This window comes from Coregonus clupeaformis, chromosome 2 (assembly GCF_020615455.1).
Source record: "Coregonus clupeaformis isolate EN_2021a chromosome 2, ASM2061545v1, whole genome shotgun sequence".
In the NCBI taxonomy this organism is placed as follows: Eukaryota; Metazoa; Chordata; class Actinopteri; order Salmoniformes; family Salmonidae; genus Coregonus; species Coregonus clupeaformis.
The window spans coordinates 40,466,003-40,530,391 of NC_059193.1; the positions used below are offsets into that span (position 1 = coordinate 40,466,003).

Consider the following 64,389-nt stretch of genomic DNA (forward strand, 5'->3'; position numbering starts at 1 on the left):
CAAGGGTGACGAGGATAACATGTCTCATTAGATGATAACATGACAACATGCCCCGGTAGAGCTCCTGACAGACGTTCACTATGGTGCATCAAGTTTGTTGGAACCTCTCCAGTTAACCGTTAATAAAAAATGATTAATTTAAGATTGACTTTGAGTGTCCCATGTGTAGAATTTCCACAACAGAACGTTCAAAACAATATTGTGATGAAACATGCAACCCATGAATAGGAGGACGGCCTCATTGTAATGGCTGGAATGGAATAAATGGAACACTATCAAACACATCAAACATTCCATCTATTCCATTACAATGAGCCCATCCTCCTATAGATCCTCCCACCAGCCTCCACTGATTTATAGCCTACTTCACTGTGGAAAAGGGGCCACAATACATGTCATGTTGATATGATTTTCAGTGTGCTTCCATGACTGGTTTTTACATTAGTCTCCAAGGATCATAAGGAAAAATCTAAAACAATTGCTATGTGTATTAATAATCCCCTTCTCCAAACGGATCACTCATTTACCTAGCGCTTATCAATTTATAAATTACAGTGCATGGAGATTCTATCTGAAAAAATAAAGTAGATGCTTTTTCCGCTTGGAACTGTCAGGTTCGCTCGAACTTGGGCTCAATTCAATCTGTAAATCTGAAGGATTACAGATTCCAGGATAGAAATATAAAAGGTACTTTCCGATTTAGCCAACATATGCAGCGTTTACCGTGAATGCAGTCTCCGCTAAAGCAGGAACATTGCCTTTAAATTTCAGTCACGCTGTAAAGCTGAACTTCTGCAATGTGGATTGAATAGAGCCCCTTATTCATGGTTTCCTCACGCATATAGGTGCTGGAATTATTAGGGAATGAAGTCTAGGTCAGAATATGGGGTAGCTGTAGCCACACCTTCATTTCTTAGATATCCACTCCAAACGAATAGCGGGTGAATCGTCACTGATATAGGGACCAGAAGGTCACAGGTTCTAATCTTTCTGATGCTCTTTGTCAAATAATGTCTATTCATAGCCCTGGTTACACCTTGCATTAACATGTGGTTTTCATGATCTGATCAAGACGATCCAGTTACTATCTGTTCAAGGTTCTGTGTCTACACATGGTTTTTAAATGTCTCTTATCCTTCCACTGTGTCTGTATTGTGGCCAGATTTCCTGGTCCCTCCATGTATGCAAATTATTTGACAGATATTATTTGGCAGTCTGCAGTCAAAATCCTTTCCATGCAATAATTCAGAAACAATATTATTAATAATAACAATAATAATAATACAATATCCTTTAATTACCAGACACGTCAATCAATCATGTAAAAAGAAGTGAGGGAAATATCATGAAATATACGTAATCACAGTGTTATTACTAAACAAAGTCAACAAATACAATTCCATCAGTGGTTTTGTATCTACTGTATACATTATGTACGGTCTTATGTAGATCAGAGCATTCAGATCGGAGACCCTTGTAGAGTAATTTTCACATTATAAATCAAAATCATACATCCAAACATTAACTCAACATTGAGATAACCAATTCCAAACTTCTCAAGTCATTGTATAGACTATTACTATATGTCCATAGAGATAACATTAATAGTACAAGGGTCCGATCCGTTCAATTATCTTTCAACCAGCTTAAACTTTAACATTCCCTTTTTCATTTGTTAATCACAATCACCAATACAGTCACACTTTTCATTGACAGCAATGCAGCAGCACAGTTATCTACTGAAAGAGAATTTTTACAACAACTGGTCAGAACCTAATATTATTCAGGGACAAAAACTCTACTTCAATTGATAGGAGGATTGGTTTGAGGGTAGGCCTAACAACTGCTCCGAAAGACAAAAATAGATTTAAAAAAAAAAGAAAATAGAATACATTTCCTGAAAGGCCTTCTCAATGCACACGCATAAATTCAGGAAATAATGTACACCACTCTTTGATTAAAACAACCATTTGTTGTCCATTTCACAAGGCGGCTTACATTCTCAGCAGTTCCGGGGTGAAACTTCCCCTAGGTACAGATCTACAGTTGGATCGTCTTCCCCTCACCAATCCTAACCTTAAAGGGATACTTTGGGATTTAGGCAATGACGCCCTTTATCTACTTCCCCAAAGTCAGATGAACTCGTGGATACCATTTTTATGTCTCTGTGTGCAGTTTGAAGGAAGTTGCTAACTCTAGTTAGCATTGCCTAGCGAAACTACCTCCAACATCATTCATACTGGACGCAGAGATCATTGGTGGGGAAAATTCTAAACTGACCAAAGATCAGGGGCAACTTCACCCTACACATCAGCACAAGCAACCTTACAGACTCTGTAGACTACACAAGTTAATATGGATTTGGCTTTTATCTTTCCTTCCCTAAAATAATCCCTTCAATGACCTTCACTGGATTGTTTGATAGTCTACTCCAGATTTAAAATAAAGTGATAAAAAAACACTGCAAGGGCCTAGATGGAAACAACTAGTAACTCCCCTACTCACATTCCCAATTCAAATACACTTTTTCACTGGAAAGGAGAATCTTTGTGAAATGAAATCAACATATACAGTAGCTCTGCAATCCTTTTCATTCATTAAATCAGATTATTTCAGTATCATTCTGTTCTGGTCATATTTAAATAAGGCAAAAGTAAACATGTCGTTCCCCACTAATTATGCAGTGCCCTCACTTGGGCCAATTGAGATAATGCGTGTGACTAACATTTCGCTTTGGGCCAATCAGTGTAATTTAGTAAATACCGGATCTCTATGGCATGACGCATCATTCACTCAAGTTTCGTCAAAATTGGCCCAGTGCGGTCTGAGATATCACGTGTGACTAACGTACGAATGAAAGGACGGAGACAGATCTACAGTCCCCTCCCCGATTTCATCGTGGGGGACAATTATCTTGGGCATATGAAAAGGCTGAATGACACTGTCAAAGCTATTATACTAATGTTTCTATACAAGTATACATCACAATTACTCTGCCTTGCATACAACACAACGAGTATTACAAACTCTCTCCAACCAATATCAGTTTAACATATCACCCAACAGTCAAGCAAGCCATTCTCACTGACTATCCCTTTGTGAATCCTGTCCCTTCGAGTTGTCTCTGAAGCACCTGAAATTCTCACCCACCTTGCCCATCTCTCACAAACCCCCATAATCCTCTGCTCCATTTGGTGTGAAATTAACAGATGTGTGAAAAGATGTGGATCATGACATGGAGCAAGGACACCAAGTTGACAGTGGAAGCTAGGAGGACAAATTCAGGAGTTGCACGACTTGCAAGAAGCAGGGCAGGCCTTCATCTACAGGCAAATATCTAACACTGGCCACATGCACTTTCCAAAAACAGAGACAACCTGGGTCTCTTCTCTGAATCTTCTCTTTTCATCAGCAATAGATCCAATAGTTTTTTTAACACCTACATACAGTATGTACATTTAAACAATGGCTTTACTTCTTATTTTGCAGTCTCAAAGTCTCATTGGTAACTTTATAAAAAGTGATGTTATTTCTCGTTGGACAGTCTGCATGTACGATTTGGAGTGCTGAGCCATGAACTGGAGTCTAAGGGTCTCTCTGTAGATAGACAACCTTAGTTATAGTTGCATGTGATAGTGCAGCTTCTTGATAAGGCACTGTAACTAGTGTCTACTGTGAACAGCAATCATGCCTTCTCTGTCTCTCACACACACACACGTTGGAGTGCCCATTATAAATTCAGTCGAGTCAAAGGGTAAACAGAAAATCCTATTTTTTTTTTTTGTTTACTTGGAATAGGAATTTCAGTTTACTTTCTTAATTGACTGAATTGAAATGCCCCCAACACTGAAAACACACACCTACCCAGTCACACACTCTGGGACAGTGGCAAAGTGTCTACTTCTAATGCTAGATACAGGAACTCTGTGAGGGTACCCCTGCAAACGGTCTGCAAAAATGTGGACTTTCAACCATTCCAGAAGATTTTACCTTTTGCTATAACAGTATAAAAATGGAAGGAAGGTAGCCGAGGCTGCACCTTTATCTCAACAAATCTAGTCAGATATGTTAATTAGGATAGAACTAAATGCAGCAATATCAGTGTAAATCAGGTAGTTTCACTTACTGGAAGAGAGACAAAATGGTGTCTGAGATCTTGCCTCTATCTCAACCATAAAGGATGGTAAGGGTTTCCTTTCGCCACTATGTTTTACTGTTAAAACACACCTTACAACCGGCTGTCAATCCTTATATCCTCATTATCCAAACTGCCAACTTTCCCATTAATTGCATAGAGGCCTGTACGGTGTGCTTCAGTACAAGAGAAGATGAGAACGGACTAATAGTGTGTATGTGTTAGAGGATTTACAACACAAAAGCTAGTATGTTAGAACTGGCTTTTTCACATTTTAAAGTAATCATCACAGCTATAAAACAAAAATACAGAAAAAGTAGAATTAACAAATCAATGAGTCTACAGTTAGCCATAAGCCAGAGACGTCTAGGTACGGTGCATATTTTAGGACACCCTCAGCCTCACACTACCCGGGGATATACAGTCATCTGCATCCAGTGATATCGCAGTTCTTCCCACAGTTTCCCCATCATCTGTGTTTTTCCATGCAATGTTCAGGGGAACGAGAAAGGTGCTGAGCCACCAACCCCCAATCCCCCACCCTTCTGGAGTGTGAATGTCAATCAAGCAGTCCTGCAGTCACTGAGTTAGGGGGGGGAAGCAGGGTTTGGTGTGGGCACCAACTCTGCATATCTGGTGGAAAGAGCAGGGAGTCAGAGCCTTACAGTCATTCCCCACTCATTACAGGCAGATGCTTTTCACTCATTTAGAGGTTGATTAAAGTGTCTCCTCACAGGTCCAGACAGAGCGTTTTAGTGATAAGCTGTGACTTTGGGCGGCGCAAAGAAGGAGTCTTCACCCCCACCACACAGCTAGAGCGCCTTCTCCTTGGCAATAATGATGGAGGCCTCCACGTCAGTTTCAGGTGAGGCCAGGGGCGGGACTTTGGTGGGAGTGGGTGGTGATTTGGGAATGACCGGGGCTTTGGGCGGAGTGGGCGGCTTCTCCTCCTTGGGGGAGGGGCTTATTTTCTCTGCGTGGGCGATGGCCAAGTCTGCGATGCTGGGCTTGGCGTCGTCAGGGGTGTGCTCGTTGGGGATGAGTGGAGCTGTAGTTCTCTACAGAGGGAACATGGCACAATAAGAAGGATACTAATAGTAGCCAAAGACAAGAAACTATTGATAGCTGCCCTGTATTAGAATTCAGGGGAAGTGAAAAGGCAAGATATTGCACCAGTAAAAATATACTGACAAAGTGAGGCACAAAATGGCTACAGACATAGTGAGGTACAATATTGCAACAGTAGATGGCACAAAATGGCTATAGTAGGATAGACTAGACACCAGTACAAAATGGCATCTGTACAGACACAAAATGTCTACAGAACTGTGAGCTGCTGAGTACATTAATAGTATCTCTATAAAAAAGGAAAACGTTTTCTGCTCTACAGTACATTGTTCACCCCGTACACCTCCTTTGCTCTCCTCCCTCTATGTAATTGATTTAGGCTATCTTTTATGCATGTTCACTGTACTAATGCTTTGTGTCTGGCAAGCTGAAACCATTTTAGTGCCAGACAGTAAATTTCCGTGCGTGGGCTTACTGTGGTCTGTGGCACTGGATTGCTCTTGGTGGCAGTGGATGCGGGAACAGGCAAATCATCCTGCGTCAGTCCTCTTCTGTCCAAGACACTGCCAAGGGAAGACAGACAATCAGTCAGTCATCAACAATACCCTATTCACCGCCGAACAGAAAGGAGACGGAGACAGAGAGAACGAGAGAAAGGAGGGAGGTGGGAGGATAAAAGGGAGGCTACAGTATGAGAGAGGAATAATATTAGAGACGAAGCGAACAAGAGAGCGATTGAAAGAAGTGAGAGTGAGACGAGGGAGGGTCAGAAGGGGCAGGAGGACAGAGGGTGGCTACAGAGAAGAAGAATAGTAGAGACAAGTTAGCAAGAGGAAGATAAAGAAGGCTCAAGTGAGAACGAGACCATGAGGAGAAAGGGTAAAACAATGAAAAACAGTATTTTCCACACTAGTTAATCCTAGGAGCACAGTTAAGGCAGCTGGTTCTCCTACAGTACAGTACAGTACCTGGGGTATGCAGGCCCACACAACACTTCACAGCAGTTATTGATGATGTTCTTGTGGCTGTAGGGGTTCTGCACCCGGTTCTTTCCCGACCACGAGCCTTTGATCTGTGAAACACAAAATACAGTCAATGGTAAAAAAAAAAAATGATAATAGTAGGAACGATGCCTTCAGAAAGGATTCACACCCCTTTACTTTTTCCACATTTCATGTGACTTTTAACGATCTACACAGAATACTCTGTAATGTCAAAGTGGAAGAAAAATGCTAACATATTTTAAAGATGAATGAATAACAAAACACTAATATAACTTGATTAGATAAGTATTCAACACCCTGAGTCAATACATGTTAGAATAATCTTTGGCAGGGATTACAGCTGTGAGCCTTTTTGGGTAAATCTCTGAGTTTTGCACACCTGGATTGTACAATATTTGCCACTTATCATTTTTAAACTCTTCAAGCTCTGTCAAGTTGGTTGTTGATAATTCCTAGACAGCCATTTTCAAGTCTTGCCATAGATATTCAAGGCACTTTAAGTCAAAACTGTAACCAGGTCACTCAGTGTATATTTGGCCTTGAGTTTTAGGTTATTGTCCTGCTGAAAGGTGAATGCCTCCCAGTGTCTGTTGGAAAGCAGACTGAACCAGGTTTTCCTCTAGGATTTTGCCTGTGCTTGGCTCCATTCCACATTCCCAGTCCTTAAAAATTACAAGCACACAAAAAACATGATGCAGCCACCACTATGCTTGAAAATATCTAGAGTGGTACTCAGTGATGTGTTGTGTTGGATTTGCCCCAAACATAATGCTTTCTATTCAGGACAAAAGGTGAATTGCTTTGCCAAATGTTTTTGCAGTATTACTTTAGTGCCTTATTGCAAACAGGATTCATGTTTTGGAATATTTGTATTCTGTACAGACTTCCTTCTTTTCACTCCTCAGTTCTCTCCTATCACAGCCATTAAAATCTGTAACTGTTTTAAGATCACCATTGGCCTACTGGTGAAATCCCTGAGAGGTTTCCTTCCTCTCCGGCAACAGAGTTAGGAAGGATGCTTGTGTCTTTGTAGTGATTGGGTGTATTGATACACCATCCAAAGCATAATGAATAGCTTCACCATGCTCAAAGGGATATTCAGTGTCTCCTTTACCAATAGGTGCCCTTCTTTGTGAGGCATTGGAAAACCCCCCTGGTCTTTGTGCTTGAAATTCACTACTCTAGTGGTGGACCTTACAGATAATTGTATGTGTAGGGTACAGAGATGGGGTAATCATTAAAAATAATAATGTTAACCATTATTATTGCACACAGTGAGTGCATGCAAGTTAGTATGAGACTTGTAAAGCACATTTTTACTCCTGAATGTATTTAGGCTTGCCATAAGAAAGGGGCTGAATACTTATTGACTCAAGACATTTCAGTTTAATATTTTTTATGAATACAGTGAGGGAAAAAAGTATTTGATCCCCTGCTGATTTTGTACATTTGCCCACTGACAAAGAAATGATCAGTCTATAATTTTAATGGTAGGTTTATTGAACAGTGAGAGACAGAATAACAACAAAAAAATCCAGAAAAACACATGTCAAAAATGTTATAAATTGATTTGCATTTTAATGAGGGAAATAAGTATTTGACCCCCTCTCAATCAGAAAGATTTCTGGCTCCCAGGTGTCCTTTATACAGGTAACTAGCTGAGATTAGGAGCACACTCTTAAAGGGAGTGCTCATAATCTCAGCTTGTTACCTGTATAAAAGACACCTGTCCACAGAAGCAATCAATCAATCAGATTCCAAACTCTTCACCATGGCCAAGACCAAAGAGCTCTCCAAGGATGTCAGGGACAAGATTGTAGACCTACACAAGGCTGGAATGGGCTACAAGACCATCGCCAAGCAGCTTGGTGAGAGGGTGACAACAGTTGGTGCGATTATTCGCAAATGGAAGAAACACAAAATAACTGTTAATCTCCCTCTGCCTGGGGCTCCATGCAAGATCTCACCTCGTGGAGTTGCAATGATCATGAGAATGGTGAAGAATCAGCCCAGAACTACACAAGAGGATCTTGTCAATGATCTCAAGGCAGCTGGGACCATAGTCACCAAGAAAACAATTGGTAACACATTACGCCGTGAAGGACTGAAATCCTGCAGCGCCCACAAGGTCCCCCTGCTCAAGAAAGCACATATACAGGGCCGTCTGAAGTTTGCCAATGAACATCTGAATGATTCAGAGGAGAACTGGGTGAAAGTGTTGTGGTCAGATGAGACCAAAATCGAGCTCTTTGCCATCAACTCAACTCGCCGTGTTTGGAGGAGGAGGAATGCTGCCTATGACCCAAAGAACACCATCCCCACCGTCAAACATGGAGGTGGAAACATTATGCTTTGGGGGTGTTTTTCTGCTAAGGGGACAGGACAACTTCATCGCATCAAAGGGACGATGGACGGGGCCATGTACCGTCAAATCTTGGGTGAGAACCTCCTTCCCTCAGCCAGGGCATTGAAAATGGGTCGTGGATGGGTATTCCAGCATGACAATGACCCAAAACACACGGCCAAGGCAACAAAGGAGTGGCTCAAGAAGAAGCATCTTAAGGTCCTGGAGTGGCCTAGCCAGTCTCCAGACCTTAATCCCATAGAAAATCTGTGGAGGGAGCTGAAGGTTCGAGTTGCCAAACGTCAGCCTCAAAACCTTAATGACTTGGAGAAGATCTGCAAAGAGGAGTGGAACAAAACCCCTCCTGAGATGTGTGCAAACCTGGTGGCCAACTATAAGAAACGTCTGACCTCTGTGATTGCCAACAAGGGTTTTGCCACCAAGTACTAAGTCATGTTTTGCAGAGGGGTCAAATACTTATTTCCCTCATTAAAATGCAAATCAATTCATAACATTTTTAATATGCGTTTTTCTGGTTTTTGTTGTTGTTATTCTGTCTCTCACTGTTCAAATAAACCTACCATTAAAATTATAGACTGATCATGTCTTTGTCAGTGGGCAAACATACAAAATCAGCAGGGGATCAAATACTTTTTCCCCCTCACTGTATGTAAAGATTTCTAAAAACTAAATCCACTTTGACATTGTGGGGTATTGTGTGTAGAGCAGTGGCACAAAATCTCAATTTAATCCATTTTAAATTCAGGCTAGAACAAAATGTGGAAAAAGGCAAGGGGTGTGAATACTTTCTGAAGGCACTGTAGCAAGGAACATTGTAATTGTAATTTCAGTTCTGTAATTGACTGAATTGGAATGGAATTGACCCCAACCCTGCTTCCGCCAAACGCGACGCCCTTACAGATAGATCTCCGACACTGCCTGTCTGGTTACCATAAAAAAAAAAAAGAGGGTATATTCAGTATTGCCTCCCCCTGCAAAAATAATTTCCCTGGTCTTATACCTTATTCAAAAGTACGGTTCCATTTTTAGATTGTAATCCCACAGGGTGAGGGATTGAACAATTCCTGGTAAAAGTATAACATAGGTATGTTAATATGTATGTATGTATGTATACGGGGCATATTGTCACAGGTAAACTAGCTATTGACTTTTTTCACAACTGCCACCAGTTTGGCACCAACACATTTACAACATAGACCTATAGACATAGTAAAATAAAATGGTTTATATTTAGGATGATGTTTTACAGCTTTGTCATTATATATTTTTCATTTTTAAATAATCTTATTTGATTATTTTCTATATTTTACAGGTGATAAGGCCACACAGAGGGCCAGAGATAATTAAAGACACCTGTGATAATCTGAAGTACCCAAATACGCCACTTGATGTCATCTGATAAAATTCCCCCAAAAACCTTGAACGTTACCAAAATTCTGGTTGTTTACTGGTAAACTTAGGTTTCCAGTAATATACCCTCCCTTTGCAACCCTACCTGCTGGTGAATGTAATGGAAACAGAAATCCTTCGGGGTGTTCAGAAATATACTAGACAGCTCCTTTCAGGAGGTTAGACCTCTGAGATATACACTAAATGTACAAAACAATAAAAAGACCTTCCTAATATTGAGTTGCACCCCCTCCTTTTGCCCTCAGAACAGCCTCAATTCGTCGGGGCATGGACTCTACAAGGTGTCGAAAGCTTTCCACAGGGATGCTGGCCCATGTTTACTCCAATGCTTCCCACAGTTGTGTCAAGTTGGCTGGATGTCCTTTGGGTGGTGGACCATTATTGATACACACGGGAAACTGTTGAACATAAAAAACCCAGCAGCGTTGCAGTTCTTGCCTATTACCATACCCCGTTCAAAGGCACTTCAATCTTTTGTCTTGCCCATTTCCCCCTTTGAACGGCACACATACACAATCCATGTCTTGAAGAACAATCTGGCCTTAATGGCCATGTACTCATATAATCTACACCCGGCACAGCCAGAAGATGACTGGCCACCCCTCAGAGCCTGGTTCCTCTGAAGGTTTCTTCATAGGTTCCTGCCTTTCTAACAATTTTTTCCTAGCCACCGTGCTTCTACATCTGCATTGCTTGCTGTTTGGGGTTTTAGGCTGGTTTCTGTAGAAGCACTTTGTGACATCTGCTTATGGAAAAAGGGCTTTATAAATACACCTGATTGATTGATGGCTGAATTGTCTCAATGCTTAAAAATCCTTCTTTAACCTGTCTCCTCCCCTTCATCTACACTGATTGAAGTGGATTTCACAGGTGACATCAATAAGGGATCATAGTCTTCACCTGGATTCACCTGGTCAGTCTGTCATGGAAAGTGCAGGTGTCCTTAATGTTTTGTCAACTCAGTGAAGATCAAGGGCCAGCCCTGGGACCAGCTGCATACGATTTCTAAAGATGCATCCCTATATATCCCTATGGGCCCTTGGTCAAAAGTAGTGCACTATGTAGGGAATAGGGTGCCATTTGGGACACAAACCTAAGTCTAAGGCTATGTGTATGCATCCGGATCCTGATGTATCGAGTACTTGCACTTAACATTCAAATGTCCCAGTGTTTTATGTGATCACATGTTATCTTGCTAAGGGAGACAAAGGATGCAGCATATGTTATCCCTAAAGAGACCAGGGGTGTAATCATTAATCCAAACAGTTGCAAAATATATATATATATATATATATATAGGACACATTCAGTTAGGTCCCTCCCATTCCATTTACTTTAGTTTAAGAAACGTTTTGCAACAGAATCGGCGTAATGAATACACCCCAGCCCAACCATAGATCTGAAGGTGCCCTCCACGCCGCACGCGCACCTACCCCACATGCGTACTTTTGGCTGCGAACACCAACGTGAAGTTCATAAGAGCACATCAAATTTGGTGTCAAATGAAAGCTAAGAGTGTATTTTTTCTTTTAAATAGCTAAATAGCTCATTAATAGCTAATGTGTCGAATAATACCCAAACATGCAAAGGAGGAAATTACATTTTTGTACCTTTGTGTACCTATTCAGGATACATCAATGAATACATCGCATATCCATAATGATGCATTTCTGTATAGTACAGATCAGGACCTATTCGGTTACAGTCATTCTGTTATCAGGTGTTAATCCACTTCACATACTGTAGTTCAATAACCAAAATAGATTTTTTCAAACTCAAGGTGTCATATCATAGCTTTACGTCCCATTCTTTCTGCAGACATCTTTGAATCTTAATTCAGAGTAGATATTTAACAGAGTTTTTGGAAAACTTGGTCACAAACTGAGGGAGACTTTTACCATCATTCTGTTACAAAACTTTATATCTGCACTGTTCAAGTAAATGTGTTTTTGTAAAATGTTCATTGGAAATGGTTGAAAGTGGTCCTTGTGCAGTTGTACGGTTTGTTAAATTTTTGTTTAATGGTTTTGTAATTTTTTTACTATGGAATTGCCCTCACTATTCAATACGCTTTTGAAAACTTGTTCATGATTTATTGTTTATGTAATACCCATGGATTTGAATGTCAGACTGCTATGTAGTTATTAATCAAACTTGAACTTTGAATTGCCATATTTACACAGTAAAGCTTTTTCCCCATGGTTATATAAAAATCACACACTGGTCTTAGGTACTGTATAAAAACCTACGACTAGTACAGGTAGATGTCACTCACAGCCTTGCATTCACTTATCAGAATAAGTCGTCTGTGTGAGCATTTGAAAAAAAGACTGAGTAAATATTGCCATGGTGGATTTGATTGAATTCCAGCCTTTTAGTTCCTAAGGCTGCAAAGAAAAAAAAGTGTGTGTGGTTTCCAAGGTGACAGCTGACTGGTGGTAGAACTTTGGAGTGTTTACACCACACTCCTGAGTGTGTATTTATCTTTCCAGCCACGTGAAGCCATGCCATGCTAGCACTCCACTTTTAGCATATAAACAGAACCCTGGAGTGAAGCAGCTCCCTACAACTGACACAGGGTCAGATCTTATTGCATTATGGTTAAGGTTAGGATTAGCGGTAGGGTTAATCTGATCCCAGACCTGTGGTAATGTAAAAACTTTAACTCGAGTCCGGGCTGTGTAGTATGTACCAATGTTGCAGCATGCACGCCTGTACTTAGACAACGTCAGTTTGGCATAGAGGAAAGGTCAGAGTTGGGACATCCGGCTTTCTTACGTCACTGCCTTATCCGCTTGTTGCCCTAGCGTAAACATCCCCAGACACAAAATAGTATCTTGAATAAGAGCATTTAGCAAGTGGATAGTTTGCATCAACCTTTAATAAAACTACTGCAAAGGTTTTGCCTGCAAACGTTGTTTTCAAATCGTGACGTTCTGGCATGTCTGCCTACAGGCTATGGTAAGACTTTTTCACGAGCACAATTCCTGTCTGCATTTTAAACCCCGCCTACCCAAACTCATGATTTGTTGGGAGAGTTGTCTGTCTGAGGAGGACCCTTCCCGGATGTATTTTTCCCCTTTTCGAAGTTACCAAGAGAATCCCTCATGATTCCCAGACTTAGTGCTGTTGCCCTAGGTCTGGGTTTTCCGAGACTACCAGCTGTGTCAATCTAAAATGTCCTTCCATATCTCCATAATCACCAGTGCTGGATAAAAGAGGAGAGGAAGTCAGTTTAAACTGTTGAGACACAGCCCCTGTAGTAGGAGTAGTGAATGGTAGAGAATAGATATACTCACATCCTCATTGGTGGTCTGGTTGAGGGAGATAAGATAAGAATGGAAGCCTGTCAGTCCCACTACTGACCACAAGGTGAAGAAGCACACCAGCACTTCCAGCACAGTGGGATCATCAGGTTAAGGAAACAGCACAGATAAATTAACAGTATTACAAGCTCTCAAAGTCCACCTGTCAAGGATAGGTCTTTGTCGAACATGAGGTTACTGCAATCACTACTGATTAATTATCGCCTTTGATGTTAAATGCACCAGTGACGATTCAGGTTATAACTCAATTTAACTTGATTTGGCTCAATAAAAACAAAGATATGTCTGTATGGTATGATTATTATGAATGTCTGTTTCTTTTAGGTTTAAAAGTAAACTACAGTGGCCCTAAGGGTCAATAAACAGATGGGATTTATGTGGAACTGAAAGGATATGTCCCAGGTGTGTCCTGCAGTGTCTTCACAAACCCGGAGTCCACCGAGCCTGTAGAGCACATAGTTAAAGGTTCTGTGGAGCACATACAGTGCATTCGGAAAGTATTCAGACCCCTTGACTTTTTCCACATTTTGTTACGTTACAGCCTTATTTTAAAATGGATTAAAAAAACAAACAAAAAAACTCATTAATCTACACACAATACCCCATAATGACAAAGCAAAAACGAGTTTTCTGAAATTTTTTGCAAATGTATTACAAAGAGGAAAACAATCCTGTCTCGGAGCTCTACGGACAATTCCTTCGATCTCATGGCTTGGTTTTTGCTCTGACACGCACTGTCAACTGTGGGACCTTTTTATTGACCGGTGTTTGCCTTTCCAAATCATTTCCAGTCAATTGAATTTACCACAGGTGGACTCCAATCAAGTTGTAGAAACATCTCAAGGATGATAAATATAAACAGGATGCACCTGAGCTCAATTTGGAGTCTCATAGCAAAAGGTCTGAATACGTATGTAAATAAGGTATTTCTGTGTATATTTATATATATAAAAAAAACATTTTTTTAACCTGTTTTCGCTTTGTGATTATGCACATTGTGTATAGATTGCAGAGAATTTGTATTTATTTAATCAATTTTAGAATAAAGCTGTAACGTAACAAAATGTGGAAAAAGTCAAGGGGTCTGAATACTTTCCGAATGCACTGTATAAGAGCGTGCACACACACACACACTCCTAATAAGCTCCAAGACGTACACTGAAATATTCCCCTCACTCACTCACTCCAACATTAAAAGAATAAACGATGCTGCTGCTTGAATTAAGATCACAAGCCTGGAGCCAATTATCCTGACTGTAAATGCTCTGCCCCTTTCCCTGCCATCTCGCTGTCTGTAAAGTCCCACATATAGGAACAAATCAAAGGGAAGTGTGTGAGTATGAGTATGTGCATGTCATCCAGGCAGTAACTGTTGCATGTCCCTTCATGCTCCGGTCAAGCCTCAGCTGAACTAGGTCTCTGTTTCATCATATTTAGTCCGCATCACTCACTCACCCTTCCAGATCGATTACATTCTCTCAACTGTCAAGTCAAGAGTGACGGTTTCCCGCACACCTGTGAATTTCCTATCGACCAATCTGTAAACACCGTCTTGAAGTACTGTCAGTCTGAAACTGACCTAAATCTACATTTGCTTTTGTTATTATACTCTGCTCTGGTCTTGACAGTGACACATATGTAGCGAAACTATGAAGGAACAACAGTACTCACGCATCACCACGTGTACGATGCCGAAGGTGAAGATGTAGATGGTAAGCAGGGACAGGGACAGAGTGAACAGATAGAAGTAGCGGTAGTTCCTCTTGCCCACACAGTTGCCCACCCAGGGGCAGTGATGGTCAAAACGATCTGTGGAAAAGAGGAGAAGGATGAGGTCAAAGATGGAGAGGAGAGGGAAGAGGTTCTGTGGCCACGGGATCAAATGCACATGTTCCAACAGACACAAAAACAAACTTGGTTCAATTTAACTTTGAGATGCAAATGAGTGCGTAGGATAGACCCTTCCCCAAAGTTCTGCTGGTTAAAGGCTTTCAACTTCTGACAATAACAACCTAGTTCAACAAAGGTCAAATAGCCATTAGCCAATGTCTTCTGCTACAATAGGTCACTATTCCCCAAAGACAAACACACCGTTTTGACAGGAACTAAGAGTCATTTCCCTATAATTCCCCTTTCTCTGATCTAAATATAGTGACCACCGTTTCCTCATTACACTTGGACCAGAGCCAGAGTGAAGCTATCGAGGGTCAGATAGCTTTACAGAGGAAAAACATCTTGCTTAACACTTTTCCTGTGGCAGACAACACGTACACATGAAAAGATATATGATGACAGCATGCAGGTGGGGCACTTCTGCATTGGAGCATATCAGGAATGAGGAAAAACCATCATAAATATGATCTGTTGATGTACTGTATATAAAAAGGAGCCCAGTGTATATAATCAACTACTAAATCCTGTATGGCACACAACACACAGGGCAGGTTCATGGAAAACACCTTCATTCCAGCTATTAACCACGCCCACTAGTTTTACTCAAATATGTGAAAAAGGTCTGTTTTTATTCACTAAAATACTGCAACAGACTTGATTGCACTGAAGAAGAGGTCATGTATTTTGTTTTGTCCAACACCTGTGCAAAGATGGATAAACAAACACAATAGACAATAACCGATCTTTAAAGGCCAAAGGCATGGTTCAATCACGACTAGCCAAATTACTGTTATTCTGCAGAGTTTGACATGTTCATGCACACACATGAGAAACTATATAATATAATATAATAATATGCCATTTAGCAGACGCTTTTATCCAAAGCGACTTACAGTCATGCGTGCATACATTTTTTTTTGTGTGTATGGGTGGTCCCGGGGATCGAACCCACTACCTTGGAATTACAAGCGCCGTGCTCTACCAGCTGAGCTACAGAGGACCACTATCCTCAAGCAACATTCCAAAGAGTGCTTTGTAGAGAACTGGGGAAGAAATAATAAATATGCCAGCATTCCAAATTCCCACTGGAAACCCATTCAGCTATCAAATGTCCATCACAAGCATATCAGGATATAGAACAAAATAACTTTAGATTAAAACTCTTTCCAATAAATTTTTCTAAAACACTGACAAATAAATGAAGGTAAGGTCAAGGCTTGAGCAAACAAATAAAAACTTGCATCAGCAGAATGTGTCCTTCACATGCTGATAAAAAAAGCTACTTTTATCACAATACCCAGTCACTGAGTGAATTGAAGTGTAAAAATGTGTATGTTATTTTCAGACTGAGTCTTCTTTCATGATAACAAAAAAAAAAAAATGAATTGACTGAAGGTAGAAGAATGCTCTCTCTTACCCACGCAGTTGTCACAGATACTGCAGTGTGAGGCGCGAGGCGGTCGGAAGATCTTGCAGGTGTAGCAATACTTCAGTTTGACAATCTGCCCGTTGATTTGGACGTTGCGGATCCGAGGTGGAGGCCGCTGCCCAGCCGGGACATTCCCATTAGCCGCCTCTGAGACAACAAAAGGTGGCCATTTGGGATTATACTCATAGTTAACAATGGAGTCATATCTATTCATTTTCATACTGTGTAGTGCAAGTTTCACATATACAGGTTAAGCCTAAATTGCCCTTTAACCAATAATAATGATAATTTGGCTTCAGACATGTCTTAACCATGGATGATGATCTGCATTTAACAAGTTGTGAGTCATAGATCGACCACACGCAAATTACATTTTAGGTCAACTAAATATACCAGACTTAACCAGAACTTAAACAATTGACCCAGAGTGCCTCTACCACACACATAATCATAAAGTAGAGCATACATTCTGAGAATATTGCATTGCCTGTTGCTAGCGCCATTGCCACACTTCAAAGTATTGTATTCAAAGCCGGTGGAAGCCGAGGTTCCAATTGGGTTGAATATCTACACAGTGAAGCCATGAGTTTCGAGCCATAATGGCAGTTAAAAATGAAGGGCTTTGGAAGAACACAAATGCGAATCGTTGAACCTAGAGAATGTCAGTGAATGACACTGTCGCTTCAGCCCAATGTTCCACACACGCCGGTCAGTTATTTACCATTATGTTTTATCATAACAGGGCTGTTATTGTTATTTATTAGCCCGGACCTGGGACGATGTGTCTTGCTGTGTCAGGTATGTAGTCCTGTTTACAGTAACATTAATCGCTTAATGGAAAAATCCACCCAAAACCACTTATTCCTTTAAATGTACAGTGTTAAATAACACAAATATGTGAGAATAAATTTTTTTTGTGAACACATGTTTCATTGTGGGGTTATAAAGTTGGTAGCAACATGGGAAATCGCTGTGGAAATCTGTTGCAGCTCAAGTCGACTACAAAATCCACAATGCAATGCTCTCTTCTATGGGCTGGCTAGCTAGGTACACGCAGTAATACCAAAGACAATATCAGCATGTAACATAGCTAGTTCGCTATAAAATCGCCTAAACAAACTGCACTATCAATTTAGGAATCTACAATCTCACCATGTTCAACCTGCAGATCGATGTGCCTCACAGAGTTGAGTCTAACATTCGCAACGGCATATATACTTTTGAGGAAACGTTGCCATGCTACGTCAATGGTCCGCTCGGTTCATTCTGGACGATTATGGGACAAGGAGCGCTTTCCTGCAATGGGAGTCTATTGGGCGCTAGCTCAAAAACCCAACATTAGCACGAATTTCGTCAAAACATTACAAATATTTTCCAAGATGTGGAATAATTAACTTGCCATCTGTAGTATCGTATAGCTTTGGAATCGTGACATTCCGTACTTTCGAGAAAAATAGGCACGTTTCTCGACATATTCACTGACTTTGAGAAGGGATTGCGTGACGATTAGTTTAGCAACCGCGTGACGCAGCATTACAACGTGAACGCGATTGGTCGACAGTCTGCTAAGTGGCGCGTTAAACCTTTCTTAGTTCATTGGATTCCTATCTCCGTTCTATAATATCTCCAGTAACGGCACCATGCAAAGCGCAGACAAATAGGAAAAATGTGCTATACCCTCCGTTAAATTACAAATTTATCGAGGTAGGAATATAAAAAAAATATGATCAATTGCTCATTCGAGAGAATACATCCTCCCAAGTTATGAAATCGGCCAGTATTTAAATCTGACATGTATGATAGACGTTTTCGCGATCTTAAAGTCGTATTCCTATTAAACTTCCAGTGTAGTGTGAGAGACTTTATCACGGTGCCATGTCAATAACTCAGATAAACATGAAAACATGAAATGACCCAGGAAATCGATAGAACATAACTCAGAGATGCACAAAAACAATATTATTTTCAAAATGGGTGAACCTTTCCTTTAAGTTTCATTTTAATAAATGGAATAACATTACTGAATAATGGCTCAGTTGCCTTACATACAGTTGAAGTCGGAAGTTTACATACACTTAGGTTGGAGTCATTAAAACTAGTTTTTCAACCACTCCACACATTTCTTGTTAACAAACTATCGTTTTGGCAAGTTGGTTAGGACATCTACTTTGTGCATGACAAGTAATTTTTCCAACAATTGTTTACAGACAGATTATTTCACTATCACAATTCTCCACCCACACACACACACTACACTGACACTCCAACACACACACACACACACACACACACACACATATTGACACCACACACACGCTGCTGCTACTCTGTTATCCATCCTGATTGCCTAGTCACTTTTACCCCTACCTACATGTACATATTACCTCAACTACCTCATACCCCTTCACATTGACGCGGTACCGGTACTCCTTGTACACTGAGTGTACAAAACATTAGGAACACCTGCTCTTTCCATGACAGACTGACCAGGTGAATCCAGGTGAAAGCTATGATCCCTTATTGATGTCACTTGTTAAATCCACTTCAAATCAGTGTAGATGAAGGGGAGGAGACTGGTTAAAGAAGGATTTTTAGCCTCGAGACAATTGAGACATCGATTGTGTATGTGTGCCACTCAGAGGGTGAATGGGCAAGACAAAAGCTTTAAGTGCCTTTGAACGGAGTATGGTAGTAGGTGCCAGGGACACCGGTTTGTGTCAAGAACTGCAATGCTGCTGGGTTTTTCAACGCTCAACAGTTTCCCGTGTGTATCAAGAGTGGCCCACCACCCAAAGGCCTTCCAGCCAACTTGACACAACTGTGGAAAGCATTGGAGTCAACATGGGCCAGCATCCCTGTGGAACGCTTTCGACACCTTGTAGAGTCCATGCCTCGACAAATTGAGGCTGTTCTGAGGGTAAAAGGGGGTGCAACTCAATATTAGGAAGGTGTTCCTAATGTTTTGTACACTCAGTGAGTACAGTTACATGCACACAATAATAATACGATTATGGTGGATTGTCCGATTAATGCAATAGTTTAAAACATTTACATGCTTTGCAAGAAGAACAATTTCCCTAATAATCCTGTTTACATGGACACATCAAATGAGGCTACTTTATGGGACTTTTGATAAATGCAGAAAATCGCCAAAGAAAATAAACATTCTACCACAGTGACCATGTTATTTTTGCTAAGTCCATTTGATTCTGAGTTCGGACATATAAAGTTTGTATGTGAAAACTACTTATAAGATGAATACTTTCAGTTTTTCCGAAATCACTTCACTCGCGCATAAGAGGGAGGCTTGCGCTGCTGTTTATGGCACATGCACAGATCAAATACAATGCTGGAACGCCGATTAAGCTGTTTACATGTCCTAATAATTCGAAAGATTGCTCAGAAAACCAGGTGTTTTAATCAGCGTACGTTACTTCATGATTAAGATAGGCAGGGTAAGGTTTTTACATTTACGTCATTTAGCAGACGCTCTTATCCAGAGCGACATGACTATTTCCATAGTCTGCCTACTGCCACAATCAGTTTAATATTTAATTATTATTGTGCATGGAAACGTAGCCCCATTATTGTTTTATTGTGTCCAAATTCTTCTTACTTTTTAACTCTGCATTGTTGGGAAAGGACTCATAAGTAAGCATTTCACAGTAAAGTCTACACCTGTTTCGGTGCATGTGACAAAACGTTTTATTTTATTTGTTAAAGGCAAGATTAATTGAATGTGGTAGTTAATTTTTCTTGTACAAACATGTTTGTACAGCTTGGTGAGGATGTGATTTGTTTTTGTCATTTGAGCGATTTATCTCGTCATTTTTTGCGAAGGCGTGGTATGTGTGTGGGCTCTGTACTAGTTTACGATGAGGAAGACAAGTTTGGGAGGAGTGAAAAATCTGTTATCAGGGAAGGATCGATGCATGCTCCCAAACACAAGCTGTGTTCGAATACTCATACTAACCACACTAACCGTACTATTTGTGACGTGAATTGAGTATATAGTATGCTTATTGGTCACAGTATGGCTATAGTTAGTATGCCAAAAGTTCCTGGATGTCATACTAAATTCGCCAAAATAAGAAGTATACATGCAGTGGACACTATTTCCGTGCTTTTAGGGCCCAAAATGCAATTCTTCAGAAAATAGGTGTGGCTTCACAACGTTTTCAGATTTGGCGGTAAATATGCAGCCGATGTCCGACGAGAGCGGATACAAATTCATTGCTTTAACTAATTATGACAAATGTTGAGCAATGTAATAAAGTAATTACTTTTCAAATAAGTTACACGTTATGTTGGCTGACAATTTGTTAGCTATGCTATCCTTACGAACCGCATAGCATTACAGCAGTATGTACCGGTATGAACAGCTAGTTACCTAACGTTAGTTGGCTACTAATACAGCGAACTTGCCAGGCAGTATATTAACTATCTGCTATCTAACTACCCAACGTTTATTGACTTGATTATTCACATCATTCTTAGTTAAGTGGTATAGTCGTTGTGCGTATCAATGGACATTGTTAATTCTGGCTATCTACTCCAATTTCAGAGCACTCTCGCGCAGAATAACTGATACATTTACAAACGCTTAACACCTGTTGAATATGGCCGGTGTCAGTAAAAGTTGGCAAAAAAAAAGCATAATTAAATTGTTGCCAGCAGCACAGTTACAGTTACCAACGCTCTGGATAACATGAAAACAGCCTAACCAGCTCTGCTAGGGCGAGTAAAATGGTCAGAGTGAGGTGTTCTCTCATTTGTGTATGGAAGTAGCTAGCCAAAGTTAACCAGTTAGCTTGGGTGCTTGACTGCCGTTGAACGCTCGGATCAACCCTACTCCTCGGCCAGAGCGTCCAGTGTGCGCTCTGAATTTATAAAACGGACAATCTGACAACGCTCTGGATTTACGAAAACCCAGAGTGCACTCTGGCACTCCAGATTGAATTTACTAACACACCCGAAATCGTAAAATGTTTAGCTAGTCATTTGTGATGCTAACAAGCTAGCAAGAGGTTGCATAGCAACAGCATCAACTTCCGGTAGACAGGCGAAGCTCTAGTACGCTCAACTGAAACGATACAGTTTGTTTACAGTATACTAAAATGAACTAATAGTATATAGTATATACTCATTAAGTATGTAGTATACAGTATGTTAGTATGGGTATTCGAACACAGCTCTAGTCTGTGGCTCAACATAGTCCATATGCTAAACAAGGTCATGTCACACAAACTGAATGGCCTCGCCGTTCTAAGTAGTGCCATTGCAGCCATTGTTAGGCCAAACATGGGAATGTTATCCCAAATCCATTAGCATGTTAGCCCAACAGTCATTAGCATGTATCTCTATGGAGTCGGACTGGAAGGCCTGAGCCATCACAAAGGGAGCATATCGTCCCAATAGCCGTTAGCATGCATCGCCTTGTTTTCTGACTGGAAGGCTTGAGTCAAAGCCGTGACAAAGGGAGCGCTGCCAGCCCAGGCACTCCCAGTGGACCACCTGCAGAAGTGGCCATCATTTACAGCCCTCTTCTGTCAACTGGAGAGGACCTCTTACCTGTCCCCCACCCACGCCTCTTGACCGCAACGAGAGAGAACAGGGGCGCATGAAGGGCAATTTGAATCTTCCACCGCCCAGACAGAGAGGCTGCACACTGAACAGCTAGAGAGGGAGGGAGGGAGGGTTGGGCAGTGGCATGGCTACTGCAAAACAGACAGGCTTTTTCCTCAAGAGATAGATAGGAAAGAGAGGCTGGCTGAAATAATGGCTAAATTGTAGATAGTCCACAAGGGAATGGTCATCAAAACAAAAGCCATTACATGCAAGTGCAGCAAGTTAATTCAGACCCACATCTGGCTAGGTTATGCGAGGTAACATAGGAAGATTGTCTGCAAAACCCTCCTATTTGGTGGTGCCTTCATAATTAATGCATGTGCTACTGTTGTCTAGATAATGAGAACGTCACAATGCTTTGCTGGAGGGCCAAACTGATGAATTCAAACTACACAGAGGCTTGAAACAGTACACTTCAGATTGGAGAAAAAGTTGGGAACAATGCGGGGGTGACTGACTAGGGGATGAGCTCAGAACAGCATGGATGACGAACCTTTAGCGATATAAAGCATAAGAAACATAAATTAAACAACAGGCCGGGGCTCTGGTCTCCCACACTGCTGCTTGACACACACGTCTGTTGTATTCATGCACCTAGAATGCTTTACACCTCGCTTGGTTCCTAATTCGCCTCGGGTGGTGGGCCACAGTCCTCCTCGGCCCCCCGTTGACATTTGTTCCATGTCCGGAAGCGACCTTGCTAGCCCCTAACCCTTAGGCATTTCATGTACATCTGAAAGGATTAGATAGGTATGAGCAGCATGATAGTACCTCCTCCTTGCCCTCTGATTGGCTAGATGGAATGCTTGCCATATTGCTTACCTTAGTCTTAAATTCTTTCAGAACTACAGAAGTGTCACACTACGGTGATCCAGTTTGGATTTCGAATCTACAAATGTAGGGGGTATGGCCTAGGGCAGGGATGATCAACTAGATTCAGCCGTGGGCCTATTTCTTCTTGAGCGGATGGTCAGCGTGCCGGAACATAATTTCAAATATTTTGTAGACTGCAAATTGACTGCAAGAAGCCCAAACAGATATAATATTTGACTAAAACAATAATGTCAAACCTTGCTTACATTTGTATACAATCACATCTCTCTCTTTTATGCGTGAGAATACTTTGGAACAGATTTCCAAAATTAAAAACACTTGGAACTGATTTGCTGGGGGCCGCCAGTTGGGGAACCCTGGCCTAGGGGTTGTTTCTATACAGGGCCTAGGGAAGAATGAGGGAGGCATGGGTGTGGATTATGATGATGATGATGATGATGATAACACAGTTAGGGGTCAACTACTCACCAATTTCCATCTCGATGAAGGTGGCCTCCTCGGAGAGTGCACGCGGCAACACCCCCGGGTCACTGAAGCTGGTCCTTAGCAGCATGGCCATGACGAAGAGGAAGAGGACGATAGCGAAGACCGGGATGGCAGGGGACAGGTGGATTGCCAGGTATGGGCACCTGCAGATGTGACAAGAGGACCATAGGTTAAATAGCAATATTCCAGCAAACACACAAGCACCACACAAAGTTGTCTCTTAATACTCCATACTGAGTGATTATAATGTGATTGACCTGTAAAACATTAAGCTAAAGCAGGATAGTTCGTGCCATGGTGATTGTTCTGTTTAGTTATGTTGATGCAAATTCTCATGAATAAAGTGGAAATGACAATTTCTTGCCTTCAATTTCATACCAAAACTAATACTCCTTATCTGATATAAAATATATACAGTTGAAGTCTCCACACATTTCTTGTTAACAAACAATAGTTTTGGCAAGTTGGTTAGGACATCTACTTTGTGCATGACACAAGTAATTGTTTACAGACAGATTTCACTGTATCACAATTCCAGTGGGTCAGAAATGTACATACACTAAGTTGACTGTGCCTTTAAACAGCTTGGAAAATTCCAGAAAATGATGTCATGGCTTTAGAAGCTTCTGCTAGGCTAATTGACATCATTTGAGTCAATTGGAGGTGTACCTGTGGATGTATTTCAAGGCCTACCTTCAAACGCAGTGCCTCTTTGCTTGACATCATGTGAAAATCAAAAGAAAATCAGCCAAGACCTCAGAAAAAACAATTGTAGACCTCCACAAGTCTGGTTCATCCTTGAGAGCAATTTACAAACACCTGAAGGTACCACGTTCATCTGTACAAACAATAGTACGCAAGTATAAACACCATGGGGCCACGCAGCCGTCATACCACTCAGGAAGGAGACGCGTTCTGTCTCCTAGAGAGGAACGTACTTTGGTGCGAAAAGTGCAAATCAATCCCAGAACAACAGCAAAGGACCTTGTGAAGGTTCTGGAGGAAACAGGTACAAATGTATCTATAGCCACAGTAAAATGAGTCCTATATCGACATAACCTGAAAGGCCGCTCAGCAAGGAAGAAGCCACTGCTCCAAAACCGCCATAAAAAAGCCAGACTACGGTTTGCAACTGCACATGGGGACAAAGATCTTACTTTTTGGAGAAATGTCCTCTGGTCTGATGAAAGAAAAATAGAACTGTTTGGCCATAATGACCATCATTATGTTTGGAGGAAAAAGGGAGTAGCCTGCAAGCCGAAGAACACCATCCCAACCGTGACGCACAGGGTTGGCAGCATCATGCTGTGGGGGTGCTTTGCTGCAGGAGGGACTGGTGCACTTCACAAAATAGATGGCATCATGAGGAAGGAAAATGATGTGGATATCTCAAGACATCAGTCACGAAGTTAAAGCTTGGTCGCAAATGGGTCTTCCAAATGGACAATGACCCCAAGCATACTTCCAAAGTTGTGGCAAAATGGCTTAAGGACAACAAAGTCAAGGTATTGGAGTGGCCATCACAAAGCCCTGACCTCAATCCTATAGATCATTTGAGGGCAGAACTGAAAAAGCATGTGCAAGCAAGGAGGCCTGCAAACCTGACTTAGTTACACCAGCTCTGACAGGAGGAATGGGCCAAAATTCACCCAACCTATTGTGGGAAGCTTGTGGAAGGCTACCCGAAACGTTTGACCCAAGTTAAACTATTTAAAGGCAATGCTACCAAATACTAATTGAGTGTATGTAAACTTCTGACCCGCTGGGAATGTGATGAAAGAAATAAAAGCTGAAATAAATAATTCTCTACTATTGTTCTGACATTTCACATACTTAAAATAAAGTGGTGATCCTAACTGACCTAAGACAGGTAATTTTTACTTGGATTAAATGTCAGGAATTGTGAAAAACTGAGTTTAAATGTATTTGGCTAAGGTGTATGTAAACTTCTGACTTCAACTGTATGCATTTACATGACCGAGGAGCAAATCTATTTTTCCTTTTATGGCAGCACAACAATATGGCTGCGAAGATAACTACATCAGGGGTGGAAGAAGCCCTCGTCTTTACACAAGAAACTATTAACATCCCATAATTGTCAACAAAAGCGCAGCACAGTCGGCACTGAGAAACAAGCCTGTACACATCCTTGTAGAGCAGAAGGTCACTGTTGCAACGTGCCGTTAGGGCCGTCTGGTCTGCAACCCTTCCCCTAGGGCCACACACACACACACACACACACACACACACACACGCATGCACGCACTGCAGCCATGGCCCAAGAATCAACAACAGCCGGAGGCCGTGTTTACTCTTCCGAACGCTCACGCTCTCTGGAGAGGGGAGGGCTGCATTAACATAAGTCCAATTGGCACGCCTAAACTGTAAACTACCAATATAGTCAGGATTCCCTTCTAAAAAAGCAATTCTTCCCGTCACGGTGACGAAGGTGGTCTATAAAGTGATGCGGCAGATTGGTAAGTAAGCTGCACTTCTCTCCTTCTTCCCCATGTGAAGAGATCACACATCCATAATGTAAGGGTAATATATTATGATAACACTTCCCTCTTCATAATGCATGCCACATAGAATTCATTGTGAAGGGAGCATGGGAAAGAAGAGAATCTAGGATGAATCTAGGGGAAAACCTAGTCAGTTGTACAACTGAATGCATTCAACTGAAATGTGTCTTCCGCATTTAACACAACCCCTCTGAATCAGAGTGGTGCGGGGGGCTGCCTTAAATCGATATCCACGTCGTCGGCGCCCAGGGAACAGTGGGTTAACTGCCTTGCTCAGGGGCAGAACGACAGATCTTTACCTTGTCAGCTCTGTGATTCGATCCAGCAACCTTTCGGTTACTGGCCCAACGCTCCTACCCACCAGGCTACCTACTACAATATCTGGTCATACAGGGCAATATCCTGAGTATTGCATGTTAGACAGCACATGGTTGATGAGTCATCATGAGTGTATTTCACAGTGTCAGTGACCAAATGGTGTAACGCTTTGGTTTTTGCCCTAACACTACACAGCTGATTCAAAATGATCAAAGCTTGATGATTAGTTAATTAGTTGAATCAGCTGTGTAGTGCTAGCGCAAAAACCAAAATGTGCACACCTTGAGGTCCGGAGGACAGAGTTTGCGAAACCCTGGTGTAACAGGATATAGATTTGATTATGCAAGAGGTATGTAAAAAGGAAATCATTTTTTCAAAACACCAGATTTCTAGTGGATCCAGATAAAGACTGTGGATCTCCCTACAAAATCCAAAAACATTATCCAAAAATCCCAAAATATTATCAATCCAAGAAAATACTTTCTAGTTGAAAAACAAACACTCCCAACTCAGTCTGGTACAAATGCTGTTGTGATGTAAGCCCCGGACACTGACTGGTTAGGCTGGTTCTGTCATTTTCAGTTCCCATTTAAAATGTTCCATTTCCTCTTTGTCTGGGTGCCATTTTATGCTGACTCATAAACACTGTCCTACACCACAGCGGAAACATACTGTAAGAGGGGGGAAGAGGTTAAGGGGAGGGGTGTAGCTACAGTGTCCAAGAGTGAGCCAACAAAAAACAGGGTAACAATATCCACCTGTTCCTTTCACATTATGTAGATTGACTTGATTTCAGGATTTATTCCTTTTAACTCTTAGCAGAGCAAAAGGCACTATGTAGATTAGACAGGTAAGTCTGCATACTGGTGCCATACCTGCAGGACAGGTCCGATAAGTTTCTCCCTGTACCTGGTTCCAGCTCTGTTTTTGCGGTGTGTCCAACTTCTTTGCCTTGACAACGACCATAAGAGTACAAACAGATCTGGGACCAGGCAACCTTTTCTACACTAATGAAAAAAATTATTAAGGAGAGATCCATCCAATCAATATACATTTCCACTGGTTCAAGCCCTGAGACAGTTGCCCAGAGCTTGTTAAATTACTGCAGAGTCAGCATAGACAACAGAGGACAGGAAGTAAATTGAGAGGACAGGAAGTGAATTGAGAGAACGGAAAGGCAGGGGAAGGAAGCTTGGTCTCAGCCCTCTCGCAGTCTGTCAATGACGTATAATTCCAGCACTGATGACTGGTTGAGCATTCTAGTCACACTTATCACCATCAGTTCCAGTCAACACCAAGCATCCTCTCCTGGAATTCCTGGGCATTACCAGTAGCCAAAACCAGGGTGGTACCAGAGCCATATATTTGGGTGGTTCTTAGAGCATGACAGATTTATCGGTTGACCGATATTATCTGCCGATATTGGCCTTTTACGGACGCATTTGTATCCACCGAAAAGGACCGAAATAAGATGCGGAGAAAAAGCTTGCGCCCATCTTGCCTTTGTGCACTACAGCAATACTGGTCACTATCACCCAACACAACTACACCAGTTGGACAGGAGAGTGAACTAATCATTAGTGCTTCTACGGTGAATGCGGAGTAGATAGAAGCTTGCCAGCTCAGTAAAGTGCCAGGGACGCCCCTATGCCAAACCCTAACCCCTACCTAACTTGAACCTTTACTGTAACCATTTAAAATGCCAACTTCAAATGGGGGTAGGGACATCCCAAGTATCCCAGATAGCAAGTGCCGTTGATTGAGGCAACGCTTGAGGCGAGAGGCAGTGCTGTGCCAGCGGCAAATTGTGATTGTTTTTCCAGTCAAGTGAAAACTACCAGAATCCAGTGGCTACATCCCTACCATTGATAAAAACATAGCTACATACCAATACATTGAAAATGTGTCCTATGTCCTTGTTTTCCAGATGGCTAGCATGAGGCAGCTCAGTCTTCAGAGGCAAATGTTTTGCTGGAATCGGTGCGGTTTATCCTCCTTTCACTAGAGTAAGAGTTTCTCCCCCCCAAAACTTGAGCGTGCATAACTATTCACCCCCCCAAAGTCAATACTTTTGTAGAGCCACCTTTTGCAGCAATTACAGCTGCAAGTCTCTTGGGGTATGTCTCTATAAACTTGGCACATCTAGCCACTGGGATTTTTGCCCATTCTTCAAGGCAAAACTGCTCCAGCTCCTTCAAGTTGGATGGGTTCCGCTAGTGTACAGCAATCTTTAAGTCATACCACAGATTCTCAATTGGATTGAGGTCTAGGCTTTGACTAGGCCATTCAAATGTTTCCCCTTAAACCACTCAAGTGTTGCTTTAGCAATATGCTTAGGGTATTTGTACTGCTGCAAGGTGAACCTCCGCCCTAGTCTCAAATCTCTGGAAAACTGAAACAGGTTTCCATCAAGAATTTCCCTGTATTTAGCGCCATTCATCATTCCTTCAATTCTGACCAGTTTCCCAGTCCCTGCCAATGTAAAACATCCCCACAGCATGATGCTGCCACCACCATGCTTCACTGTGGGGATGGTGTTCTCGGGGTGATGAGAGGTGTTGGGTTTGCACCGGACATATCGTTTTCCTTGATGGCCAAAAAGCTCAATTTTAGTTTTCTTCTATATGTTTGGGGAGTCTCCCACATGGCTTTTGGCGAACATCAAACGTGTTTGCTTATTTTTTTCTTTAAGCAATGGCTTTTTTCTGGCCACTCTTCCGTAAAGCCCAGCTCTGTGGAGTGTACGGCTTAAAGTGGTCCTATGGACAGATACTCCAATCTCCGCTGTGGACCTTCGCAGCTCCTTCAGGGTTATCTTTGGTCTCTTTGTTGCCGCTCTGATGAATGTCCTCCTTGCCTGGTCTGTGAGTTTTGGTGGGCGGCCCTCTCTTGGCAGGTTTGTTGTGGTGCCATATTCTTTCCATTTTTTAATAATGGATTTAATGGTGCTCCATGGGATGTTCAAAGTTTCTGATATTTTTTTATAACCCAACCCTGATCTGTACTTCTCCACAACTTTGTCCCTGACCTGTTTGGAGAGCTCCTTGGTCTTCATGGTGCCGCTTGCTTGGTGGTGCCCCTTGCTTACTGGTGTTGCACACTCTGGGGCCTTTCAGAACAGGTGTATATATACTGAGATCATGTGACACTTAAATAAAGTCCACCTGTGTGCAATATAACTAATTATGTGACTTCTGAAGGTAATTGGTTGCACCAGTTCTTATTTTAGGGGCTTCATAGCAAAGGGGGTGAATACATATGCACGCACCACTTTTTCGTTATTTATTTTTTTGCATTCTTTTAAACAAGTTATTTTAAAAATTTCACTTCACCAATTTGGACTATTTTGTGTATGTCCATTCCATGAAATCCAAATAAAAATCCATTTAAATTACAGGTTGTAATGCAACAAAATAGGAAAAAACGCCAAGGGGATGAATACTTTTACAAGGCACTGGTGTGGTTTTACTATTGATACGTCGCCCAGCCCCATCTCTGCCCTTCTTTTGAGCGAAAAGCTCCCCAAATTAGTCTGTTCAGAGTAGGCTATATATATATATATACATACATACACTGCTCAAAAAAAATAAAATAAAGGGAACACTTAAACAACACAATGTAACTCCAAGTCAATCACACTTCTGTGAAATCAAACTGTCCACTTAGGAAGCAACACTGATTGACAATACATTTCACATGCTGTTGTGCAAATGAAATAGACAACAGGTGGAAATATAGGCAATTAGCAAGACACCCCCAATAAAGGACTGGTTTTGCAGATGGTGACCACAGACCACTTCCCAGTTCCTATGCTTCCTGGCTGATGTTTTGGTCACTTTTGAATGCTGGCGGTGCTTTCACTCTAGTGGTAGCATGAGACGGAGACTACAACCCACACAAGTGGCTCAGGTAGTGCAGCTCATCCAGGATGGCACATCAATGCCAGCTGTGGCAAGAAGGTTTGCTGTGTCTGTCAGCGTAGTGTCCAGAGCATGGAGGCGCTACCAGGAGACAGGCCAGTACATCAGGAGATGTGGAGGAGGCCGTAGGAGGGCAACAACCCAGCAGCAGGACCGCTACCTCCGCCTTTGTGCAAGGAGGAGCAGGAGGAGCACTGCCAGAGCCCTGCAAAATGACCTCCAGCAGGCCACAAATGTGCATGTGTCTGCTCAAACGGTCAGAAACAGACTCCATGAGGGTGGTATGAGGGCCCGACGTCCACAGGTGGGGGTTGTGCTCACAGCCCAACACCGTGCAGGACGTTTGGCATTTGCCAGAGAACACCAAGATTGGCAAATTCGCCACTGGCGCCCTGTGCTCTTCACAGATGAAAGCAGGTTCACACTGAGCACGTGACAGACGAGTCTGGAGACGCCGTGGAGAACGTTCTGCTGCCTGCAACATCCTCCAGCATGACCGGTTTGGCGGTGGGTCAGTCATGGTGTGGGGTGGCATTTCTTTGGGGGGCCTCACAGCCCTCCATGTGCTCGCCAGAGGTAGCCTGACTGCAATTAGGTATCGAGATGAGATCCTCAGACCCCTTGTGAGACCATATGCTGGTGCGGTTGGCCCTGGGTTCCTCCTAATGCAAGACAATGCTAGACCTCATGTGGCTGGAGTGTGTCAGCAGTTCCTGCAAGAGGAAGGCATTGATGCTATGGACTGGCCCGCCCGTTCCCCAGACCTGAATCCAATTGAGCACGTCTGGGACATCATGTCTCGCTCCATCCACTAACGCCACGTTGCACCAAAGACCGTCCAGGAGTTGGCGGATGCTTTAGTCCAGGTCTGGGAGGAGATCCCTCAAGAGACCATCCGCCACCTCATCAGGAGCATGCCCAGGCGTTGTAGGGAGGTCATACAGGCACGTGGAGGCCACACACACTACTGAGCCTCATTTTGACTTGTTTTAAGGACATTACATCAAAGTTGGATCAGCCTGTAGTGTGGCTTTCCACTTTAATTTTGAGGGTGACTCCAAATCCAGACCTCCATGGGTTGATACATTTGATTTCCATTGATAATTTTTGTGTGATTTTGTTGTCAGCACATTCAACTATGTAAAGAAAAAACTATTTAATAAGATTATTTCATTCATTCAGATCTAGGCTGTGTTGTTTAAGTGTTCCCTTTATTTTTTTGAGCAGTATATATATTAAAATTGGGCCTTGAGCCCAACATGCATGCCATGGGCCCTGTAAAAGTTGTCACACAGCCAATTCTTGAAAGCAGAGATAACATATCACCCCTGCCAATTTTTGCAATGCAAAGGCACCACTCCTACCTGGTACGAATTATAATAGGTAACTGATGCAGAGTGAGAAGTTTTAACTACTGGAGGGGAAGGGACATTTGCATGAGGGCTCTCTAATCTAGACTTTGAACCATTGAACTTCACACACACAATGCACCGAGGAGAGGATATGTACAGGACTCGTTAAGTAACAAGAACTGTTCCCTTCGAGTTGGTGTGTCCATGAAACGGGCTCAATTATCCCAGTTTGAGACTTATCTGCCCCATTTCCTGAACACAGATTACACCTACTCCTGGACAAAAAAAACTATCTCTGTTGAGCATGCTTTTTAGCCAAGGACTTGGCTAAAACTGGCCCATCATGTACTTTGAGAGTGGAGATCTCTCTAAAGTAGAGATGTTGCAGCCTTAAAATATTAGTACTCCTCATGCTGAGCAACACCACCGTGCCTGAGCATCAGAGGGAGATGTCATGCCTAGGTATTTCCTACCCAGACTTTAAACTTGACATCAGCGTTAGCCGTCCAATTAATGATGTACCGTACTGCTGCGCTAGCAGATCTGCAGTGGGCCAGCTGTGTAACCTCCGTTACAAGTAAGGATGTCTGCCTTACAACTCTCTCCCTCTCTGTGTCTCTCTCTGTCCCTTTGTCTCGCTCACTCGCTCTTACTCCCCGTCTTTGTTTCTCGCCAGTGCCCTAGAAAGAGAGCCCACAAACTACATTTGATGCTTCTCTCTTTCAGATGCCCATGGGAAATAGTTCCATAAAAAGAGGTCCCAGTGATCTCTCATTCAGTCATCTCAACAACACGTTCAGCAGTACGCGATTCCTTATTCTACATGTCATGTTTGTTCTAGACAGTATATTTCTATATGAACTTTCCACAATGTTTGTGCCCTGACATATCCGCTGGAGACCGAGACCTCCAGCTATGGCCACAAGACTGTAAGACCCCAAAGTGCTGGCTGGAAACGTCCCTTTCAAACAATAAGAAAGAATCCCAAGTAAGGGTGCAGTTTAGTGACATAAAATTACATTAAAGCTGAATAATGAACTTAAAACGCTACAATCATTTAGGAAACTTAAGGACAATCTGAATTTATGTGTGGTTGGAATTGAAAACTGATCTTAGTAGTCAGAAACAAGTTGAATCAGCAACACAAAGTTGTAACACAGTGGAGCAGAACAAAGTGATTAATTACCGTAATCAGATAATAACGATTCGATTCCAGAAACATTGAAATACCACACCAGTGACCTCTGACAGAGGAAAAAGGAACATAGATTTTCCACAATACTAAGGGCCCAACAAGCAACTGCAATACATTGGTTGTGTCCCAAATAGCACCCTATCCCCCATAGTGCACTACTTCTGACCAGAGCCCAGTAGGATGCCATATGGGACGCAATCCATATTGATCTGCAAATTGGGAAGGGACCGATTGCTGCCAAAGTGGCTATGAGGCAGTACGTGCACCTGAGTCCAGGCCTTTAAAAAGAGTTGACATCAGACAGAAGACATCTCTTGGGAAAATGGTGTCATCTGTCATCCATTACAAAGCACTTGGACGAGGAGGCAAATATGTATTAAGTGTCAGTCCCTAGCTCGCCTGCTTGTATTGAAATACAGATATGAATAGGATAATTCCACAGAAATTCACTCTCCCCATAAACACAACACAACCTTTAACAAGAAAGCTTTTAGGGAACAAAGACGCCATTTTATTGTTATTGGAAGTAGATACAGTAGGTTCTCAGCTGAATAAAAATCAGCGCATTGACTGAGTTATGTTCATTAGGCACCAAAACCTTGACTTCATTTTCAATGTTAGAAGTTTTGTTACGTTGTGCCCTACTGAACAAAACCGTTCTCATTGTTATTGGAGCTAGATGCAGAATGGTTTCTAAGAAGCTGAATATAAATTAGGGCATTTACTTAATGGGTCGTGTTTATTAGGCAGGAAAACAGACAAACAGGGAGGGACAAGCTAGAAGCTGTCTCCATAGCCCTTTGTTTGTGAGTGGTGTGGTTTTACTATTCTTGTGGGGACTAGAAGTCCTGACAAGGATAGTAAAACAAAGAAAATTTGCCGGTCCCCACAAGGAAAAACACTTTTTAAGGGGTAAGGTTTATTTTTAGGGTTACAATTAGGGAGTGTGTTAGAATTAGAGGTTAGATTTGGTTTTAGGGTTTAAGATAAAATCGGATTTTGAATGGGAATAAATGTTTTGGTCCCCACAAGAATAGTAAAACAAACATACAGTACCATTCAAAAGTTTGGACACACCTACTCATTCCAGGGTTTTTCTTTATTTTTTACTATTTTCTACATTGTAAATATCGCCGCTTATTCATGGAGGCCAAGGGAAGCCAGGCTTCCCTAAAACATATACCAAGAAAAAAAGAAATTATTTTGTCTTTCGTCTCTGTGTTTCATACATTTTCTTCAATTCACAAGAGGCTGAATGTACACTACATTGTCAAAAGTATGTGGACACCCGCTTGTCGAACGTCTCATTCCAAAATCATGGCCATTAACATAGAGTTGGTCCGCCCTTTGCTGCTATAACAGCCTCCACTCTTCTGGGAATGCTTTCCACTAGATGTTGTAACATTGCTGCGGGGACTAGCTTCCATTCAGCCACAAGAGCATTAGTGACGTTGGGCAGTGATGTTGGCCGATAAGGCCTGGCACTCAGTCGGCGTTCCAATTCATCCCAAAGGTGTTCGATGGGGTTGAGGTCAGGGCTCTGTGCAGGCCAGTCAAGTTCTTCCACACCGATCTCGACAAACCATTTCTGTATGGACCTCGCTTTGTGCACGGGGGCATTGTCATGCGGAAACAGAAAAGGGCCTTCCCCAGACCATTATTCCTCCTGCACCAAACTGTACAGTTGGCACGATGCAGTCGGGCAGGTAGCGTTCTCCTGGCATCCACCAAACCCAGATTTGTCCGTCAGACTGCCAGATAGTAAAGCATAATTCATCACGCCAGAGAACGCGTTTGCACTGCTCCAGAGTCCAATGGCGGCGAGCTTTACACCACTCCAGCCGATGCTTGGCATTGCGCCTGGTGACCTTAGGCTTGTGTGCGACTGCTTGGCCATGGAAAACCTTTTCATGAAGCTCCCGACAAACAGTTATTGTGCTGACGTTGCTTCCAGAGGCAGTTTGGAACTTGTTACTGAGTGTTGCAACCGAGGACAGATGGTTTGTTACATGCAATATGTTTTGTGGACTTCACCGGACAGATGTTGCTCTCCGGTTTTGTAATGAAACAAGTGTGTGGTTGAATGTATTCTGCCACTGTGTCTTCTCATTGTCTCGGCCTTAGCCAAATATATATCACACACGTATGTGGACACCCCTTCAAATGAGTGGATTCAGCTATTTCAGCCACACCCATTGCTGTCAGGTGTATAAAATCGAGCACACCGCCATGCAATCTCCATAGACAAACATTGGCAGTAGAATGGCCTTACTGAAGAGCTCAGAGATTTAACGTGGCACCGTCACGAGGTCCATACAGAAATGGTTTGTCGAGATCGGTGTGGAAGAACTTGACGGGCCTGCACAGAGCCCTGAATCAACCCCATCGAACACCTTTGGGATGAATTGGAACGCCGACTGCAAGCCTGGCCTAATCAGCCAACATCAGTGCCCGACCTCACTGATGCTCGTGGCTGAATGGAAGCAAGTCCCCGCAGCAATGTTCCAACATCTAGTGGAAAGCTTTCCCAGAAGAGTGGAGGCTGTTATAGCAGCTTAGGGGGGGACCAACTCCATATTAATACCATGATTTTGGAATGAGATGTTCGACGAGCAGGTGTCCACATACACTACATTACCAAAAATAGCACGGCGTCAAGGCATATGAACTAATAGGTTATAGAGCAAATGCAATTATCATAACACATAGGTTGTAATATGCCTTTTTTTTCCTGGATTGGCTTCCCCAGTGATTTTACCCACGTACCACTGCTGCTATCAAAGCCGGAGTCAAATGGAAGAAAACAGACTGAAACTGAGGGACCTGGTCCAATAAACGTTGCAAAACGTTTTAAAACGTGCCCTAATAAACACAACCCTGCTCTCTGGCACAGAGGTAAGCTCCCATTCAAAGCACAAACACCACTTAAATGCATGTCTGAAATTCTATTATAACAAATAGTGAAATGTTACTGGGCAGGGGCACAGAGGAAAACTTTATTTTACCTTTATTTTTTAAGTAGGCAAGTCAGTTAAGAACAAATTCTTATTTACAATGACGGCCTACCCCGTAGTAAGCCCACACAATCTGTGAATCCTTTTGTATGAATCAATGCTGGAAAAAGACTACCTCATCCTACAAATGGTTTCTACCAATTTGGCTAATCTGTTTTGTCTATTTGTTGCTCATTTCCGCAATTTAGTACAGCTACTCTTCAGGGGGAGCGCCTCTCTCGCTGGACTGCTGACGGTTGGAGATTAGTAATAAGAGGTCTACACAGTTGGTTGTTCTTGGACTGGGTCCAGCCCGCTCATGGAGGACACTGCCTCTTTGTTCTCCCATCTATGCCCTGTTGCTACTTTCTAATCCTAAATCCACATTACAAGAAGAGCCCTAATGCAGTGAATTGATTCCCAAGGGAAGGAAAGTTAGTGGGGGGAGAACTAAGACGGGGGTCAGAGAGTAATGCAATCATAGGATTCCTCTGAAGTTGTTGGCCTTGAGCTTTCAGAACTGGGTCGTGTTCATTAGTAGCCTGACTACCCATCCACATTGCTCCAGCCAAACTAGCGTTTCTTTTTCCACGACGAGTCTGGATTTGCTTTCCTCCCTGACATTTTCTAGAATCCAAACACATTCTGACTGTTCTGATTGGTCCTAGAAACAGATGCGTTAAGCCAGAGTCGGACTACATGATGATGTTATCAACTTTGATATTCTAAAATGGTTAGATCGCTGATTAATTGCCCCTCATTTTGAGGTCTGCACAAACAACTTCTAGGATGGCAGTTTCAGACAATGTATGGCGCCATCGATAGAGCAGCGGAATTAAATTCAGCATGAGTGGACAGGCAAGTACATTAGGGTACACAAAGCAAAACATTTCAAAACGTTTACAGAAAACGGAAATTAGAATTTCTTAATGGCAAGTGCAGATAAGACGACTTAGTTTCACACAATTTTCTTCTGTTTGGTGTAGTATTAGACCCGTCTCCCCTCTGAAAAAGTATATGTATTCAGTGTAGAGAAGATGCTACACCAGTGATGATTATACTGACCAGTCTCTTATTGGTGTAAACCATGAAAGCACTGACACCAAAAGCAGTTTCCGTCAATGCTTCTCTACTCCCGTTAGACTAGTTTAGCCTACAGTAACATTAGTAACATTTTTGCTAAATGAGGAATGTCAAACCTTTGCCAGATACCAACGAGAATCACAGAGACCCTTGTGTCCAGCTGAAGAATTTCTCCCATAGATGATCCATGGCAGCCTCGTTCCATAATGTGCTATAGCCAACTCCTCTATTGTCATGCCATACTGTACCTGCACATACAGAACATGGGACAAGGCTAGATCCATGGGAATCTATATAGATACATCTCTTTAGGTGAAGATTTACTTTTTTTCGCCCCATGAGCCATGCCATTTAAGATTTAGACATCTATGTTAAGACATTTATTCATCTCTTAAGATATATAGTATAGTGCAAGTGAAAGATCACAGCTATCACTTCTTAGTTTCTAATAGAGGAGTGCCTGTAGCTGTTGATTAGTGGTAGTGAGCTACTCTCTCAAACATGACTCTTGAAAAGCATTTCAGCAAATTGCCACTAGCCCGTCAAGGGGCTAGATCAGATACGTCTCAAATTGCTCCGTAATGGAGAGTTTTGAATTACAGCCCCTGTTCCCCAGCACAATCTCCATGTTAATATTCAGGCGTCCCCCCCGTGAGGGACAATTGTAATATGAACGTAGCGTGCTAACAACACTCGCGCCATTAGTCATTGTTGGCCCTGGTTCAAACTCAGCCGCTAAGCTAGTGGCATCCGTATCGGTCTCAACGGTTCCCTCTGTGGGGACTCAGCTGAGAACTTGGTCTGTTCATAAGGGCACAATGTTTTAAAACGTTTTGCAACATACAATAGAATTTAGCACTATTGATTGGAGTCCAGAAAGTCCCTCCCTGTTTTAGTCAGTTTTCTTTCATGTGGTGCCTAATGAACACGACCCAGACTCCCAGTGAGTGCAAACAGAGATGGGAAGGGCTTGGCACTTACAGTAGGGCCAGAGGCTTCAGGAAGCTGCAGTCTGCAGCCACTAATGTAGCTCCTCAGCAGTCCACTGGATGATTACATTAGGTCTAGTAACCTAGCAGTGATGGTCCCTGTCTAGTGGAATTACTTCCCAACAATGCAGAGAGAAAAATAATAACACAAGGAATGAATACACAATGAGTAACGATAACTTGGCTATATACACGGGGTACCAGTACAGTGTCGATGTGCAGGTGTACGAGGTAATTTAAGTAGATATGTACATATACACTACCGGTCAAGCATGGAGGTGGTGGTGTTATGGTGTGGGGGTGCTTTGCTGGTGACACTATCTGTAATTTATTTAGAATTCAAGGCACACTTAACCAGCATGGCTACCACAGCATTCTGCAGCGATACGCCAGCCCATCTGGTTTGGGCTTAGTGGGACTATCATTTGTTTTTCAACAGGACAATGACCCAACACACCTCCAGGCTGTGTAAGGAATATTTTATCAAGGAGAGTGATGGAGAGCTGCATCAGATGACCTGGCCTCCACAATTCCCTGACCTCAACCAAATTGAGATGGTTTGGGATGAGTTGGACCGCAGAGTGAAGGAAAAGCAGCCAACAAGTGCTCAGCATATGTAGGAACTCCTTTAAGACTGTTGGAAAAGCATTCCAGGTGAAGCTGGTTGAGAGAATGCCAAGAGTGTGCAAAGCTGGCATCAAGGCAAAGGGTGGCTATTTGAAGAATCTCAAATATAAAATATATTTTGATTTGTTTAACACTTTTTTGGTTACTACATGATACATGTGTTATTTCATAGTTTTGATGTCTTCACTATTATTCTACAATGTAGAAAATAGTAAAAATAAAGAAAAACCCTTGAATGAGTAGGTGTTCTAAAACTTTTGACCGGTAGTGTATGTTAGGGCCAGGACAATGTCGCAATATATTTTAATTTTTTTCATATCGCAATATTTTTCCCATGCCAAAAATGAAAACATGAAGCAGAACTCTTTGGTCATTTAAAAACCTGCTGTATGTAAAATATTGTGTGCTATAGCTTAGAAAATAAATAAATGTGACTCTGGATGACAAAATAATGATTTTTGTTTTCCAACATTAGGGCTGTTTTCCTAAAGCAGTTTATTCCGCATCGTGTTCTCTTTCGTTGCCACGATACTAACGAGTACCTTAATACTGGTATCGTCCTGGACCTAATATAGGTAGGGGTAAAGTGAATATGCAACAGAATAGATAATAAACAGTAGCAGTAGCATATGTGATGAGTCAAAGGAGTTAGTGCTAAGAGGGTCAATGCAGACAGTCCGGGTAGCTATTTTGTTAAAGCTGCAATATGTAACTTTTTGGTCAACCCGACCAAATTCACATAGAAATATGAATTTTAGATGTCATTCTTATTGAAAGCAAATCTTTAAAGCGGTAGATCTGTTCTATTTGGCTATTTCTACGCATCCCTTAAGTTTCATTTTTGCGTCGTTTACTTTCGGTTTTGTACACCAGCTTCAAACAGCTAAAAATACAATATTTTGGGTTATTGAAAATATACTTCACAGCGCTTAAGATGGTACAAGGATTCTCTACACTATGCATTGCTTGTTTTGTTACCAACGGAAATTAGGTGAACTATTCGATTTTTAGCAACCAGGAAATGGCGGAGCGAATTCTGAATATTGCACCTATAACTATTTAGTAGTCTTATGGCTTGGGGGTAGAAGCTGTTCAGGGTCCTGTTGGTTCCAGACTTGGTGCATCGGTACCGCTTGCAATGCGGTAGCATAGAGAGCAGTGTGACTTGGGTGGCTGGAGTCGGACAATTTTAAGGGCCTTCCTCTGACACCGCCTGGTATAGAGGTCCTGGATGGCAGGGAGCCCGGCCCCAGTGAAGTACTGGGCTGTACGCACTACCTTGCGGTCGGATACCAAGCAGTTGCCGTACCAAACGGTGATGGAGCCAGTCAGGATGCTCCCCATGGTGCAGCTGTAGAACTTTGAGGATCTGAGGGCCCCATGCCAAATCTTTTTAGCCTCCTGAGGGGGAAGAGGCGTTGCTGTGCCTTCTTCACGACTGTGTTGGTGTGTGTGGATCATGTTAATTCCTTAGTGATGTGGACACTGAGGAACTTGAAGCTCTCGACCTGCTCCACTACAGACACGTCGATGTGGATGGGGCGTACTTTTGAATCATCTGTCCATAGAACGTTCTTCCAAGAGTCTTGATGATCATCCAGGTGCTTTTTGGCAAACTTGACTCAACTTTTTGGATGACATGGGTCCCAGTACGCCTGGCGAAAACCAAACACTGCATTCCACAGTAAGAACCTCATACCAACGGTCAAGCATGGTGGTGGCAGTGTGATGGTTTGGGGATGCTTTGCTTCCTCAGGACCTGGACGACCTTAATAGAAGGAACCATGAATTCTGCTCTGTATCAGAGAATTCTACAGCAGAATGTCAGGGTAGGCTGAAGCTAAAGCGCAGCTGCTTCATGCAGCAAGACAATGATCCAAAACACACAATCAAGTCTACATGAAAATGGCTAATAAAGCAACAAATTTGAAGTTTTGGAATGGCCTAGTCGAAGTCCAGACCTAATCCCAATAGAGATGTTGTGGCAGGACTTGAAACGAGCAGTTCATGCTTGAAAACCCACAAATGCAAGAGTGGGCCAAAATTCCTCCACAGCGATGTGAGACTGATAAACAACTACAGGAAGCATTTGGTTGCAGTCATTGCAGCTAAAGGTGGCACAACCAGTTATTGAGTGTAAGGGGGCAATTACTTTTTAACACGGGGGAATTGAGTGTTGCACAACTTTGTTAATTAAATAAGTATCCATTTTTGAAGGTGGGGTTATTTGTAAACTCAGGTTCCCTTCATCTAATATTTGGTTTTGGTTGAAGATCTTAACGTTCAATACCCAAAATATGCACAAAAAATATATAAAATCAGAAAAAGGGGCAAATAGTTTTCATCTACAGTGGCGTGAAAAAGTATCTTGGTATATAGTATGGTCTGCAGCTTATCATGAGGTATTCTAACTCAGGCGAGCAAAAACTTGAGACTTTAACATTAGCTGTTAACAATAGAACCGCCTGGCCTTTCATCCTAGAGAACGTTGCTGGGCGTCCCCTTTATTTAGCATATGCATCAGATGCATATCAACCCACAAGGTGCGCAAATGTAAGCGCCAACGCTTGATAAATATTGCATAAACTATTGCGAAGGATTCATTGCATGAAGAAATAGTGGAAATATATCAATTCGAGTCAAGGATATGTTTTGTATAATTCTACAAAGTCCTAGAAAAAAACATAGCCTATTTTTATTCCCCTTCCAATAAAAACATTACAGTATAATCCATTTGATCAACATGATCTGTAGATTCGATTACTAATAGAGTTATAGTCCAGAAGTTACAGCTTCTTTTGACAAAGTAGAAACGAAAAAGATTATATAACCAGCAAGGTGCACAAGTGAAATTAAAAGCACCAGTGCATGAACAATTAGAAAAGGATGAATTGCATAAATAAATGTGGAAAAATATGAATTACAATATATAAAAAACAGTAATTTGTTGATTGTATCGGATACTGTATTGTGCCCTTATGCGCATTAATCAATCTTGTCTTCGCTTTATGCTTCGGTTCCACAGTCAGCACACAGCGTCAGGGCTTTGTGTGAGCAAGCCCCACAAACAAAATCGGTTGCACTGCACAGTTTTCATGGGCCTTGTTTCGTGTGCACCTGCCACAGGTGTCGCATAATCTCTCTGAAGCTGTTGCATGGTATGGTCCACCCCATACCTATCAGACAGAAATGACTCCACATCCATGCTCTTTCCGCCGTATGCCCCGCGGACATACAAGAGTGCAATAAATGCTTTGAGTTCATCCATAGACATGTCCCACATACTGTTTCCTTTTCTGTGCGCAGTTGGGATCACCGTCTCAGTTCTGGTTTTTCCCACGCTGAGGCTCAGGTCCCAGAGGTGGAAGTTCGAAGTCAACATCAGAATCAGATGAAGAGTCTTCATCAGCAACGTTGATTTAGGCTCATTATCAGATCCTCCATCTGACTCCAACTCATCTAAATTCTGTAGCATTTGGATTGGCTTGCCACTGTGAACTACACACATTGTATGTTGTACTCAGTGTATGATTTGACTCTCCGAGGGGAAATTATATACAATTTTCAGCCTTTTATAATAAAATAGACCACAAAAAACGCAATTCTTCATCATCATTACACTATTGTTCTAAATTCAAATCATCCTTTTCGCCCTCATCAGTCAGATCAAATTCAAATCACCCTCTTCATCATTCAGTTTTGAAGTCACATGCACCATTATCAGTTTGTAATCGCACATTCATCCATTGACGACAGAACATAATATTTTAATTTTATTATGTTACTAGTTTTTGCTTAGTAGCCAGAGCAATGCTGTTGCGCGAGTGGTCATGTGCTGAATACATGGACAGCACGGATATTCTTGGAAAAAGTGAAATTTAGAAATAAAGCTGAACCTCTTGAATTGAGTGTTTTTTACAAAGGTAAGTGTCATGGAAACTGCAGAATATGCTCTTTCTGATACTATATAGAAATCAAATTGTTTTACTTGCATGTGACTGAAGGAGCGGCAGGTAGCTTAGTGGTTAAGAGCGTTGTGCCAGTAACAGAAAGGTTGTCGAGCCGACTAGGTGAAAAATCTGTCGATGTGCCCTTGAGCAAGGCACTTAACCCTAATCGCTCCTGTAAGTCGCTCTGGATAAGAGCGTCTGCTAAATGACTAAAATGTAAGGAGGACTTGATAAAGTGATGCTCCTTTACCTGCATCTGTCAATTACAAGATGCACCCATCTATTCATGTACAATTTGACAACTGATAGGGCTAATATTGTCAATGTAATCTTGTATATAGGCTAAATCTTATGTGTGAAATAAGTGTCGGTATAGTTTCGATGGGCCGGCTGTGCAGGCTGACTGGCATCGTTTGTTCCCCGTTCATCATCATGGATAGAGTCAAGGATATATTTTGCATTATTCTAAAGGCTTACAGCAACACATACAGTTGAAGTCGGAAGTTTACATACACTTAGGTTGGAGTCATTAAAACTAGTTTTTCAACCACTCCACACATTTCTTGTTAACAAACTATCGTTTTGGCAAGTCAGTTAGGACATCTACTTTGTGCATGACAAGTAATTTTTCCAACAATTGTTTACAGACAGATTATTTCAATCATAATTCACTCTATCACAATTCCAGTAGGTCAGAAGTTTACATACACTAAGTTGACTGTGCCTTTAAACAGCTTGGAAAATTCCAGAAAATTATTTGAGTCAGTTGGAGGTGTATCTGTGGATGTATTTCAAGGACTACCTCCAAACTCAGTGCCTCTTTGTTTGACATCATGGGAAAATCTAAAGAAATCAGCCAAAGACCTCAGAAATAAAATGTGTAGACCTCCACAAGTCTGGTTCATCCTTGGGAGCAATTTCCAAATGGCTGAAGGTACCACGTTCATCTGTACAAACAATAGTACACAAGTATAAACACCATGGGACCACGCAGCCGTCATACCGCTCAGGAAGGAGACGCGTTCTGTCTCCTAGAGATGAACGTACTTTGGTGCGAAAAGTGCAAATCAATCCCAGAACAACAGCAATGGACCTTGTGAAGATGCTGGAGGAAACAGGTACAAAAGTATCTATATCCACAGTAAAACGAGTCCTATATCGACATAACCTAAAAGGCCGCTCAGCAAGGAAGAAGCCACTGCTCCAAAACCGCCATAAAAAAGCCAGACTACGGTTTGCAACTGCAAATGGGGACAATGATCTTACTTATTGGAGAAATGTCCTCTGGTCTGATGAAAGAAAAATATAACTGTTTGGCCATAATGACCATCGTTATGTTTGGAGGAAAAAGGGGGTACCTTGCAAGCCGAGGAAACACCATCCCAACCGTTAAGCACGGGGGTGGCAGCATCATGCTGTGGGGGTGCTTTGCTGCAGGAGGGACTGGGGCACTTCACAAAATAAATGGCATCATGAAGAAGGAAAATTATGTGGATATATTGAAGCAACATCTCAAGACATCAGTCAGGAAGTTAAAGCTTGGTCGCAAATGGGTCTTCCAAATGGACAATTGCCCCAAGCATACTTCCAAAGTTGTGGCAAAATGGCTTAAGGACAACAAAGTAAAGGTATTGGAGTGGCCATCACAAAGCCCTGACCTCAATCCTATAGAAAATGTGGGCAGAACTGAAAAAGCGTGTGCGAGCAAGTACGCCTACAAACCTGACTCAGTTACATCAGCTCTGTCAGGAGGAATGGGCCAAAATTCACCCAACTTATTGTGGGAAGCTTGTGGAAGGCTACCCGAAACGTTTGACCCAAGTTAAACAATTTAAAGGCAATGCTACCAAATACTAATTGAGAGTATGTAAACTTCTGACCCACTTGGAATGTGATGAAAGAAATAAAAGCTGAAATAAATCATTCTCTACTATTATTCTGACATTTCACATTCTTAAAATAAAGTGGTGATCCTAACTGACCTAAGACAGGGAATGTTTTTTTTTTACTAGGATTAAATGTCAGGAATTGTGAAAAACTGAGTTTAAATGTATTTGGCTAAGGTGTATGTAAACTTCCGACTTCAACTGTAGCATGTTTTCATTTCCCTTACAATAAATGTGATTAGTAACAGAGTTACAGTAAATAAAACAGTCCTGTAACAGCTGGTTTTTACAAAGTAAAAGAATGGTATCAACCGACAAGGCGCGCGGTCAAATTATTAACATGAGCGTCAACACTGATAAATAAGCATAACAAACTCATCATTACATTATTGTTGTTCTAAATTAAATCAACTACAGTTAGGCCTAATTTAATTCAATTGTGAAGTAACTTGTACAATTATTGCCCATTCCATCCATTTGTCATTCATTCAGTGGGCCGGCATCGTTTGTTTGTTTTTGGCCGCGTGTAGCTCAGTTGGTAGAGCATGGCGCTTGCAACGCTAGGGTTGTGGGTTCGATTCCCACGGGGGGCCAGTATGAAAAAAAAATGTATGCACTCACTAACTGTAACTCTCTCTGGATAAGAGCGTCTGCTAAATGACTAAAAAAAATTCGCTGGATAGAGTCAAGGATATGTTTTGCATTATTCTAAAGGCCTACTGCAACATGTAGCATGTTTTCGTTTCCTTTACAATACATTTGATTAGTAATATAGTTGTAGTAAATAAAAATAGTCCCATAACAGCTTATTTTTACAAAGTAAAACGTAAAATAGAAAGGTATCAACCCACAAGGCGCGCGGTCAAATGATTTGCTGCTGATAAATAGGCATAACACAAACTCATTAAATTAAATCAACCTCTTCACCCTCATCATTCAGTTAGGCCTAATTTCAATTCAATTGTGAAGTAAGCTGCACAATTATCGCCCATTCACCCATTTGTCATTCATTCAGTGAGGAGAAGTAGACGCATTAGCGCCTGGCTGGTTATCAACATCCTACAGCACATTGTCTTGGCAGATTAAGTTTGGAATAGGTGTGAAAAAAACGAGTAAAAAGGCTCTGAATACTTTTCTGTTTGTGATTTCAAAATTCTGACAACTGAGCAGTGTAAAATACAAACATTTAGGAAAAGTAATGGAAGGAGCAGGACATAGCTTTTTTTCGGCAGATTTTTTTCTATTTACAAAATCAAATGTGTCAGGTGGTCGTTGGGCTATGGCGGTTCTAGTGTTAACAAATACACACCCCTCCCCCTCTAAGCTTACTCGAGGCTGCTGTCCAATCTTGACGATGCATGGAAAAGCCAGTGAGGTGTATATTATACATGTCCTTGGTCAGCCACGACTTAGAGAAAAACATAGGATATTACAGTTCTTCAGGTCCCATTGATAGGATAGTCTTGAACAGAGCTCATCCAATTTGTTCTCTAGTGATTGTACGTTCGTCAACAAAACAGAGGGCAATGGTGGTCTAGATGCTCGCCAACTTAGTCAAATCATGACGCCACCTTGCTTGCCTCTCTTTCACCACAGCTTTAGAGTCCCAGGGATAAGGGCCTGGTCCGGCGTAAGCATAACATCCAGAGCTGCCTGACTCGTTGAAGAATAAATCTTCATCCAAATCAAGGTTAGTGATCGCCGTTCTGATGTCCAGAAGCTGTTTTCGGTCATAGGAAATTATAACGGAAACATTATGTACAAAAAAAGTTCAGATCAGTGTAAAAAAACACAAACTAACAGAATTGGTCAGGAGCCTTTAAGACGGCAGCTATCCACTGCAGTGCCATCTCCATCATGCCATACATTTCATGGAGGAAAACGTATTGTGGTTTCAGGGAGAGTGCAAAACAAGAAACTGGCCTTGGTATTTCTAACACACTGGACCACTTTTCCTTGAGGCCCTCATTTTTAGCTAAATAATGAGAATTCTGCAAAACCCACAATTGAGACAGGCCCACAGACAAGGCATTTGACCGAACTGCTCTTTGGCCAGCTTTGTTAGGCAGTTTTACTTTATGTTGATGAAGTACAAGAAAGGCAATCAATTGATAGATGGAGGCAGCAGAATCTACAGTAGGCTTAGGTTGATGTTATATTATTATGTTCTGAATGGCAATGCTTAATTTTGAGCAAGGGCCCCCTTCACTTGACAGTAAGGGAATTAAAGATTGAAATATGCAAGACTAGATATTAGTCAATAATGGTTCCCTTCTGATATGCTACCACTCAGCCATTGATTTTTGTGGGGAGAATATTTTATATGCCTTATTACTTAAGAGCGGCAGATAGCCTAACCATTAGACTCTTTTAGAATCCGAGAGTAAAACACTTGCACTCGTCTCTAAGATGTAGGCTCAGCCTTCCCGAGCAGTCCTATTACAAGTCAGAATGTTGAACAAACTTCATTTCAAATTACTTTAGGGATAAAATCGGCAGACAGCAGCTATGTCGGAGGTAACCTGCGACAAAATATCCACAGGGAAGCGTTTTCATCCCAACCTTCGGTACGACGGTCTGCATATAGTTTCTTCGCACGCAATAAAAACACTTCCACAATATGGCCGAGCCTAACTGAACATTGTCCCACACAATCAGCTGGCTAATTTCACAAAAACTTCCAGCTGATTGCAAGGAAACTTGTGCCGGTCGACTATGTTCGGTTACATTCGGCTATTGTTTACTTATTGTGCATCACCAGCAATGCCTCAGGAGATTGAAAATACAAGTGACAGAACCTACTGCTGCCGAGAAACAAACAAAACATTTGGGTAAACAACACCTTCCTGTGAATAACGTATTTCCACCTCCTACCGCCAAATGGACCAACAGCACAAACAACCGGTAAAGTACATCTTTTATTCAACATTCTTGCTTATAGAGACTCTTTTTTCTGGCAAACTTCTTTCAGACTGAATATCCATGGGCTAACCATGGTAACAGGCTGATGTTTAGGCAAGCGTTGGGCCAGTAACCTAAAAGGTCGCTAGTTTGAATCTTAATTGCTTCAGCGTCTCCATTGATAATGTCAGCCCCTGGCCGTGACCCGACTCACTGAGGGTGTCTCAGGGGGAGTTGGATATGCACTTTTTAAAATCAATTTCACACATGCGTATTAATACACACTTGTACATGTGTGAAACAGGACAAATATAAGAACCCATAAAATTATAATATGAATAATATGAATAATTAATTATTCAATCATAACTTGGTACAGCGTAAATATAACCTATATTCTAGGCCTACTACAGGTTATTATTTGCATCTGACTTGCAGCCCTATAGGAAAAGCACCTCATCAGGGGCTCCAGGCCCAACGGTCTTTTGTTCCTTTCGTTTTTTTAGTCGGGGTCTCAACTTACTGTTGAGAGTTAGAATAGTAGAATAAACAAGGTGCAACATTTGGTTGTGCATCAGCAATGTTTCTCTTGCTGTGTCATTCACTGACAGTCACTCAATTAGCCATGTCAGCTAACAATTTTTGGATTGGTAAGTTAGTCTAGCAAGCTATCATGGCCAAATACCAACCAGGCACATGCCCAGGGACCCTGAACTCCAGGGGGCCTCTATTGATTTTGTTAGTCACTCTCAATCAGATATCATTAACATGGCATAATTCATGGCAAAATAGGTATAATTGCAGGGAATTAACTGTATAACTGATTTTTCTTCTCTCTGCCCCATGGCAAAATTACTAGAATTGCATAAAATGTGTAATAAAATTGCAAAAATTGCTCTCCACCCCATGGAAAAATGTGTAGAATTGCAGGAAATGCACTTTTAAACGAGATTTAGGTGGGACCGGCCCTGCACCTCTTCCTAGAAAACATTTTATACACTCAAATAAAAATGTTCATGTCATGACACTTCCACTGCTGGTGCATGTTCAGGATTTCTTGAGAAAACACGCCCCAATGATTGACAGTTTGTTTTATCATCGCCCAAATGAACACTGGAGATGCAACTATACTTACTCGAATGCGAAGAACAAGGAGCAGGTGCCGACGATAAGAAATACGGTTAGATAGAAGACGCCTTTCTGCCGGGCCATCATTACGCGTCCATCGCAGCAGAAAGTGTTTTTCCCCGGGAGCTTTTCCCATTTTCGTGCCTTCCGTGTGATCATTACCGCCGACATACTGACAGTTTACGTTCAACTCAGTATAGTGACATATGTGTAAAGTCCACAGTAGGTAGCCCAAATGACAATATTTCCTTGCCTTTCAAACCGACAATGATATGGTAAAATAAATTGCCTTGTAACAGGCAGAATCACAACATCAGAGAGTTATATATATATATTTTAAATCTGAAACGGACGATTCCAAATGATTCAAAAGCTCACAAATATGCCTATGATAAAAAAAAAAAAAAAAAGATGTTTTTGTTGTAGATTTAAATCTGGCAGCCTATTTTATCTTCTGGTGGTAGCCTAGCAAAGCTCCATCAATAGGCCTACAGTCCATTCAGTCTGATGCAACGAATTTCATCCGTCAGCAATCCGCGTTAATTACTCTGAAATGAGATGATTACGAAGCACTTGTCGTTTGTGTCATACATTTTCACAAAATCCATGCATCCATATTTTCGGCAATGAAAGTTCTCTTTTCAGTGTGGCCGCCTCCTTCCAGTGCCAGAGGGCTTCCATTCTAGATTAGAACAGTAATCAGGATCCCAAATTCTCCCTTTAATAATGGAATTTGTTTTAATTTTATGCAAACGCTTGAGGCAGATTTTCTCGGCCCATAGGAAAGCAATCCAATCTTGGTACTCGCATCGGGAGAGTGGACCTTGACCGAGTGACGTTCATACCATCTCGATAAAACTGATCATACGCGCGCACCACACAGGCTTGGCTTATGTTGGTTGTTATTATGCTATTCAATAAGGCTCATTATTAATAAAAATAAATAACTACAATAGGCCTATCCTAAATAAAATACAAATAATCGTAGCCTAAATTAGAATGTGTGTTCGCTGTGCTTTGCCGCAGGATGCTCGTTTCTAATCAATGGGAGCAGAGAACACGCCTAGATTGAAATATTTTCTCTTAAAGGGGCAGTACAGGTACAGTGAAATAGAAAGGAACAAAGGAGCTTGAGTTCCCTAAAACATTGGCAATATGATACCGTATAACGTTAAAACATCCTTAATGTTCTAATCAAGTAATGGTGAAAATATTCCCAGACACTAAATATTAGCAAGTTTTGTCTTCCAGAAATAATGAATTATATTCTATTATTTTCTATTGTATTATACTCCACTCCATTCTATCGTTTTCTAATGTGTTCTATTCTATTGTGTATTATTATATTCTATTATCTAGGTTATTCTCTAGGCTAGTGTCTCTATTATCATTGTCAATAATTTTAAACAAAACATTTTGGGGCAATTTTGCCTGTAATATGCATTCTCCATAGAGAGCAAAGCACACATTTTACATTACATTTTAGTCATTTAGCAGACGCTCTTATCCAGAGCGACTTACAGGAGCAATTAGGGTTAAGTGCCTTGCTCAAGGGCACATTTACGTCATTTAGCAGACGCTCTTATCCAGAGCGACTCACCAATTGGTGTGTTCACCCTATAGCCAGTGGGGGGTAGAAGGATTACTTTATCCTATCCCAGGTATTCCTTAAAGAGGTGGGGTTTCAAATGTCTCCGGAAGGTGGTGAGTGACTCCGCTGTCCTGGCGTCGTGAGGGAGCTTGTTCCACCATTGGGGTGCCAGAGCAGCGAACAGTTTTGACTGGGCTGAGCGGGAACTATGCTTCCGCAGAGGAAGGGAGCCAGCAGGCCAGAGGTGGATGAACGCAATGCCCTCGTTTGGGTGTAGGGACTGATCAGAGCCCGAAGGTACAGAGGTGCCGTTCCCCTCACTGCTCCATAGGCAAGCACCATGGTCTTGTAGCGGATGCGAGCTTCAACTGGAAGCCAGTGGAGTGTGCGGAGGAGGGGGGGTGACGTGAGAGAACTTGGGAAGGTTGAACACCAGACGGGCTGCGGCATTCTGGATGAGTTGTAGGGGTTTAATGGCATAGGCAGGGAGGCCAGCCAACAGCGAGTTGCAGTAATCCAGACGGGAGATGACAAGTGCCTGGATTAGGACCTGTGCCGCTTCCTGTGTGAGGCAGGGTCGTACTCTCCGAATGTTGTAGAGCATGAACCTGCAGGAGCGGGTCACCGCCTTGATGTTGGCGGAGAACGACAGGGTGTTGTCCAGGGTCACGCCTAGGCTCTTCGCACTCTGGGAGGAGGACTCAGCGGAGTTGTCAACCGTGATGGCGAGATCATGGAACGGGCAGTCCTTCCCCGGGAGGAAGAGCAGCTCCGTCTTGCCAGGGTTCAGCTTGAGGTGGTGATCTGTCATCCATACTGATATGTCTGCCAGACATGCAGAGATGCGATTCGCCACCTGGTTATCAGAAGGGGGAAAGGAGAAGATTAGTTGTGTATCGTCAGCGTAGCAATGATAGGAGAGGCCATGTGAGGATATGACAGAGCCAAGTGACTTGGTGTATAGGGGAGAAAAGGAGAGGGCCTAGAACTGAGCCCTGGGGGACACCAGTGGTGAGAGCACGTGGTGCGGAGACAGCTTCTCGCCACGCCACTTGGTAGGAGCGACCGGTCAGGTAGGACGCAATCCAGGAGTGAGCCGCGCCGGAGATGCCCAGCTCGGAGAGGGTGGAGAGGAGGATCTGATGGTTCACAGTATCAAAGGCAGCAGACAGGTCTAGAAGGACAAGAGCAGAGGAGAGAGAGTTAGCTTTAGCAGTGCGGAGAGCCTCCGTGACACAGAGAAGAGCAGTCTCAGTTGAATGACCAGTCCTGAAACCTGACTGGTTTGGATCAAGAAGGTCATTCTGAGAGAGATAGCAAGAGAGTTGGCTAAAGACGGCACGCTCAATAGTTTTGGAAAGAAAAGAAATAAGGGATACTGGTCTGTAGTTGTTGACATCAGTGGGATCGAGTGTTGGTTTCTTGAGAAGGGGAGCAACTCTCGCTCTCTTGAAGACGGAAGGGACATGGCCAGCGGTCAAGGATGAGTTGATCAGCGAGGTGAGGTAGGGGAGAAGGTCACCGGAGATGGTCTGGAGAAGAGAGGAGGGGATGGGGTCAAGCGGGCAGGTTGTTGGGCGGCCTGCAGTCACAAGTCGCAGGATTTTATCTGGAGAGAGAGGGGAGAAAGAAGTCAAAGCATAGGGTAGGGCAGTGTGAGTAGGACCAGCAGTGTCATTAGACTTAACAAACGAGGATCGAATGTCGTCAACCTTCTTTTCAAAGTGGTTGACGAAGTCATCCACAGAGAGAGAGGAGGGGGGGGGGGGGAGGATTCAGGAGGGAGGAAAATGTGGCAAAGAGCTTCCTAGGGTTAGAGGCAGATGCTTGGAATTTAGAGTGGTAGAAAGTGGCCTTAGCAGCAGAAACAGATGAAGAAAATGTAGAGAGGAGGGAGTGAAAAGATGCCAGGTCGGCAGGGAGTTTAGTTTTCTTCCATTTCCGCTCCGCTGCCCGGAGCTCTGTTCTGTGAGCTCGCAATGAGTCGTCAAGCCACGGAGCTGGAGGGGAGGACCGAGCCGGCCGGGAGGATAGGGGACACAGAGAGTCAAAGGATGCAGAAAGGGAGGAGAGGAGGATTGAGGAGGCAGAATCAGGAGATTGGAGGGAGAAGGATTGAGCAGAGGGAAGAGATGATAGGATGGAAGAGGAGAGAGTAGTGGGAGAGAGAGAGCGAAGGTTGCGGCGGCGCATTACCATCTGTGTAGGGGCAGAGTGAGTAGTGTGGGAGGAGAGCGAGAGAGAAAAGGAAACAAAGTAGTGGTCGGAGACATGGAGGGGAGTTGCAGTGAGATTAGTAGAAGAGCAGCATCTAGTAAAGATGAGGTCAAGCGTATTGCCTGCCTTGTGAGTAGGGGGACGGTGAGAGGGTGAGGTCAAAAGAGGAGAGAAGTGGAAAGAAGGAGGCAGAGAGAAATGAGTCAAATGTGGACATAGGGAGGTTGAAATCCCCCAAAACTGTGAGGGGTGAGCCATCCTCAGGAAAGGAACTTATCAAGGCGTCAAGCTCATTGATGAACTCTCCAAGGGAACCTGGAGGGCGATAGATGACAAGGATATTAAGCTTAAATGGGCCAGTGACTGTGACAGCATGGAATTCAATTGAGGAGATAGACAGATGGGTTAGGGGAAAAATTGAGAATGTCCACTTGGGAGAGATGAGGATTCCTGTGCCACCACCCCTCTGACCAGATGCTCTCGGGGTATGCGAGAACACATGGTCAGACGAGGAGAGAGCAGTAGGAGTAGCAGTGTTTTCAGTGGTAATCCATGTTTCCGTCAGCGCCAGGAAGTCGAGGGACTGGAGATTAGCATAGGCTGGGATGAAGTCAGCTTTGTTGGCAGCAGAACGGCAGTTCCAGAGGCTGCCTGAGACCTGGAACTCCAGGTGTGGGGTGCGTGCAGGGACCACCAGGTTAGAGAGGCAGCAGCCACGCGGTGTGGGGGCGTTTGTGTAGCCTGTGCAGAGAGGAGAGAACAGGGATAGGCAGAGGCATAGTTGACAGGCTGTAGCAAATGGCTACAATAATGCAGAGGAGATCGGAATGAAATGAACTAAACATCTGGGACAGTAGAGAGCAGGGCCTCCCTCACCAAGAACTTCTACTTCTAACAACTATAATTGTTTCACTGAACCACCCGAACAAAAACTCTACCAACTTCCACCTTTAGAAATCAGAATTGTTGTGAACCACAGCGGTTCAATGTTTAAAGGAATAGACTCAACCCACTTTATTCAGCTAGCTAACTATGACACCATAGCTAACTAGCATGCTAGCATCCAAAAACACACAGTTTAGCACCAACACTTGCATCCAAAAACACACAGTTTAGCGCCAACACTTGGTCACAACAAACCACCAATAGTGTGTTAACACACTAAGCAGATAATTCGTGTCCGTGTCTGTTGGCTAGCTAGCAATGGCCACTGTGTTGACCTTGTTTGAAGAACGGCTAGCTAGCTAGCTTCGTGCTACCCCGGCACCGCCGAACAACAATGCCAACCCACAGTAACTAACCACAACAGCCCACGATGCCTAGCTATGACGCCATAGCTAACTAGCATGCTAGCATCCAATAACACACAGTTTAGCACCAATACTTGGTTACAACAAACCACCAAGAGTGTGTTAACACACTAAACAGATAATTCATGTCCGTGTCTAGTTTCTTTCGTAACGCAGCAAAAAATTAAGCGTTGGTTAGCTAGCACATTAACATTGGAAACAACTCTCCACCGTTGCACTAAACAGATAATTACCAATAAACGTTACCAGTAGCTACCCGCTAGCTAGCTAGCATACCAAGAGTGTGTTAACACACAAAACAGATCATTCATGTCCGTGTCAAGTTCCTTTCATAACGCAGCAAAAAAAATAAACGTTGGCTAGCTAGCTAGCACATTAGCTAGCACATCAACATTGGAAACCACTCTCCACCATTGCACTAAACAGATAATAACCAATAAACGTTACCAGTAGCTACCCGCTAGCTAGCTAGCCTCGTGCTCATGAGCAGAATATCATAGATAGAAAATCTCTATCCTTTACAGCAAAATTAGTCTATGGAAACATAGTATCAAAGGTCAACAAATAGGGGAAAATGAGTATTGATCAGTATTTGTTTAAAGTCCCCATTTTCACAAGTTGGGCAAATGAGCAAATCCTTGCAGCACTTCAGGAGATCCACTGTGCAGGACATTATGCATGCTTAAAGAGCATCAGCAAAAACACCAGTGAGGATGAGAGGGTTGTAAAGGAAGTAGAGGAAGAGATGGGAGGGAGGGAGACCCCCCCCCATTCCTCCGGAGGCAGTAAATGAGTAGAACCAGAACCACTCTGTCTCCATCATCACCACCAGGGATTCTGTCTATTTCAATCCACACAAGAGGGTCATGGGTAATATATGACTTGTCAGAGGCTGCCATGGATGAGCGGTATACAACTCAGGTTTAATGTTTACTAAGATATCATCATACACAGTTGTTTTCTGATACATAATCTAACTCTGGATGTCAGCATGTAAGCTTTTATAATTGTTTTACCCTCTCTAAACAGTGGGGTGAAAACAGACATTAATATATCATGTTTCTGTTCATTGATTTAACACAAAACATAATTTAATTTATACAAAACATACTCTGGAATAGGTTATGCCACGTACACTGAGAGTACAAAACATTAGGAACACCTGCTCTTTCCATGACATAGACTGACCAGGTGAATGCAGGTGAAATCTATGATCCCTTATTGATGTCACTTGTTAAATCCACTTCAATCATTGTAGATGAAAGGGAAGAGACAGGTTAAAGAAGGATTTTTAAGCCTTGAGACAATTGAGACATGGATTGTGTATGTGTGCCATTCAGAACGCTAATGTAAGTGCCTTTGAACGGGGTAGTAAGTGCCAGGCGCACTGGTTTGAGTGTGTCAAGAACTGCAATGCTGCTGGGTTTTTCACGCTCAACAGTTTCCTGTTTGTATCAAGAATGGTCCACCACCCAAAGGACATCAAGCCAACTTGACACAACTGTGGGAAGCATTGGAGTCAACACGGGCCAACATCCCTGTGGAATGCTATCAACACCTTGCTGAGTCCATGCCCCGATGAATTGAGGCTGTTCTGATGGCATAAGGGGGTGCAAGTCAATATTAGGAAGGTGTTCCTAATGTTTTGTACACTCAGTGTATATTCTTTGTATGTTCAATCATTGAGTGTCTGATTACTGAACTACAATTTACACATAACAACTCAACTCAATTTCCTGGGCTATATCAATGATAATGTTGATTATTGATAATGTTGCACATTATTTGCATGGTAAATCCCTTAACCTGTCAGGTGAAAATGTTACCTCACATAGGATGCCAACATATCCTTCTAATTGGGTAGACCTTTGTAACGACAATTATGTCATCATAGGCTACACTCTAGGCTACCTAGAACCACAGTTCTTTGGTTGTCTGTAGGAGAACCCTTTTTGGTTCCAGGTAGAACCTTTTCACCCTTGGATGTGCCATTGTACTGTCTTTAACTATGGGAGATTCTTAATTGGGGAAAGGTCTGTCCTCTCCTCGACTCCTACGTCCTCCTCTCCTCCCTGACCCGGAAACCGATAAGTAGTCAAGTGGTTGAGGAGAGTGTAAATTCGTTAGTAGGCGAACAAAGGAGTGTCCTCCTCTTCTCTATTACCTACTTCAGCAGAGGATGCACTAGAGCATCCTCCCGGCGGCTAGCGCATAAGTGTTTTAACATCCACCACACCCACTTTGAATCAGCTGTTTTCTCAAAGGAGAAAAGCATGCACACATTTAAAAATGATACACAACTTATCCTTTTGTCTATCAAATGTCTTGCACACTTAGCTACATTAGTTTTTATCACTTTACACATTTATTTTGGGATTCTATCCCTGTAAATGTCATTTGCCTGATGAAGCGCGAGTGGAGAAGGAGAGTCTCATACAAGCGCATTTGTTTCTACTTTCGCTCTCCTCGCCGCCTCTCCTTGAGGAGAGGACGGAGGAGAGGAGGCAGGAGGCAAGCAAAAACTATTGAGATTCTCTGATGTGTGTGGGTGTGAGGCTGGGATCTGATGATGTGGGTTTCCCATTTTGACCTGTGGGGGACAACAATATGTCTACAAGTGTCAATTGCTTGTGTGGCCTTGTCAGGTGGCTCCCCCTAGTGGTTAGACATAATCACGACAATTTAGGACCCAGAAAACAATCAACATAGCATACTCCTTGTCCAAATGATCTTAAAATGTTAGGACTTTCTTTCAGGTTTGAGTTTCATGTGACTAAGTCCAGGTTCTCTGCTGGCAACATCACAGGGAAGCTCAGGATAGCCTCACTGAACTGCAGTTGGAATACTGGTGGATTTATATGCTGGTTAACATATTGCATGTAATAATTCTTAATGTGTTGTATGTGTTACAGGAAGGCTTTAAAGTCTTTAAAGTATCCCATCCCTATGGGCAGCAGAAGCTGGGTGCCAGGTGCTTGGAGCACTGGGCCTTTAAGAAGGACTGATTGCTCAAGTGTGAGGAATTGGCGGGAAATCAGTTAAATGAGAGTGAGAGGTGAATTGAGTAGCCTCCCGACCTGGCGAGGTTTGCACACGTTCGTTTGAACCCTTTCTTTTGGCATGCCTATTTGTGTATTCATATTGGTATAATATTATTTGTCACCATCAACTGAACATAATCTAACTTGCTTGGGCTGGGCGACTCAGGAGTCAGAACAGCGCTCACATTGGACCCCAGTAAGTAGGCCTACACTGTCTCCGAAGTAGCCTACATAGGCTTACAGACATCACTCGTCCGCTTACTCTTACTTTCATGCTAAAAACAGACAGGCCTAAATAAGACCCACAGACAGCGAAATTAGATTTATCAGTAGGCTGGCTAGTCAGTTTTGTAATGTAGGTCTACTATGATCAAATTGAACTCGATGTGCGGGTTGATACTGTCTGCAAACGGCGATCTCTCTCTCTGTCTGTCTGGAAACAAAGATCAATCGTTGTCTTTCGGTCAGCAGTCTCTCCTTCTCAACTTACATCTTGCTTTATTAAAGCAATATGTCAAAACCTATCAGAAGGTATTGTGAAGCAATTACAAAATTGCTTAAATCTACAGATCATCTCAGATTTAGACTACAGGAGGGTGGTGGCCTATATTAATTAGGGGCTATGATGTTATTTTGAATTGATTGTAATGGTGCACTGCACATTGTTATTATGCAACCTTGTCTCAGGGGTAGACGTAACATAGTAAACGTGTATATACAACACTCCAATTAGAATGATATGTTACGTTTTGTATGGTATGTATTCATTTGTGGATGTCCATCATCCATTTTGTATGATGTGTTACGAATTATAATTTGTTGTGGCTAGCGTTATACGCACACCCATCCACCCCGACCACCCTACTTAAATTTTTGACTTAAGTAACATTCTGTCATATCTAACTATGCCAAATGTAACATATCATACTCATTTGAGTGTCTCGGATTTACTTTTACTATGCTAAGTCTAGTCTATGAGACCAGGCTGTATTATGTGTAGGTCTACAGATGAGTTGTTTAATGATTTATACAGTAGGTGGCAGAATTTTACTGAAATAACATACTGTATGCATGTAAACCAAAATTAGAATCGCTATGTTTGAGATGGTAATCTGTATTTGTCAAACAGCACCCAGCTAATCTTCATCTACATTTGCGCCTTTGCTTCATATATGTAACAGTTTGTTCTGAAATATATATTATTTATTTCCATTGCATAGAATTCATATTTAGCATTCAGCACATGCACAGCTGTATCTAACAACCAATGCTAAAGAGCTCCCTGGGGTCTACCATCAAAAAGACAAAAACAATGACCTAATGAAAGAAAACATCATAGATCACTGAGACAAAAGTAATAGGCTAAACACTGAGTATACCAAACATTAGGAACACCTTCCTAATATTCCACAGGGATGCTGGCCCATGTTGACTCCAATGCTTCCTACAGTGGTGTCAAGTTGGCTGGATGTCCTTTGGGTGGTAGACCATTCTTGATACACACGGGAAACTGTTGAGCGTGAAAAATCCAGCAGCGTTGCAGTTCTTGACACAAACCGATGCGCCTGGCACCTACTACCATACCCCTTTGTCTTGCCCATTCAACCTCTGAATGGCACACATGCACAATCCATGTCTCAAGGTTTAAAAATCCTTCTTTAACCTGTCATCAATAAGGGATCATAGCTTTCACCTGGATTCACCAGGTCAGTCTATGTCATGGAAAGAGCAGATGTTCTTGAAGTTTTGTATACTCAGTGTATTATCTGCAACAAATATTTTACAACAAAAATGTGGCTATGACTTTTGTACATTTATGTTTTCTGACAGTGTTTAGAAAAATGCTTGCGTTGATTTATGGGCCGATGGCTCTTTGGATGATTGATCCATGGAACGATTTAATACATGAATGAGTAATGTAGTGTCATTAAGCTCACTGCATTTTTTTAACGCACTGCAAAAGTGAACGTGGACCCGATCATAATACTCTCTCTTTTCTGTTTCTTATTCCTAGAACTCACTATCTTCAGACAATGTTTTATGACATCTACGTTGATAGTCATTAGCTAAAGATCACAAAGTCTTAATAGAAGGAGGATAAGTCATATTTTATTGTGTGTATTGACAATGCAAAGGGCTGAGAGAAATTGATTCTCCATCCTCCTGCATCTTTGGCATTAGTTCAATGACTTCTGGAAACATGCTTCACTTTGGCCACTAGATGTCTCTAGACACTGCTTTTATGTTTATGGCAAAGATACAAGCGTTATCTCTGTGGTTTATTCATAGCCTCCTATCCTGTGAAGATTAGAAGGATCTCATGTTAAATACTGTTGAAGTAAATTGGCTACAGGTTCATCGGCATCACCTAAAGCCAATTCTGGTGGGATTCAGTGCTAACAGTCAGTTCAGTGCCAATTCAGTGCTAACAGTCAGTATCTGGATAACGTGTGAAATGCTTGATAATATATGTGATGTCAATAGAGAGGTATACTTTCTGGGTGATTTAAATATTGACTGGCTGTCATCAGGCTGCCCACTCAAGAGAGAGCTTCAAACTGTAACCAGTGACTGCAACTACCAGGGTGGTTACAAACAGTACAGGAATTAAATCATCAACATGTATTGATCATATCTTTACTAATGCTGCAGATATTTGTTTGAAAGCAATATCCAAATCCATTGGATGTAGTGATCACAGGAAAACCAAAGTTCCAAAGGCTGGGCCTAATATTGTGTATAAGAGGTCATACAAGAAGTTTTGTAGTGATTCCTATGTTGTTGATGTAAAGAATACAGTTGAAGTCGGAAGATTACATACACCTTAGCCAAATACATTAAAACTACGTTTTTCACAATTCCTGACATTTAATCTTAGTAAATATTCCCTGTTTTAGGACAGTTAGGATCACCACTTTATTTTAAGAATGTGAAATGTCAGAATAATAGTAGAGAGAATGATTTATTTCAGCTTTTATTTCTTTCATCACATTCCCAGTGGGTCAGAAGTTTACATACACTCAATTAGTATTTGGTAGCATTGCCTTTAAATTGTTTAACTTGGGTCAAACGTTTCGGGTAGCCTTCCACAAGCTTCCCACAAGAAGTTGGGTGAATTTTGGCCCATTCCCCCTGACAGAGCTGGTGTAACTGAGTCAAGTTTGTAGGCCTCCTTGCTCGCACACGCTTTTTCAGTTCAGCCCACAAATGTTCTATAGGATTAAGGTCAGGGCTTTGTGATGGCCACTCCAATACCTTGACTTTGTTGTCCTTAAGACATTTTGCCACAACTTTGGAAGTATGCTTGGGGTCATTGTCCATTTGGAAGACCCATTTGCGACCAAGTTTTAACTTCCTGACTGATGTCTTGAGATGTTGTTTCAATATATCCACATAATTTTCCTTCCTCATGATGCCATCTATTTTGTGAAGTGCACCAGTCCCTCCTGCAGCAAAGCACCCCCACAGCATGATGCTGCCACCCCCGTGCTTCACGGTTGGGATGGTGTTCTTCAGCTTGCAATTTTTCCCCTTTTTCTTCCAAACGTAACAATGGTCGTTATGGCCAAACAGTTCTATTTTCATTTCATCAGACCAGAGGATATTTCTCCAAAAAGTACGATCTTTGTCCCCATGTGCAGTTGCAAACCGTAGTCTGGCTTTTTTTAATGGCGGTTTTTGAGCAGTGGCTTCTTCCTTGCTGAGCGGCCTTTCAGGTTATGTCCATATAGGACTCGTTTTACTGTGGATATAGATACGTTTGTACCTGTTTCCTCCAGCATCTTCACAAGGTCCTTTGGTGTTGTTCTGGGATTGATTTGCACTTTTCTCACCAAAGTACGTTCCTCTCTAGGAGACAGAATGCGTCTCCTTCCTGAGCGGTATGACGGCTGTGTGGTCCCATGGTGTTTATACATGCATACTATTGTTTGTACAGATGAATGTGGTACCTTCAGGCATTTGGAAATTGCTCCCAAGGATGAACCAGACTTGTGGAAGTCTTGTTTTTCTGAGGTCTTGACTGATTTCGTTTGATTTTCCCATGATGTCAAGCAAAGAGGCAGTGAGTTTGAAGGTAGGCCTTGAAATACATCCACAGGTACACCTCCAATTGACTCAAATGATGTCAATTAGTCTATTAGAAGCTTCTAAAGCCATGACATCATTTTCTGGAATTTTCCAAGCTGTTTAAAGGCACAGTCAACTTAGTTAGTGTATGTAAACTTCTGACCCACTGGAATTGTGATACAGTGAATTATAAGTTAAATAATCTGTCTGTAAACAATTGTTGGAAAAATTACTTGTGTCATGCACAAAGTAGATGTCGTAACAGACTAGCCAAAACAATAGTTTTTGTGGAGTGGTTGAAAAATGAGTTTTAATGACTCCAACCTAAGTGTATGTAAACTTCCGACTTCAACTGTACATATAGACACTCACTCTACACACATGTACACATGGATGTTGTATTGTAAATATGTGATAGTGGAGTAGTAGCCTGAGGGGTGTATTGGGTAAAGTGTTATGAAATATAATATTTTAAATTGTATATATTAATTGGGCCCGTCCTCTCCAATTAAGGTGCCACCAATCTCCTGTGGTCTACTCCCTCAGCACTATTTTTTTATGCTAAGCAGATGCACACCTGGGTCGTGTTCATTAGGGCACACTGTAGCAAAATGTTTTGCAATGGAAAACGAAGATGAATGTTCCTTGTTGGACAAGTCGAGGTAGCCCCTCATGTTTCAGTCAGTTTTCTTCCGTTTGTTGGTTAATGAACACATCCCTGATACTGCTCACCTGGTGAATGCAGGCATGTGCTCCCACACACAAGAAGGCACTTCACAATCTCAGACACAAGCTTTGAAAAATACCTATGTCGAAACATAGCTTCAGCTTTTCATTAAAAATCATATATCTACTTGTCTTCCAGACTACCAGCACTCAAGTCTGTTTTAAAGAGCATCTATATTATTTGATGAGATTTTATGGAAATAATGTATTGCTTGACGTTATCATGTCGATAGTGTAATTACCCAGAATACAAACGGTATAAGAAATGCTGATTTAGCTGATGAATGGTTTGCTATTTCTCGATCGCAGCTATGAGCGCTAGTGTGAGTGTCCTTGCCACAACGAAACATGATGATAACATAGTTGGAGATGAAAAATGAATGGGAAATAATGGTTGCGTCTCATTCTTATTCCCTATAGTGCACTACTTTTGACCAGGCCCCATAGGGAATAGGGTGCCATTTGGGATGCAGCCTATGCATTTGTTAGTGTTGGATCAGTGCAGCATAGTTGTATAGCCTATCCCTGTCCACACGGACAACTGTGTTCAACAAACAGCCATTTTTGACAGCCGTTTTTTAGAATGTTTATTACAACTGAGTCAGTGCACTGAGACTGCAGTTAGGTCATGGTGGTTAGAAATCTAGTTAAAATGCATTGGTATCCCTCAACGCTCTGCAATACAGACAGGAAGAAACTGATAAGTGAACACAAACTACAGTGATACTGTACGCACACATACACAAAATATTTATAGTAAGTGAATGAGTAGTACGGGACATGGGTTTTACTAACCGATGAGATTGTGAACTAACCTTTCAAAAGTGTTAGTCTATTCAATAGCAAATATGAAATGATTTTTCGCCTTACAATTTCTACTGTCATGTTTCAAAAGACATACCGACAATGTTCCATTCCTCTAATGCAGGGTTTCCCCCGGGTGCACGTTTTTGCCCAAGCACTACACAGCTGATTCAAATAATCAAAGCATGATGATGAGTTGGTTATTTGAATCAGCTGTGTAGTCCTAGGGTAAAACCCAAAATGTGCACCCAGGGGCGGCCCCAGGACCGAGTTTGGGAAACCCTGCTCTAATGGTTGACATTCTAGGTATGCACAAATAGGCACCATTGAAATACAACAAACATTGTTACAAAGCAGGTGGTCAAAACGGTTTACGTTCATGAGTAGCTTGATCCAATTGTGTAGTCTACTTTATGTATTTGAATAGGCTTAAAATGTTTAGAAAAGTGGGCATATGCATGCATACAGCTAAGATAAACCCCAATAGCGAAGGACAGCATAGATGCTTATATTAAATAATTAATTCATTACATTTTAATTAAAGGCTGGAGATCTCCCGCCTGGCTGGTCTGTGTCGGACAGAGTGAAAGGTCGTCACCCACCTCTGCTGTCCAATAAACCTGCCCTGTCAGAAGTCCAATAACCTCTCCACCTCTCCACTCCTCCTCCCCCTCTTCTCCTGCTGTCACCTGGGCCTCTTGCCAGCAGTCTGTCTGCCAACACATGTCAATGCTGATGAATGATATCCTACCGCTGCGAGGCAGGAGAGAGGGAGACCTTGTGGGATTTGGAGTGGCGGCCTTGAAGTCGCTGACAAGGCTGTGAGGGAAAGCGAGAAGGGACGTGTTCGTAGACCCTGTCAGGGCCGTAACCAGGATCTGAGTTTTAGTGAGGTCCGGACAGATGGACCTAAAATGATATTTGGAGAACATCAAAAAAGAAAAAAGATATCCCAGCCATTTTCACATTGGTTGCTGTTGCTTCATTAACCTCAGTCGATCTACAAACACATAGCCTATTAGCTATACAATTAGCCGCTACACATTAACTCACATTAATTTAGCACCGGGATTAAAAACTAATTTAATACGTATAGAGGGATCTGTGTAGAATTGTAGAAAATTAGCTGTAAAACTGCAGAAAATTTATTTTATTAACAGAAAGTTACAAAATTAGTTTTTTGTGCAGTTTTAGAGCTAATTTCCTGCAATTCTACACATTTTGCCATGGGGTGGGGAGAAATGTTTGAAGTTTACAAGATAATTTCCTGCAATTCTACACATTTTGCCATGACTTATGCCATGTTGTGATATCTGAGTGAGAGTGACTAACAAAATCAATGGGGGCTCTGGAGGTCGGGACCCCTGGGCATGTGCCCTGTGTGCCCGGTCGGTATGATTACTACAGGTATCTCTCAACAGCAAGTTGAGACCCCTTCTGAAAATGTTTTTGAAGAATACTCTCAAATGTGCACTTTTGTAACACAACACAATGCCACATGTCTCAAGTTGAGGGAATTGTGATACAGTGAATTATAAGTGAAATAATCTGTCTGTAAACAATTGTTGGAAAAATTACTTGTGTCATGCACAAAGTAGATGTCCTAACCGACTTGCCAAAACTATAGTTTGTTAACAAGAAATGTGTGGAGTGGTAGGAAAACTAGTTTTAATGACTCCAACCTAAGTGTATGTAAACTTCTGACTTCAACTGTAAATAAGTATTCAGACCCTTTGCGATGAGACTCAAAATTGAGCTCCGGTGCATCCTGTTTCCATTGATCATCCTTGAGATTTTTCTACACCTGTGGTAAATTTGATTGATTGGACATGATTTGGAAAGGCACACACCTGTCTATATAAGGTCCCACAGTAGACAGTGCATGTCAGAGCAAAAACCAAGCCATGAGGTCGAAGGAATTGTCCATAGAGCTCTGAGACAGGTTTGTGTCGAGGCACAGATCTGGGGAAGTGTACCAAAACCTTTCTGCAGCATTGAAGGTCCCCAAGAACACAGTGGCCTCCATCATTATTAAATGGAAGAAGTTTGGAACCACCAAGACTCTTCCTAGAGCTGGCCGCTCGGCCAAACTGAGCAATCGGGGGAGAAGGGCCTTGGTCAGAGAGGTGACCAAGAACCCGATGGTCACTCTGACAGAGCTCCAGAGTTCCTCTGTGGAGATGGGAGACC

At 42.2% G+C, this 64,389-nt stretch overlaps 1 protein-coding gene across 2 annotated transcripts; it reads right to left on the bottom strand.

Annotated features, from left to right (window-relative positions):
- Positions 1-1,276: 1,276 nt before the first annotated feature.
- On the bottom strand, positions 1,277-49,483 carry zdhhc9 (zinc finger DHHC-type palmitoyltransferase 9). 2 transcript variants are annotated; one of them, XM_041842088.2, is made up of 9 exons: positions 48,450-49,483; positions 23,561-23,721; positions 16,619-16,777; positions 14,980-15,117; positions 13,704-13,752; positions 13,282-13,384; positions 6,172-6,275; positions 5,679-5,766; positions 1,277-5,193 (listed from the first exon to the last, which is right to left on the bottom strand). In XM_041842088.2, exons 1-9 carry the CDS (start codon positions 48,611-48,613, stop codon positions 4,948-4,950), a joined length of 1,212 nt encoding a protein of 403 aa, XP_041698022.1. In that variant the 5' UTR covers positions 48,614-49,483; the 3' UTR covers positions 1,277-4,947. The 2 variants fall into 2 exon arrangements, with proteins under 2 accessions (XP_041698022.1, XP_041698013.1); XM_041842079.2 differs by having other exon boundaries at positions 13,704-13,776.
- Positions 49,484-64,389: the final 14,906 nt, after the last annotated feature.

Coding starts and splice junctions, on each gene's coding strand:
- zdhhc9 (XM_041842079.2), bottom strand. CDS start 48,613: ATGTCGGCGGTAATGATCACACGGAAGGCACGAAAATGGGAAAAGCTC. Junction 16,778..23,560: donor CTTCATCGAGATGGAAATTG/GTGAGTAGTTGA, acceptor TTGTTGTCTCAG/AGGCGGCTAATGGGAATGTC. Junction 13,777..14,979: donor CATCGTACACGTGGTGATGC/GTGAGTACTGTT, acceptor TGTGCTCCACAG/AACCTTTAACTATGTGCTCT.